General features: G+C 41.2%; 2 protein-coding genes across 8 annotated transcripts; both read left to right on the forward strand.

Moving 5' to 3' along the window:
- Positions 1-29081: 29081 nt before the first annotated feature.
- On the forward strand, positions 29082-42719 carry LOC118247729 (elongation of very long chain fatty acids protein 7-like). 7 transcript variants are annotated; one of them, XM_035545958.2, is made up of 8 exons: positions 29087-29254; positions 29406-29509; positions 31172-31237; positions 32913-33100; positions 34103-34183; positions 35066-35122; positions 36566-36680; positions 38887-41669. In XM_035545958.2, the coding sequence occupies exons 3-8, from the start codon at positions 31180-31182 to the stop codon at positions 38949-38951; spliced, it is 564 nt and encodes a 187-aa protein (XP_035401851.1). In that variant the 5' UTR covers positions 29087-29254; positions 29406-29509; positions 31172-31179; the 3' UTR covers positions 38952-41669. The 7 variants fall into 7 exon arrangements, with proteins under 7 accessions (XP_035401847.1, XP_035401851.1, XP_035401853.1 ...); XM_035545960.2 differs by lacking the exon at positions 29087-29254 and adding an exon at positions 42235-42719 and having other exon boundaries at positions 29265-29509; positions 34103-34166; positions 35034-35122; positions 41634-41669; XM_035545954.2 differs by lacking the exon at positions 38887-41669 and adding an exon at positions 42193-42716 and having other exon boundaries at positions 29082-29509.
- A 4646-nt stretch (positions 42720-47365) lies between these two features.
- KCNA5 (potassium voltage-gated channel subfamily A member 5) lies at positions 47366-49276 on the forward strand. The gene has a single exon (XM_035545961.1). It carries the CDS (start codon positions 47366-47368, stop codon positions 49274-49276), a length of 1911 nt encoding a protein of 636 aa, XP_035401854.1.
- Positions 49277-72089: the final 22813 nt, after the last annotated feature.

Here is a 72089-nt window from a genome sequence, read left to right on the forward strand (position 1 = left end):
GTGCAACTCACTGATGTGGAGTCATTTACCTCCTTAGACAATATCAGCTCTGACTTTTGACTGGAACCTGTAAAAGAAGCATCTGTCAGTAAAAATGTTGCTCCCTGGTTAAGCAGATAGGGTTCTTGTGTCAATATGAGAAGAGGAAAAAGTAATCTGCTACATTGCACCTGCCATTTCAGAGATTTTCATGTCTCTTTTCCTTATGTAAGCATAAGAGCAGACACAAGGTGTGGGGGTTATGTCTATATGAAGTGGCTTCGCACACCCATCTACACATCTCTTTCAGGCTAGTTTGGGTTAGAAAAGGTAGGGGATAAAGAACAAAACAACTTTTTATTACTATTTTATAAATTGTAGAGACTTGGCTTAATTACCAGTGCAATACTGACATCCTGAGTGAATCCAGATATGATTACTTTTTTCTTATTTTGCTTGTTCCATTTTGTTTATGTATAATGCCACTGTAGTTCACTTTTCTGAATTGTGTGATTATTATTTTATAGTCCTCTGCTTAGAAATTCCTACCTGGAGGGCCATTTGAGATGAAATTTTCCCTTAAGACCAAGGGACAGTAGCATCTAAAGGAGTAGGCTAGAAATCCAAGTCATCTAGAGATGTTTCCCTGAGTTGCAGAATCACACGATATGAGTCTGGGGGTAGAGGAATGACTTGGTGTCAATCTTGACTCCCTGGCTTCTGGAGCTGGGCCAAATCCACTTCCTAGAATTAAATCAGGGTGCTCAGGGTCATGATGACAGCTGAAAATGACCAGGTGATCCAGTAATCTCTCCTGTCCTCCATCAGAGATGGGGAGGAGAAGGGAGCAGAGCAACTGGGGAATTAAAAATGGAGCCTGTGACAGATGCCACTCTCTGTGCCCAGCTATTGGAGGCTTACTTACAGAAGACAGAAAGGGGAGAGGTTGGCTCCCTTCCACCACAGGCTTGCTGACTTTGTAAGGTCACAGTGAGGCTGCCTTGATTCCCTGTCTGCTGCGCTCCCTGCTGCCCTGCCAGGACTAATGCACACTGACTGTGGAGCTGGGGAGCTGTGCTTCAGTTCAGCACTGCAGAATGCAGCCAAATCTAAATGACTTTGCAGATGCTGGTGTTGCGGATGATGTGACCTGAGATGAGCCATGATGCAGCTCTCAGTGCAGGACTGGAGCAGTTTACCAAGTGGAACAAGGCAATGGATTCCTCTTCTCTTCTAAATGTAGTCCCTCAGAAAAGATTTCCCTTGGAAAAGCCTTGGGATTGATGTAGCTGGCAGCAGTGTGCATGTATTTGTGTTTTAAAGTCAATGACAGTTTTCTTCTACCCTCTGTCAAAAAAGGGGACTGAGAAGATTGGGAGTCATGAGGCAAATGTTACCTAGGGCTCTGTGGGTAGGAGACATTTTGTAACAGCAACTTACTTTTTGTACCCCTAAACAGACTAATTCAGAGGAACCTTAGTACAGCAAAGTCCTTTTCTTGGCAGTATCCTATACCATCTCCTCTCTGCAGAATTACATGGTTCCAGGTACGTGCAGCCAAAATGACAGGGCTTCATCTGCCTCCCTCCCTTCCACCAGCTGAGAAGCCAGTGAGTGCCTTTATAACGAAGGATTAGCTTAGATATGAGATTCTTGTGCCTCCCCCACATGTAAGTACAGTCATGCCCAAAGCATATTAAGCCATGATCACTGAATAAAGCTAGGTCAGGTGTTGAGATGTCACTCTTCTGGCTTATACATAGCCCTGAATCCTTGAAGCCAGTCCTTTGAGTTGATTAGCAACACTAAGGCTGTGCCACAAAAAGTAGGATTGCAAAGATTTTGAGTCCCCCTCCCATCTAAGGGACGTGGCTCCTTGGGCTGGCTGGCATCCTTTGTTTCTTAGGTAAGATAAAAATGAGGCCTCCGGCAATAGTCCTTCAGTACGTAAAGGTACTACAAGAAAGTAGGAGGGGGACTCTTTATCAGGGAGTATAGTGAAAGGACAAGGGATAACATCTTTAAACTAAAAGAGGGTATATTTGGACTAGGTATTCAGAAGAAATTCTTTACTATGAGGGTGGTAAGGCACTGGGACAGGTTGCCTAGAGAAGTTGTAGATGCCCCATCTCTGGAAGTGTTCAAGACCAGGTTGGGTGAGGCTTTGAGCAACCTGGTCTTGGTGGAAGGTGTCCCTGACCATGGCAGGGGGGTTGGCACTAAATTAACTTCAAGGTCCCTTCCAACCCAAACCATTCTGTGATTCTGTGATTTAACACCCTTAGCAATGCTGAGGGTGTGTTAGTTGCTGTTGGGTGAAAAAAAAGAGCTGGGGAGGCAGAACAGTAGTAGCTCAGCAACATGGCTCTTTTGCATTTATGATCTTGAATGGAAGGGGAACAAGAATAAGAATGAATTCTGGCTCTTTGTGTTAAAATATGTCTGTGTCTCCCCAGCACTGACTGCACTGATGCTGTAGGACTTGAAATGCCCTTGTCCTGACAAGCAGATCTTTCAAAGCAGGTCGGGCTGGCCAAATGCCTTGCTTTGCATGCAGCAGCCATGGAGAAAAGAGCCTGAGAAAAACAGTTGCTTCTGCTGCCAACCCCATAAAGCAGCTGGCTTCTCAGATGTCAGGCAGATCTGAAACATCAAAGGGTCTTTTCCTGAACTAGCTGACCTTTTATTACACGTCTCCTTTTACTAATACCCTGTAGATTAGCTTTGCCTTGTTTCTGCTACTGTGTTCTTGACCTGTGACAACCACCCCCACTTTGAACCTGTTCCATGTTGGCAGAGAGGAGGCATTCACAATGACTGTGCTGCAGCAAGCAGCTCCCAGTGGGTGGCAGATGTTCCTCTCTGAGTTTTCTTTTGTGTGTGTTTGTCACTGGAAGTGCCTCCAAGCACGTAACCACCCCCATGCTTCTGTCTGATCCTGAGCTATAGGTGAGCATCACATCAGCAGACACTGAAGGTGTGTTTAGCCCCAGGTGAGCCAGTTGTCACTGTGAATGCAAGAGTTTGCCATGCTTTCACATGTGGTAAGCTGCATCCCAGGACTACCAAGGACAAACAGTTCCAGTGGTTATCTGTCTCCCTTGAGCAAGTCTTGCTGAAACCCAGAGGAGTGCTGGTGGAAACAGATGTGAAAGAGGTGTTTCTGGGGGAGTGTGTTGCCAGTAACTTCTGGAAGGTGGGTATGATTATGTGAAGAGCTGATGCAACAAAGGAATGACAGCACAAAAGACAGAACTCCCTTCCTTTTGAGCACCTCTTCTGTGCCCCAGGCATTTGCTCTTGCTGACCCCTTCTTGCGGTTATTGTCAAGAGGTAGCTGCACAGCTCTGCTTTGCACACAGATTGCCTCTGACTCTGTTCTCAGGCCTCTCTGCAGCTTTCTGTTTCCTGGGCCTGCTCTTCTGGTCCTAGTCTTTTTCCATCCAACACCTCCCACGTGCATTTCACTCTGTCATCAGTGATTCCCTGCCTCATGCTATAATCTGCTGGAATAACTTGCACTACCTAAACAATTCTTGAAACATGCATAGACTTATTCTCAGGGCAGAGGATGGACACTCACAAAGAATATGAATATCACCAGACTAAAAGGAATTCCCCTAAGAAACAAAAGGTAGACAGCTTGTGTAATGTGCTGCTGAGACCATTAACAAACCTTGGTTTCTAGGCAAAAGGAAGACTGGAAACAGCAATGAAGAAAAAGAAATGAAAGTGGTCACTGTGTGAGCCTTCTTGCCTTGGGATACTGCACCAAACAGTGAGGGTCAGCTTCATTATTTAACAGTCAAGAACCTGGAGGTCTGTTGCACTCACTAACTGTCATGTCATGTCATCCAGTCATGGAAGTTAGTAGCTTGAGGCTGTGCCGGTAAAAGAAGTGGTGGGTTCTCCGCTGTCCTTTTGCAGACTTGAACATCCATTCAACTTGCAAGCCAAGTTTTTCCTTTGTGATCTGAAGTTGTTCTGCCTTCATAATCAGCCTCAGTACTTGTTTAGTACTGAGTCCAGCTACTTTCAAAAGACACTTCTGTCTAGATTACTTGGAACAGCCCAACTTCAAATTGCTTGCACAGGTTATCAACTTTACCAGCAAACTAGCTTTTTTATTTGAAACTAGTACTTACCAAGTGGCACTTGATTAGTATTTTCACTCCTGTTTCATCATGTTGATGCTTCCCACATGATCTGTCCCTTTTTCAGCAGGGAGATGAGAAGAACCCAGAAAGGTTGAAGTGCCAGTGGGGATACACTTGTGCTACTTGAAGGAGCACTGGGGCTGACAAAATGAATATTTCTGTTGGGCATAGCCAATATTTAAAATAGATTTTGCTTCTTTAGTCTCCTTAGTGCTTATTGATTATCATCCATGCATTAGTCTTGAAAGAGTTTGGGGCCTCTGCCATACCATTACCAGTGGATCAAGCCTCCTGGTTCATCTTCTGTATTTTTTTCCGTTTTCTCAAACCACATTGAGTTTTCCTGAAAATTAGGTTTTAACGCTGGAATTAATCTTAAAATAATGAGGATGAGCAATTCTATAGGGTTCCAGGAAGGACGGTCAGGCATTCTATAAGCAAAAGAACCATGAACATCTTTGTTGTTAGAAAGAATACAAAATTTTCTCTCACATTTATCGTCTCGGAAACAATCTGGGAGCTATCAGATGAGACACAGAAATATTAGGCAAAGCTGGACTTAAAGGAGATAGTATGAAATTAAATGTACAAAAGGTAGCTTGTTCTGTAGAGGGACAGCTTTGTGTAGGCTATGAAATATTATTGAAACACAATTGGAACAATCCACTTAGGTAAAGTAATGAGAAATATGATTTACGAGGGTGAAGCCAGCTCAACATCATCTTAATGACCTATCATTAAATATATATTACTAAATTTGGTATCTCCAAGAGCATACTGCCAGTGTTCCTATCTTAGTTCAATGATTTCCACTTACTTTCAAATGTTGGATAGCCATAGAAAAGGAGTATAAGTGCTGTTTTGGGCAGAGATTACTCTTCTGGCCACAGACAAAGGTATACAATTTACAGAAACCTCACCTTTGCACACCATCATTGTTTTGGCTGCCTTGAGCAAAGTGACTGGTGTTTTGAACTAATACACCATATATAGACACAGACACAGATTTCTAGGTTGGAAGAGACCTCAAGATCATCGAGTCCAACCTCTGACCTAACACTAAGTACTCCACTAAACCATATCACTAAGCTCTACATCTAAACGTCTTTTAAAGACCTCCAGGGATGGCGACTCCACCACCTCCCTGGGCAGCCCGTTCCAATGCTTAATAACCCTTTCGGTAAAGAAGTACTTCCTAACATCCAACCTAAAACTCCCCTGTCGCAACTTTCGCCCATTCCCCCTCGTCCTGTCACCAGGCACGTGGGAGAACAGACCAACCCCCACCTCACTACAGCTTCCTTTAAGGTAACTGTAGAGAGCGATAAGGTCGCCCCTGAGCCTCCTCTTCTCCAGGCTGAACAAGCCCAGCTCCCTCAGCCGCTCCTCGTAAGACTTGTTCTCCAGACCCCTCACCAGCTTGGTCGCCCTTCTCTGGACTCGCTCAAGCACCTCCATGTCCTTTCTGTAGCGAGGGGCCCAAAACTGAACACAGTACTCAAGGTGCGGCCTCACCAGAGCCGAGTACAGGGGGACAATCACCTCCCTAGACCTGCTGGCCACACTGCTTCTTATACAGGCCAGGATGCTGTTGGCCTTCTTGGCCACCTGAGCACACTGCTGGCTCATATTCAGCCGACTATCAACCAATACTCCCAGGTCCTTCTCGGCCAGGCAGCTTTCCAACCACTCATCTCCCAGCCTGTAGCTCTGCTTGGGGTTGTTGCGCCCCAGGTGCAGGACCCGGCACTTGGCCTTGTTGAACTTCATACAGTTGACCTCAGCCCATCGCTCCAGCCTATCCAGATCCTCCTGCAGAGCCTTCCTGCCCTCAAGCAGATCGACACACGCACTTAGCTTGGTGTCATCTGCAAACTTACTGAGGGTGCACTGGACGCCCTCATCCAGATCATCGATAAAGATATTAAAGAGGACCGGCCCCAGTACCGAGCCCTGGGGGACACCACTTGTGACCAGCCTCCAACCAGATTTGACTCCATTCACCACAACTCTCTGGGCCCGGCTATCCAGCCAGTTTCTAACCCAGCGAAGCGTACGCCAGTCCAAGCCCCGAGCAGCCAGTTTCTTGAGGAGAATGTTGTGGGGAACGGTGTCAAAAGCCTTACTGAGGTCAAGGTAAACCACATCCACAGCCCTTCCCTCATCCACCAAGCGCGTCACTTTGTCATAGAAGGAGATCAGGTTCGTCAAGCAGGACCTGCCTTTCATAAACCCATGCTGACTGGGCCTGATCGCCTGCTCGCCCTGGAAGTGCCGCGTGATGACCCTCAAGATAATCTGCTCCATGAGCTTTCCTGGCACTGAGGTCAAACTGACAGGCCTATAGTTCCCCGGGTCTGCCCTCCGGCCCTTCTTATAGATGGGCGTCACATTGGCTAGCCGCCAGTCAACTGGGACCTCCCCCGATAGCCAGGACTGCCGATAAATGATGGAAAGCGGCTCGGCCAGCTCCTCCGCCAGTTCTTTCAGTACCCTCGGGTGCATCCCATCCGGCCCCATCGACTTGCGCACATCCAAGCTCCTTAGCAGGTCGCCAACCATTTCCTCATGAATAGCAAAGGCCACATCCTGCTCCCCATCCCCTTCCGCCAGCTCAGGGCACTGGGTATCCAGAGAACAACCGGTATTGCCGCTAAAGACTGAGGCAAAGGCGGCATTAAGCACCTCAGCCTTTTCCTCATCCTGAGTAACTAGGTTTCCCCTCGCATCCAGTAAAGGATGGAGATTCTCCTTAGTCCTCCGTTTCGCATTGATATATTTGTAAAAGGATTTTTTGTTGTCTTTAACGGCAGTAGCCAGGTTGAGCTCCAGATGAGCTTTGGCCTTTCTAATTTTCTCCCTGCACAGCCTCGCTACATCCTTGTAGTCCTCCTCAGCGGCCCGCCCTTTTTTCCAAAGATTATAAACCCTCTTTTTTCTGCTAAGCACAAGCTGCAACTCTCTGTTGAGCCAGGCCGGTCTTCTTCCACGCCGGCTCGTCTTTGGGCACGTGGGGACGGACCGCTCCTGTGCCGTTAAGATTTCCTTCTTGAGGAGCGCCCAGCCTTCCTGGACTCCTCTGCCCTTCAGAACCGCCTCCCAAGGGACTCGGCCAACCAGCGTCCTGAGCAGCTCAAAGTCAGCCCTCCGGAAGTCCAAGACAGCAGTTTTACTGGTCCCCTTCCTGGCCTCGCCAAGAATAGAGAACTCTACCATTTCGTGGTCACTCTGTCCAAGACAGTTTCCGACCACCACATCTCCCACCAGTCCTTCTCTGTTTGTGAAGAGAAGGTCTAGCGGGGCACCACCCCTGGTGGGTTCACTGACCAGCTGCGTCAGGAAGCTATCTCCCACGCTCTCCAGAAACCTCCTAGACTGCTTTCTCCGTGCCGTGTTGTGTTTCCAGGATATGTCCGGGAAGTTGAAGTCCCCCACGAGGACAAGCGCCGACGATTTTGCAACTTCTGTCAGTTGCCTATAAAACTCCTCATCCGTAATGGATGGGGATGACCCGTATGGGCATCCTCATTGCCCATATAGGCAATGGCAGACAAAGAGCCAGCGTACGTTTGCTCCTGTTTTCCCCTGCTGCACGGAGAGTAACCTCTGATAGGAGCACGTGTGATTGCAGTATCTTAAACAATCACATAGAACAGTATCTCCGGGGATGAAAACACAGCCAAGTATAAGCACAGATGTATTTAGATTTTCCTCCATGCAGGCCTCCTGTAACAAGGAAGGGAAATAGCATTGTATATCTTGTGCTTCATCTACCTAAGTTACTCTGAGATAAGCCTTCCAATGTCAATAAAGATAAATCAGAGTATAAGGTGTGAAACGAATAATTCTTGAACATACACCCTCACACATACAAAGTGGTAAACATACATAGAGAGCTCTGAAAGCTTAAACTGTTTTCCCTGATGCTGAGATTATCTGTTCCTGAAGACAATTCCCAAGCGGCAGCTGATGGCCATTCTGGGTTTATGACCACTGTTGGTTCAGCATCTGACATCTTGCCCTGTTTTGTTCCTGCAGGACTGAGGCAGAAGTTCAAGTTGGCTATTCTCAGCAGAGCTCATTCTAGGGACTGGAGGCTGGGGTGGGCGGGGAGGCGAACCTCTTGCATATGACGTAACTTTGGTATATCACGCTTCTATCTGCTCTTGAAAACTGCAATGTGTCCTGTGCCTCAACTTCTACATAAAGATAGCCCTTTGTTGTGCTTCTAAAGTTTTACTCAGGAAATTGCCCCCAAACCCACAAAGTTCTTCCATGCTGTTTTGATGGGAATCATGAGAACATAGAATGGATGTTTTGCTTGTAACTCTGGCTTATAATTTCTATCCTTCTCATGAACAACAGCCAGCAAGAGGAACGAGCAAGTGGTTTATTGGCAATGAAACTTGTTTCTCTGTATTTTGACCACTCAAAATCCTCTGGGTGTTGCAGCACTCTGCATACAAGAATCACATTGAGTGCAGGGGATTTTAGTTGCAGGGTAAGGAATAATACAGCATCCTAGAAAGCACCCTTGAACCAGCAAAAAGGACCTGTTTCATTGCAATGTCAACTGATGTTTCTAAGAATGGTATAGTCACATGAAGAGAGACCAGAATAAGACTACCAAGTCAGTATACGTCATTTGGAGGATTGAAGCTCATTTGAAAACAGATAGCAGAACAAGGGTGAACCAGAGTTCATCTGAAGTACAGGACACCATGCCTGGAATTAACTGTGCTTTATACAGAGTAGTTGAATGTATGGGCAGTCAGAAAGACCTTATAGAAACATAGTAGGCAGAAGGTAATGCACTGATCTCTAAAACAGGGTAATATGGTATTAGTCTCTAGGGGCAAATTGTCATACAGACTGAGTTACTAGGTTGGGTCCTAGTGAGATCTACGGGAAAGAGAACCACTGCTTTCTACCACAGAACTGGCTTTTGACTTCTGCACCACAAATATCACATCAGCATCCTAATGTGCTCCATTAGAAGGCAGAGTTTCCTTGATAAAAAGATGCAATAGTGATGGGATTAGCATGACACTACAGAGAGATGTGTAGGTGGAGTAAGTCTGTTGGTATCTCTGGAGCCTCAACCACTTGCTGTTTGTCATTGGCAGAGAGTATGGGGAATAGACTCACTCCATTTACATTCTCTCTTCATACACAGCTCCTCATCGTGGTCTCCTCTATGCAGAGAATTGAACAACTTGGTCTGTGCCATCATATTCTGTGACCGCTGAGTGGGGCACAGTTTGTCTCTCAGTGTTCTGCAGTTTGCAAACATGAAGCAAACTGAACTAAAATGCATAGTTTTGGGGTCATATTTTCTGATGGTGCAAATCAGCACAGCCTCAATGAATTTGGTTAGCAGCGCTGACCCTGGAGTTATAAATGTTGACAAATCTTTTGCTGTGCATACTATGGCAGTGTGTAGAAGACACAAAAAGAGCAAGTGTTTTTTTTTTTTTTCCCCTTTTTTTTTTTTTTTTCATAGACAGAATTTGAAGAAATGCTACAATAGTGGTCAGTCTTTGGTTCAAACTTCCAGAACATGATTCTAAACATCAGCCACAATGAACACTCCACTACTCCACTTGCCTGAAGTCTCAGAGCAATCATCACTGTATGCACTAGACTGTCATGTTCAAAGTACTATTTTTGCACTAAAATCTCCTTGAATTAGATTAACAAATAACAAATAAGCTTCTCCAAGTTCTCATGAGAATCCTGCAAGATATACTAGCGTAGGAACATGTGAGGACTCTCATTTTTTCACAGCGGAAATCCTGTCACCTTCTATGCATAGTGAGTTGCAACAGAATGGTCCATATGGAATCACAAAAGGAATGTTTCCTGTGCATTTAATGTGGCAACAGCACACAGGATTCCTTCTTAATACAAGCATATGAATATCCTTTGCAAGTGAATGGAAGTGCTAGAAAACCTCAATGTCCAGTGTTCTGATTTTTTATTTATTTATTTAATTAATTAATTTATTTTCAGTGTGACCTAATTGTAGGATGCAAGTGCAGCAAGTCTCTTTCCAGTCACTGACATTCTGAAACCCCAGAAGTCTGGATGTATTTTACAGTCATTTCCCCTAAGAAACTGAGCAGCACAATCAGGATCAAAGGACAAAATAACAGCAGCTTTCACAGTAGCAACCAGTCTTTACTTTCTGGATCCTCTTGTCTAGCTCACTAGTAGATTTAGGCAAATTCAGTTTCAAACAGAGAAATCTTCTAGGCCAACTGAGTACCTGAGTATCCCAGAATGGCAAAAGGTCTGCAAGGAAGAAAGTAGTTATTTCTACCCCACATTCCCACCCAAATATTCCAATAAAATCTGAAATGGGATACAAAATACCGGCCTTCTTTCTACCTTTACTTTTACAGCATCTTTACCTGAATTTAATAGTTGATGACAATAGTAAATCTCAACATGAAGGATGGCACAACAGCAGCTGTGGATTAGATACTCAGGTCTGTATTTTAGGAGAAAAGTTCCAAAAGGGTTAAACAAGCCTCTATTATTCCTTTCCCCAGTTCCTTGTCACAGCAATACACATAAATGCAGCATGCTTTCCTTCCTTGTGTGATTTTTGCTGTCATTGTTTCCCATCTTAGTCTGGATAGCAGGGGGAAAATGGAACAAAAGTCCCAAAGGACACAGCTGTCCATTGAGGCTGTGAGTAGCAGATGTCAAGTGAAGGGTATGCCAGAGCAGACAAGCACCAAGAAATTAAGGAAGTGCAGTTCGAGAGTGAGGTGTGTTATCGGCACTACAGAGGCTACTTACCCAGCACTTGCCTGTTTTGAATCTGGCTGAAGTTAAATATGCGAGCCTGTGGATGCTCACGAGTTCTACATCTAACTGTTGGTTTTGAAAGCCCTGTAGGAACTTGCTTTTCCTGCATTTGTGCCCTCCTCAATAGCTATGCCACTTCCAAGTGTGTGTGCTGAAGGGAAAGCTGGTTGAAGCAGAAACTCTGTCAACAACTCTCAAGAGAATTGTTCCTTATATCCATAAGTCAAGAAACTGAAGTGAGGGGAAAAAAGTGAAACCTATCAATTTTTTTCATGTTTACATATATTTTACTGTATGGACTCCTGTCACTAAATAAAACTACCTGTGTCTGTGTATGTGCATAGTAAGAATGAGTGTATTTGCATATGTCTGTCTTTTTCCCACCAGTCTTAGGAAGTCATATTTCTCTTGTCAGGCAGGTGAGTGATCATACTTTGCACTATAATTATCAGTGTCATAGCAAAACATGCATTGGACAGATATTTTATCAACACCGATAATGGTACTTGACTGCTGAAAGACTTGATGATTTGCATAACTTTTGATGAGATGGATTCTTTTAATATAGAAGGCAGGGTCTACTTCTGAATTTAAAGCGCTATTTTCTTTCACCAACATTTTGCTAAACTAGGGCTATAAGCATTTTGTGATTTCTTAGCTTGCAGCATAGTCACTAGCAGGGTTCTACATGGCTCCATTTTAGGGCCTGTTCTCTTCAATGTTTTCAAAAATGACTTGGATGCCGGACTTGAAGGTATACTAAGTAACTTTGCAGATGACACTGAATTAGGAGGAACTATTGACTCCATTGAGGGTAGAGAGGCCTAGCAGAGAGACCTTCACAAATTAGAGAGCTGGGCAATCAACAACAGCATGAAGTTTAACAAGAGCAAGTGCCAGATTCTGCATCTGGAATGGTGCAACCCTGGCTACACTTACAGACGGGGGTGGGAAGCTGCAGAGCAGACTTGCAGAAAGGGATCTAAGGCCTCTGGTCAACAGCAAGTTGAATATGAGTCAACAGCATGCCTTGACATCAAAAGGGCTAACTGTACCCTGGGGTCCATCAGGCACAGCATTGCTAGCCGGTCAAGGGAGGTGATTGTCTTGCTCTGCTCTGCACTGCTGTGGCCTCACCTCAAGTACTGTGCAAAATCTGGGCTGCCACAATACAAGAAGGGCATAAAACTATTAGAGAGTTTCCAAAGGAAGGCTACAAAGATGGTGTAGTCCCTAGATGGCAAGACATGTGAGAAGCAGCTTGAGGTCACTTTGTTTGTTCACCCTGGAGAAGAGGAGACTGAGGGGAGACCTCATGGTGGCCTGCAGCTTCCTCATAAGGGGAGTGGAGGGGCAGGCACTGAGCTCTGCTCTCTGGGGACCAGTGATAGAACCCAAGGGAATGGCATGCAGCTGCATTAGGGCACGTTCAAATTGGATGTTAAGAAAAGGTTTTTGAGTGAGGGGGTGGTTGGGCACTGGAACAGGCTCCTGAGGGTCTTGGTCATGGCACCAAGCCTGCTGGAGTTCAAGAAGTGTTGGGACAACATACTCAGACATATGGTCTGATTGTTGTGTGGTCCTGTGTGGAGCCAGGAGTTTGACAAGATGATCCTTGTGGGTCCCTTCCAACTCAGGATATTCTATTATTCCATGATATAAGCACTGGCTAAGATTATGCTCCAGAACATGGGTAGTTCCTGCCTAACCCAGTCTGCATCTTCATCTACAGACTTTCTGTGTTGCTTGGTGACATGTGGTTTTCACTGCAGTCAAGGTCTGAAAATCTTCAAGGATGGTGATTCCACCATAAGTATGGCTGAGCTGTTCCAGTGTGGCACCACTCTCATGGTGATTTTCTTATCCTTATATCTAGTTGGCATAACCTCTGCTGCAACTTCTGACCAATCAACATGGATTAAGCAGAATATTTTGGCCAGGGTTTGGTGAGTCTGAAATGTCCTCATGGCTTTACTGGAATCATTTCATTTTGCAAAGCCTGAAATACTTTATTTGTATTTGGAACTTTTTTAGGTCACTCAGAGAACTGACATTAAAGACTCATTTTGCTATACAGTCAATCGGGAATGAAGGGATGTCTCCACACTAGAAATTTTTAAGCTAGTAGTCTTCAGCTAGACAGCATGAACACCTTTGCTTCTAAAGAGGGAGGACAGAAACAGAGAAGTAGGCACTCGTAAATCTTTCAGTGGAGTGTTGAGCTTGCTTTTCTAAAGGGTATTGGTGCAAATGTCCTTATTCCGTGGGAAGACAAGGGATTTCCAGAAGTGCCAAGGAAAGCTCATTGCAGAGTTGGTGAAAACGAGATATGGTTTTGTAGGTTTCATCCCCAGACCTGGTCACTTGACTGTTATCACCCACTTTTGCTTTGATGACTCCTCATGTTTTCACTGTGCAGTGCAGGGAGGGGAACAATTTTCAATAGAGTTGCACTGAGGTGTTCTGTCTCCATTTCCGGGAGACTTAGTTTTGGTTTTTATTAATTCTAGGACTTGAGTGATTGTTTAAAATACAACAGTTTGGCACCACTGTCCTGTGAAGCATATGGGCACAAGATAAAGGTCTGACATGAGCCTCAGCTGGTATCCACTGACATCAGAGTAACTACACCTGATAACAGCAGCTGAGTGAACTAGTCTCTTGTGTGCAAAGCTAAAAGGTTTATTTAAAGGGTGGCCTCTGCCAGGCTGAAGGACTTGTTTTAGTGTGAGAGAATGAGTGGTTCTGTACTTCCCACATATTTTTTGCAACATTTACATCAGCTTACTGATGAGGTCTTGAGACAGGGAGAAAGCAAGCCTGATTATTCTAGGGGTGCATATATTCTTTAGGAACCCTAAAAAGGGAATACTGGCTTCCTATGGCAAGAATTTCCTGGAGTTGGAAGCTGATCAACTTCCCAGGGACATCCAGTCCTCTGGCTCTTCTGCATTGTCAGAAGAAATAAATACTCAGTGGTGCCAGGAACATGGAGATTTAGATGGTCTCTGTTCTCCAGAGTTACTGCACCAAATCTATAGCTGGGAAAAGGCAGCATAATTCTGCTTTGCTGTCTTGTCCTATTTGAAGCTTCAGCTCTGAGGATTTGTTTATCAGCTCTTCAATATGCTGTATTTCAATATGAAAATTCAGCATGTTACTATGCTAACTAAAGCTGACACTTTATTTTATAACATATCTCCTTTCTGTGTGTGGGAAGATGGGTTTTGCTCATGCACTGAAGCGCACAATAAGGCTGTTATTGAACATTCCCGTGCTGTTGTGAATTAGAAGCAGCACGGTTTAAAATCAGTAAAGCTACACCAGCTTAAAACCAGACAGCTTTCAAAGACTTTACAGGGGCATTTTGTACAGATTGTCTCAAGTGAGTATTGAGGGTCATCTTTTCTCTAGAGATACATCAGTTTATATCTGCTGAGAGCCTGACTTTGAATGTGTATTCTACCAAGTGTGTCAGATTTGCTATGCTGTTTTGCAGTAAATGCCTAAAGGCTTGTTTGGTGCCTGGAGCAATGCATAATAACAGGACTTGGATACGCCAGTGACCAAGCAGAACAGCTCACTTTCTGGGGAAGGAATTTTAGGAAAGTCATTCATGGGGAGGAGGAGGAATTTTTGGATCACTTCAGAGGCGAGGAGGGAAAGGGAAAAGAAAGGAAGAACAGCTCATGAAGCTCCCCAGTATAGGAGCTGTGCAAGAACTAGTACAGAGGAGGATGTGAGTCACCTTCAGACTTTGGGTTGGGTAGCAAGGGAGGTACTTCCATCTCCAAAGCTCTCCCTCCTTTTGCTCCCTCACTTGATTTTCTCCTCTCAGACTCTGTGGTGACCTTTGATTCTCAGTTCAAAGAGGGTAGCAGCGCTATACAAGTAGGAAGAGCAGAGCAGGGAAGTGCAGCACCTGCTACACAGATCTCAAAGGCTATCTAAAACATAGCCTTTTCACTGTGAATTTGGTCAGCTCTTAGAGGAATGGCCTAGGGGCTGTGGGTAAGTCTGACTCTCCTATCTTTTACATGGTTCACAGTACACATGTGTAAGTGGGGGAGGAAGCACTAACAAATCAAAGCTTCTCCATTTCTTTACACTAGACTTTGCTTGCTTTGCGTTATGCTCCACACAGAGATATTACTGCAGAGCCCTAAGCAGAGAGCCTCAAAAACACATGCTCTCAGTACTGCTGTCAATAAAGAGACTAGAGGACATCTAAGGGACACGTTGCCTGAACTGAACTATCTAATACCTAGACATAAACTTTGTGTTCGTTCTCTAAGCTTTCTTAGTAAAAAAAGCTAGGTACTGCTACCAGGTGATTCATGCCACCCTGTGATAGATCTAACAGTTAGCGGTACAGTGACACATCTTCTAATGATGCTGGTATGTCTCCGCTGGCTGTGGATTTGCAGAAGACATCTAACTTCCAGGTAGGTAAATTTAAGTGAGATAAATGTTATCTCAGGAAGCAATTTCTGCTGCCATTTCTCACCTCCCTCTGCAAATGCTTCCAATGAAACATGTGCAGTGACTTGTAAGAAACGTGCTCTTCGGTATGAAGCAGGACCTCTGAAATTAATGTCATGAAATGTTACTGGCTCTACCCATGTATCTATAGCCAGCTTGTAAGGGACTCAGAGCACAGGGGTAGCTGTTAGACCTGCAGTGGCAGCCTGGAGGATGTCAGCACTAAAAAAACACTGGTTTGAGGACTCAGTTTGTTTATTTATACCCAAGGAAAAAAAAGTCCCTAGAACAAAACAGAGTTATCAAACAGTAAAATCAACATAGGCAAGCAAACAAATGAAAAACATAACTAATCTCCAACAAAAAACAATAGAAACTGAAATGTTGTTTTGAAAATACCCCTCTCATGATTATTTCACAAGAAAAAGACTTTGCTCCAACAGTATTAGTATAGCCTTCATGTATAGGAAAGGTACATATTTCACAGTACCAATAACAGGTAAGATGTCATGCTGTATCTTCAAATCAAATGCACAAGGATACAGTGTGTGAAGATTTATTCCTAAACTTGTGCTTATTCCTAACTGGAAACTAGCTGGCTGGGTGTCTGCCCAGTAGATCTCAATCTGAGTAACATTACAGAAGGGATCAGTCCATGAGTTCTAGAGAGAGCTGAGGAAAGTTGTTCATGTGCATAGATTTGACCTGATTTAGTTATTGAGTGTTCTCTCTTATGGTCTTATTAAGCTACCAAATAGTTGCTTATTATGTTATGAGAAACTTGTTATGTCATTGGCAGAGTTGTTTTAGGAAGTTGAAATTAAATGTGCAGAATCTTCTTTAAAAATATTATGCAGATTTTTACTTAAGGTACTCTTGTGCCACTGACAGATAATATGCTTTTTGCCAAATATGCAGAACGTTACAGGCCTCTAGTGGTAGAAATTATATATATATATATATATGTATATATATATATCTGTAACTGTTCCTGATTGTTCTTATTCCAGTCTCAATAAAATGCATAATGCTTTGTGTTTATAGATTTGGCTTGCTAGTTTGCTCACTTGAAGGAAATGAAAATTCTGCAGAGACCAGAAATATTAGTGACAATTTCTGTTAGCCTGAAAACCACAATGAAAAAGTAAACTAGGTCAAAAAAGAGGCAAGTACATGGTGTATAACCCTGCTCCTGCTCAAAGTCAAAGGCTATTTTCAGTAGCCAGAAGAGGTACAATTCAAGCCCTCTCAGTGGTCCTGGCAGGTTACAACCATGCCACAACATATATACCGAGGCTCAAGACCACTGCTTTTTCTGCTTGGTGTGCGCATGCACAGGGCCCTACCAGTACATCTCAAAGACTGGACATTTTCTGACTGGTATCATCCCCCTGACAACATCTTAGTTGTTAATTGTCCAGCGCCATCCTCTCTTCAGTTTCTGTAAAGGAGCATGTCCTCCAGCCAGGCTTATTAGGTAGCATTTAACATTTTATTTGCCCAGCACAAATTTATTTTGATATTTTGTTGACTACACAATGACTAATCTACTTCCAGAGAGGGATTTTCTTGTTTGAGAATGACAAATTTTCAATAATACTAAGAATAAAATTCTTAAAAATAGCTTCATTTCTGAGATGAACAGTATGTGAACTTACACTACCTGAGGCTGGACTTTGTACCATTTCTATTACCTTATTTCTTCTGTAGCATGTTTAAGAAGAGTTGAGAATTACAGGTGGAGAACAGGAGTGAAGATCTGGAGGATGCGCAGGTGATGATTCCTGAACTTTGGATAGTACTTACTGGAAAGTGATAATGAAACCCAAAGACTGGGGATGTGGGGAAAATTATGTCTGCTTGGGATAACAGGGGCAGGAATACCTGCATATATTAAACATTGCCACTGGCAAGACCAGTGCATGTTAATCAGTGTCTTTAAGTAGAGGGATCTCAAAATGTTAGTGAGCTAGCAGGGCTCACAGGCACTCTGTAATGAAGTTACCCCTGTATTATAGGAATGAGACCAGTGAAAGAGTAAAGATAAATACAGCCCAGCTCACAGAGAAATAACTGACAGCTGTGAGCTTCAGTGGACTGGACTGAAGTGGTACAACCAGGATTTAGGCTCTCTAAATGGTAGTGCGTGCATTATTCCCATCATGTTACTGCATTTTTAAAGGAGCTAGTGGTTTATTAAAAATTGTTGATAGGAGTGCTGTAAACAAAATAAATGGGGAGTGTCAGAAGGGATTTAAATTAGTTAAATTAGTCCACTCTTTTTTCCACTTTTGTCCCTTATTGGACAATAGGATTCATCATTGATCATAATGAAAAATAGACAAATTGGCTTCAGAAGAGAACAATTGAAATGCTATACATTTGTCGAACAAAGATCGGGGGATAAAAAAATTAAGCAGACTGTAAGAGGTTGTTCTGGGAGATAGGTGACTGAGGCAATGTGTAAGCAGTCAACATCAAAATCTCTGGAAAAAGTGATGGCAGAAGAGGGTAAAATTCTGTAGACATTTAAGTAAAAGTATAATATTTGGAAATCACTATATTACAATAAGATACATCCTCTTGTGCTTAAATTTCTTTAGATCCTCTTACCTCTGTTTACCAGGTAGTGGAGGAAACACCTACATTACTGAAGGTTGTCACATAAAGTAAAAAAGAACCTGCTCATCCTTTCATACACTTGTTTATTGCTTTCTTTCAGCTTTTCTTGTTACAGTCCTCTGTCCTGTTCAGATGATGTGAATTTTACCATTTTAGTACAGCTAGCACCAACATTTCTCAAACATTTCCAGTCATGCATAAACCACCAGTGAACTTCTAGTGATCTGCAGCCATGAGTTTGGAAACAATTGCTCTTTGTGTCAACTGTATTCACACACCTGTTTGTAGCAATGTTTGAAGACAAGCTCAATGATGTCAGTTGCTGATCAATGAGGCAAAATCCAGTGACCTGCTGGAAATCACATCCATTTCAGGAAATTCTGTGGAAAAGAATATACTACTAAGTAGTGCCCAGTTATGATACAAAACTTCTTTCATTTAGCACAGTATTAGTCCTGTTGTAGGGCATCTTGCCATTACTGCTAAGCTAACTCATGACAACTTCTTAAACAGATTGGTTTAGCAGATGATGCAGTTGCTTTATGTTCCCAAGTACGGAAGAAAAGACTATGATGTCTGAGGCATGAATAAAGGCTTATGTCTACATAGCAAAAAAAAAAATCTTCAGCTAATAAAATAACTGGCATCAGTCTCTAGTCCACCGGTATCCATGGCTGACTTCCAATAGCTCACAGAAAATGATTGTTACCCTGAGATCTACATAATATCTCTGGTAGTCCATTTAACTGATGTGCTAGGAACACAACGGAAGTGATTCGCTGATACTTTCCAGGAGCAGGTTATTCTATTGATTTAGGAACAGAACTGATCTGTCCTCTTCATGAAAAAACACCATGTCTCATGGAGGTGGAAACCTTCTTTCTTCCATTCCAGGGCTGAATGTATTCTCTTGCTGTATTGCTAGCTTCCCAGAATATGACTGCAAGTGCTCAGACGTCAAATTAAGCCCTTAACTCATCACCTTTGACTGTATTGGCTGTTGTTTTTCTAAGTCGTTACTCCTGAGGAACAGGACTGGGGAGAAGAGGCTGCAAAATGCCCAAGAGAATCTATTTGCTAATGGGGTGGGAGGAACCTAACGATAAATTATGTGGATGGCTATTACAGTACTGGTCAGAAGTTCACTGCACAAACCAGACTACTTAGGCGGGCAACATGTTTTCACTTACGGAAGTCCTAAATGCATACTTTTTGCAGGGAGCAGCAGGAAACCGTTAGATCTGTGTTTCTGTGTTACCCATTTGGTACAAAGATGGAACCAGCAACCTGAGGTTCAGCATATTATTCTCATTTGAGTGCACAGACAAACCATAGTGAAGGAACTAGAAATAAAGAGCCCTAGGGCACTCCTACTTCTAGACTACTTCAAGCAACTCATAAAACTTCTCTGCCTCTGTTTCTGTTCTATTTTGTCAAGATATCCTCATCTCTTTAGAGGTATCCCCACCTCACGTAAGCCTGCGAACCATATGAACATTTCTTGAAAAACAACTAAATAAATAAGATTTTCCCTTGACTCTGTCCTCTTTCCTTACATCGTTAGTTTTGACATTCCTAGCCATACAGTCTTTTATCATATTTTAATTGTCTAATATTATATCCCATTTAATTATCTAAATCTCTTCATAACAAAAAATCATTTGAAAGGCTTCCTTGGTATGTTGGACATAAGGGGAACAAGTTGTACACTATCCATTATGTTAGCAACCAAATGAAATTGAGGTATGTGATCTGCGTACTCATAAATAGTCCTTCTTTCCAATGTCAGTGTCTGCTTTGCATTACATTGTATCTCCTGTGGCAGAGAATAGTGTTTTCTTCTCTAGATGGTAGTGTGTTGACTTCCAATTAGGAGTATATGCTATTACTAAGAATGTTTTTTTCTATGCTGATATATAGAAAATTGTGTTCCAAAGCACTGGAGGGCAACAAAGACAAAACTGCAAGCCCAGGAGCAAGTGCAATCCTGAATGGATCAGTTCCATCTTCTTACAATTGTTGAAGTGGGAAGGAATGCTGAAATATGCTGCAGTCTGAAGTATACTGAGCTACTAAAGCAGGATTGCTAATCCACATGATCACTTAATATTTGGCCTATAGACTGTAAAGACATTAGGACCTCTGATTATAGTCTAGGATAACTTTCTCTAGTACATCATGCTGTTGCAGGGGAATGGAAAACCACAGATTTCCCATTGCTGCAGGTGAACTGCAGTAGGAAGAGAGAAAATTCCTGCATGTTATTCTGGCTAATTTATTTATTTATCCACCTTTATGAGGACTCTACTAGCCAGCAGCAACAGTGATATTAATGATGCTTCATATGAACACATTACCTTTTATCTGAAGATCTCCAAGCCTATGTAAACAGTAATTAAACTGCATAACACCCCAAGGAGTTAAAAAGGGTTCACGTCACTCACTTCTACGATGCAGTTCTGCAGCTGTTTGACTGCGTATGGCCTTGCTAGTTATGGACTGATTCACAGCTAACTGAAGGAGTCTGCCATAACTGAAGTCAGTTCTTTTTTTTTTTTTTTTTTCTTTTTTCCTTCTGTAAATGGAGGCTTATACAGGAAATAGAAAAGCATTTTCCCTATTGCTCATCTACGCAACCTTCATTACTGTGATAGCAGTATACAAATCCCAAACAAAGTCCCCCTGCAGTAAGCAAGTATCCACTGTTAGTCTGAAGAAAGGTGTTTTGCCCCAGTAAGAATTTCATGTCACCGTACTTTTTGTTATGAGCTACAGTAATTCAAGGCAAAGCCTTCTATTTCCACAGGCCATGCATAGATTCAGATTAAGGAAGGGTCATAACAAAACCAAATCTTTTTTGTTATTGTAAATGCAAAGCAATTTCAGGAAGGTGTTTGCTGTTTTCCAAACTGTAATTGCATCTGAAGGACAGAGATTGGAACATAATGTATTACCTATTGGCTACATGATCCACTATTAGAAGATGGAAAGTTGAATTGTTCAATTTCTGGTTCCTATAAATATGTGCTCTATTTGGTTTCCAGATCATTGGGTGCTGACGTACCACATCACTGGAAGAGGAAAGAGGATTTTGCATCCTCAATTTGTATTGCTATTATAAGTACTTTTGTAGTCACTCTAGAGGGAATTGGAACCTGAAGAGTTTGCAATCTGCATGTTATATAGGATTAAGTGCTCTGCAGACATGGGCAGAATAAAGGTAGGAGTAGGCAAAATGGGAATAAAGTGGAGAAAAGTTGTTAGAGTTAGGGAGACATCCTGGTTTGTCAGTTACCTTTTGAGTACCACATCAGTGATTTGCAGGCATTATTAGAATGAAAGATTTTAAGGTAAAAAGGAGTGAAACAGTAGCCATACATACTTTGATAGGGAGGTTTCTCCAGGTGTAGGGTTGAGGCAGAAGGTTATGAAAGCATAGTAGCATCACAGAGATATTTAAGTAAGACTAATCTGAAGTAGACATCTTTGCAGAGGGAAGGTAAGATTAGCGTCTTCCAGGTGAACAAGAAGCGAGAATTGTGTCTTTAAACTGTTAGAGTCCCCATAAGGTTGACAGATTTTGGTGTGTTATTTCAGAGCATTTGATTTTGAACTCAGAATACACGTTTTGCTTCTTCATTCCAGCATTCTGATTACAAGAGCATCCTCTTTCCTGTAGTGTGGACCTCAGTCATTGGCCTGCACAAAATCTATGAACCAGTTATATCCCACTTTAGCCTCTGGAGCAGCCTGTAGTATGACTGGTGTGTTTGATCAGCTTGGTGTGGATAGTGGAAGAATAGGTAGGTAGGGTACAGATAGAGAAAATTACACTTCTTCTCCAGTCACAATGGGTGCTCACTGGCAAATATTTTCCCTTCGATAAGAACAGCAGGTCAGAATTCATTCTCAGTTCAGTGCTGTTGATGGTTATGGTTGGGAGTGAAATGCAAGAGGAAAACTTAAAAAACCTGAAGCACTCAAGTCTTACAAGGAGAGGTTTGTAACATTTTTGTATTCCCTTGACTTTGGGTGGACAAAAAAGAGACAGTGGCAATCATTGCAGACCAGACAAGTATTGCACTGTAGTCTTATTATGAGGATACTGCACTAGTTGCAGCAGCAATTCAATGTATGTTCTGCCTGTGTGGCTCATGCATATTGTAAACATTGAGGTCTGATTTTGGATACAAGTACCAAGTGCTGTCTGTATCAGAGGCTTTGAACAAGCTAGTTCATTCTGTGTGCTTTGTAGAGCTCTAGGACTAGAGCAATATTCCTGGCATCCCTTGGGCTGGGATTCCTCCTTCTACCTTTCTTGCACTGATTCTGAGCTCATCATCAGTCCCTTTCTGTAGTAAATGGAGAGAGAGAAGCAAGTCTAGATGGCAAGTCCTTTCTGCAACTGGCTTCTGAGTTATTGTAGGCAAGCTGGTTCCAAGAGGATCCTATTTTTCTGTGCAACTATTCATGGATTCTGGAGTCACCAGTTCAGAACTGAGCATATAAAGCTAGGTGAGGTAACCCCCATCCTAATGTCTAGATGAAAGCTCATCAGTTCCAACCTTTCTTTCTTTTGGCTTCTCACTTCAGGCCAAGATTTGAGCATGAAAAACTTGTTTTCTCTCACCATCCCTAAAGGCTGCAGTTTTGTGTGTAAGATACCCTTATTCCCAATTGATTAAGATATTCTTCGGCTTGTTTCTTGGAGGGTTTTGAATGATTAGAATCAGCATTAAGTCACTTCTTACCAGCTATGGCCCAGGTTTCACAAAATACAAATTCAAGTCATGATGACCATTCAGTAAATTTTGACATGAAACTCAAAGGTTTCTGAGTTCTCTAGGCCTCTATATCATTCAGGAATGCACTCTTGAAGACAGGGATATTTCAGGCTCCTACCACCAAAGTTGATGCTTTGTAATAAAAACACGTAATGAGAAGCTCTTTCTTTAAAGAATTGGTCAAGTAAGTAGGCAATAACATACTGACGAAAGGTGGGAATAGAAATAAAGAGGACTCAATCAGAAACCTATGCATAGGTATCTAATGCCACTGGAGATGCCTTAGGGAACCTCTGATATCCATGTGGAACTTAATAGATATGGCACAAAACCTGAAGGAATCCTTTGCCTACTGCTGAGCAGGAGGTCAGGTGAGATACCTTGGGGTATTCTGAATGCTAATAGGTGCCTGTGTGTGGGCAGCCAAATTGGTTCTTAGAGCTTCTTTAGGTATAATAGGAGCTAATACTGAAGTAGATACATATATGTTGACACCTAAATTTAGTTATCTTTATCTGTAATTTTATTGCCCGATGTCAAATATAAACGATGGGTGAGCAATTGGCTGACGGGCAGGGCTCAAAGGGTTGTGGTAAATGGGGCCACATCTGGCTGACAGATGGTCACTAGTGGGGCCCCTCAAGGCTCCATTTTAGGGCCAGTCCTCTTCAATGTTTTTATAAATGATTTGGATGTAGGACTAGAAGGTGTTCTGAGCAAATTTGCTGATGACACCAAACTTGGAGGAGTTGTGGACTCTGATGAGGGTGGAAAGGCCTTGCACAGAGATCTGGACAGACTGGAGAGCTGGGTGATCACCAACCACATGAAGTTTAACAAAAGCAAGTGCCGGGTCCTGCACCTGGGACGGGGCAACCCTGGCTATACGTACAGACTGGGCGATGAGACGCTGGAGAGCAGCCCCGCAGAGAGGGATCTGGGGGTTGTGCTTGACAGCAAGTTGAATACAAGCCAGCAGTGTGCCCTGGCAGCCAGGAGGGTCAACCGTATCCTGGGATGCATCAAGCACGGCATTGCTAGTCGGTCGAGGGAAGTGATTGTCCCGCTCTACTCTGCGCTGGTGCGGCCTCACCTCGAGTACTGTGTGCAGTTCTGGGCACCACAGTACAGAAAGGACATTAAACTGTTGGAGAGTGTCCAGAGGAGGGCGACGAAGATGGTGAAGGGCCTAGAGAGGAAGACATATGAGGAGCGGCTGAGGTCACTGGGCCTGTTCAGCCTGGAGAAGAGGAGGCTCAGGGGGGACCTCATCGCAGTCTACAACTTCCTCGCAAGGGGGAGTGGAGAGGCAGGTGACCTATTCTCCGTAAACACCAGTGATAGGACCCGTGGGAACGGTGTTAAGCTGAGGCACGGGAAGTTTAGGCTGGACATCAGGAAGAGGTTCTTCACCGAGAGGGTGGTCGCACACTGGAACAGGCTCCCCAGTGAAGTAGTCACTGCACCAAGCCTGTCTGAATTTAAGAAGAGATTGGACTGTGCACTTAGTCACATGGTCTAAACTTTTGGGCAGACCTGTGCGGTGCCAGGAGTTGAACTTGATGATCCTTATGGGTCCCTTCCAACTCGGGATATTCTATGATTCTATGATAACAGCCTTAGAGTCAGAAACAGAACACAGTTCTTGCACCCAAACTGGCAGAACATGGCTGGTATAGACTTATTGCCTCTAGTTGTAGGTCACCTTCACCACACTCCTGTGAGATAGGGAAGTTTTCCCTCTGGTTTATGGTTTAGGAACTGAGGCAAAGATAGGCTGATGAGCTTTTCTGAGTCCACAGAGTATACTTCATATATCATATGCAGAAGAAAGACACTGAAAAATCTGTGCTCCAAAAAATAAAATTATGTTTTTTTAAGACTATGCTGTAATCTTCCAGTCCTAAGCACAGAGACAGGCTTCTCAGCACTTATGTCAAAACCTTTTTTTCCTGTTATCTTCCTGTAAATCTTCCAAGGTCTGTGCAATTAGCTGCATGGCATAGAAGTGAGGCAATACAGGAACAGAATTCCTGTGCCAGAAGGAGCTTCTTCCTTCAAGAGTTTCAATGTACTTATGGGCTTCTGTTTGTTCTAAATAGGCAAGAGTTTTGATTTTTTCATGCACAATAGCTTTGTGGACTTTACCCAAATACACTGAAAAGTTTGGTACATTTAGAACCACTCAAGGAACCCCCAGTGAAAAGTATAGCAGGCAACAATTGTCATGAAAATAAACTCTTTTAAAATGAAGTATTTTCCATCTTCCCCGTCCCTGGAAGTGTTCAAGGCCAGGCTGGATGTGGCTTTGAGCAACCTGGTCTAATGGCACATGTCCCTGCCCGTGGCAAGGGGGTTGGAACTGATTGTTAAGGTCCTTTCCAACCCAAACAATTCTATGATTGTATGATTCAGTGTTTTTCAGAGTCTTGCAATGATGGTTGATATCACCTTAAATCACCTCTAAAATGTTCTTCAAAATAAACTTCATAATACAGAAATATATTTAGCTGTATTTCTCCAGAAACATACATGAGCTGGTAATTGCATATAAACATAACAAACTGAGTCATTCAATTAGTATTCCGTAGGAAATTCTATTACTGTAAAAAACATCTATTATTATGTTACACATTCTTGCAAGAGTACTCATAAAAACAGCTGTTACTTATTTCTGTCATTAGCAATTGAATGCTGATGTGATATTAAAAAGTGTAAGGTAGAGTGGGATTACATGAACATCTCTTGACAAATCTGCTCATGAAGATGCTGTTTCAGAAGTTCAGAGCTTTGTCTGGAGGACATTCTTGCCAAGTAACAAGGTAATACTTCATCTGCTGGTAGCATTAACAATATGATCTTGTCCTTCTTGAACTTCTCATACTTTTGATTTTTGATTATTTACACACACCATAGGAGGCATGTTATCCCGTAAGTAGCTCTAGATCTTGTTTAGCAAGAATGCAGATGTAGACATGAGCTGAATTAGAGACTTGATTTTTGGGGGACTTTCTTTCTGTGCTGGTGCATATGCACCTTTTGCATTTATACCTTATCGAAGCCTCTCTTCTTCTCCTGTACCCTTCATGTCAGATGCAGCTGGTCAGGAAAGTACCACCTTATATGTATGTTGCAAACTAGTGCTGTAAGTCCTCCTTTAGACTTCACCTCTGGTCAGGTGTCCTGAAGCATAAGTTTCATACATAAGCTACAGGTGATTTTAGATATAAGTATATCAATAACACATTCATGAAACAGTCAAGAGGTTGGGTTCAGTTAAATTGCATATGAAGAGAATTTGTTGGGATTCAAGTCTTCCAAGGGATATGCAAGTTTCAGGAGGTATCTGACCTCCTCAGATCTTTAAATGTGTACTGGTAGTTAAGGTTTTGGTGCCTTAGCTGGTCAGATATTCTTTGAACCAGCTTGAAACTCCTTCTGCTATTATTTGGTGTTTTGTTGGCTTCAGCAGGCTGGTGATATCACTTGAAGGTGTGTTCCACTGCAGAAAAGATCTTGTCTTTCACTGTTTTCACTATCACCCCATGCCTCCCTGCAATTTAGAGCTGATAAAGAAAGTCAGTTTGCTTGTTTGGTAAACTTACCTCAGCTTTTTTTTTTTTTTTTAGATTTGTTGTTGCTTATTAAAATTCCTTGAACACGGCTTATACCTTTGTAACACGAGGAAAATGAAAATAAACTGGATATCAGGTCTGAGACTGTGAGACTTTCCCACCTTATACAACTTGGTTAATAGCAAGAAACAGTTCTCATTTTTTTCAAGCAATTTTATCTATATTAAAAGAAACTTTTTAGGTAGGTAAGTAATTTTGGTCTTATTTTACAAGAGAGTTAGCTAAATGCTCAGAACTAGAAGGAGCATGGCTAAAAGAGGTGAAGTTAGAACCCATTATGTTTTGAAATCTAGATGAGCACAAAAGCACATCTGTTTCTTATGAGGTGTGGGTGGGTAAAGCAAAGCACACAGGCCTGTCAGATCTGATAAGCCTCCACTATGGTGTAAAGAGCATCAGTACGATGTAGCCTGGATATCCAGATCAAACTGATCCACTTCTCCCTATCTTTCTCAGGTGTTGAAACAGGTCTGTTTTGTTAATGTGTTCTTTTAACAGTTTTGTTCAGAACAATCAGAAGACCAAACAACAAACACTGTATTGGCTAGAAGCACTCAGAACTATTTTACTGATGGTATTAATATTGATAACTAATTTGTGGCAAACACACATGTAATGTGCAAGAAATTTGTAGGTTTTAAAATAGGTAGAATATGCAATCTTTTAAATCTCAGATTGACTTACCTGAACTGACTGTCATATATTGTACTTAACTGAATTGCTTTTACTATGCCAGCAATACATATTCCTACAATACCCTTTCTTCTTGACCAGTCACTGAATGAAAAACCCAATTCACTTTGGCATTCAGAGCTCCCTTAATATTTCTGCAGTGAAAGAGCTATGTTTTCTTCTGTTTCATGAAACTGAAAGCCACAAGGCTATGTTCCCCATGGACTTGCTCTCACAGTTGTACTGAAATCCATCAAAGGACACCCATCATAGGAGTGTACAAAGTACCATGTTATTGATGCAATCTGTCCATCTGCCAGTCATGCTAATGAACATCTGCAATAGTACCATTGGGAATACTTCAGGAACAGGGCAAGTTTGAAAAAATGAAATACACTTCATGGCAGTTTTTGGAAGAACTCATTTCAGCTTACATCAATAGTAACATACTTTGCCTCAAATGAAATACACTTGTGAAAATTCACTTAGATGATGTTTTTCTCCAGTGTAGAAAGTTTTGATGGAAAATTTTGTGTCTGTATTTCTGAGTCTTATACTACCATATAAATATCTCCTCAGCAAACATTACTTAAAATTACTAGAAAACAGTAATAAAATATTCTCATCTATACATAATAACAGATGGAAAAGGCTTGTCCAATTTACTGATTCACACAGATAAATCACCCAAGCCTTTTAAGAATTTGGGCACCAAAACTTTAGAAATGAATTTTATTGGCTAGTGTGAAATTAAAAACTCTGAGAAAGGACCTTTATAGGAAATTCTGAAAAACAAAAAAGCAAACAATCAAACAAAAACAAACAAACAAACAAACAAACAACAGTATGTAAAGTAGACTGTTGTGTCCTTGAACCTGAATCAATGACAACTTGGATCAAAAATAAATAAATAAACAAACCATGATACCAAAGGTTAGTCCAACTTTCTCCTAAGCTGGGTTGCCCTTCTGATACCCCCAACCTCAAAGCCCACATCCTAAATCACCTTTTCTAAAGGTGATTAATTTCCCTTATAATTTCCATAAGTCATGGAAGCATATTAGTTGTCCAACAGCATTAACAGAGTGATGTGTTTGGACCAAAACCTCCTATCACATGATATTTCTAATTATCCCATTGTCAAAAGCTAATCTTCGGTGTTTTGCCTTTCAGAAGTGCTTATGACATATCTGGTTACTGACACAATGCAGTGGAACAATACACGATGCTACTCTCTTTTTTTCAGAGTTCTGCTAATAAACCATGTCCACTGAAAAAATAACAGGGAATGTATGCACCCCAGATGCAGTTACACCTCAGATGACCAAGCAGAACCACAGAGCATGGCATTGCACTGCTTATTGGTGGGATAGAGTCTGAGTGCTGTCTCAGCATTGGTATTTCCCCAGAGGACTGAATCACACACATCACAATTACTGATTTAAGCCAGAGCCATCTTAAGGCTCTCTGTATTGTTCCTTGGTATGGCTGCTGAAGATCACAGCGAGGAAAACTTGGTATCACTGACAAACTCAAGAATTTTTCATGTTTGTTTAAAATCAGCAAATGTGACTACCCAGAGCTAGAAGTTGGATATGAGGGGATGATTCCCCCTGAATTTGCTCTCCTTTCCTTGAGTGAATGAATGAGTGAGTGGGTGTGTTCCTATCATTCCCTGCTTTCTCATTTTGTGGTTTTGACTTAACTTGAGCACACAAAAGTCAAACTAATGGCTACCTGTGATGGGCTGAAGCAATGCTCCAAACAGACTGTTTTCCAGGGTATTGTCTAGGCATGATTCCTCATTTTCTACTGTTTGAAAAGCTGTCACGTCATGTCCTGAAGAATCTGCAGAAGAAATGCTGGTCTGGCTCCCACATGAAGATTTGGCCAGGCTCCCAAGTGTGAGACTAAAGGTCAGTGGTTCACTCCTGTGGAGTCCCAGTCCTGTTCAGCATTCATTTTCCTTCTCTTTCCAGTTCCCTAATCTGATAAATCACGTGGGGAGAGGGAGGGGGAGGAGTATGTGATGTAACCTCATCTCCTGCAAAGTTACGAAACTGCCTTCAGCAACAACACGGTGTCTGCATCTCGTGGTGATTTTACGGTGGGTACTCATGGGGGATGCTGTGTTGTACTTAAAAGGCATGAAGATCAGCCACATCTGTGTGAAACCCAGCAGACAGACCACTTACTCACTTCATTTCTTCAGAGGAAAGCTGGGCATGATGTCTGCTTAATGGTACACACTCTTGCAGCTTGTTTTGCTGTCTGCTGCGTGTACCCAGAGTGACAGGAAAACTGGTGGTATGCTGGGGACATCCTGAAGAAAGGGAGACTTGAAGCCAGCTGCACTGGTGGGGTAAGTCTGTTCTTCCTTCACAGTTTTTTTCTTTCACTCATTTCTTTCATGAGGCATAAACTCTACGGTTTGAGGGAAGCAAAAGATGTGGAGTGGAGTGATCTGGAATGTGTAAGAAATGTCCAAGGGCATGTAGCCATATGAAATCCCTGCTGGATTGACTCTGAGCCAGCTGATAATCACTAACTAATCTCTCTGCTGGCAGGTTCTGCCCAGATTACAAGGGTGTGTGCCTCTGTGCCAGGATGCATACAAGATTCACTTGTACGGCAGGTCTCAGAGCCTATGTCAGAGAAGCAAACCAAAGAGGGTTTTGACTGCAGTGGTTGACTGCAGAAGAGAAATATGTGCACGTATGCTTATATCACCATAATGGTGCTGTGTTTGCTGATGCATGTCAGGCCGTGAGGTCTGCAGATGGGGAGGTGTAGTTAAAGACTCATTTTGCTGTGTTTCACCAGAGTAAATCCGTGTACAACTGAGATATAGTCAGGCATGTTAGTTCAAATTTTTTTTTTGTACATAAGTACAGCTGGTAAATAGTGCACTCTATGCATTTGTAGTTCTAACAGAACTGTGTGGTCTGGGTATTAGGAAAACGTTTCTACTCATAAGGCCCCTTAGAAACGTATTTATACTAGTATAAGAGGTCTTATATTAGGCCACAGTTTTTCCTGCCATGTAATGTACAAGCTACTGTTCTTGCAGCAGGGACTCAGTGGGCACAGGAGAGGAGACAGTTCCAAAGGCAGTGTGGGTATTCTTAGACTCAGCAATCTATGAGAAGTCAAAGCAGAAAATGTGTTTTTCTCAGTACCAGGAGGAGATGAATCTGGGAAGAAGATGTCCTTGTATATTTTCTAATGAAACAAAACTACAGCAGATAACACAGGCTGTTGAAAATCACTGCAATAAAGTGTCTTCTAGGTGAACTTTGGCACTTCTGAATACAATTGAAAAGGTCTCCCTACTAAAGGAAAATAGGGAACAGAAGAAACAACATTTTATATATGAGTATTATACTTCATAATAATATACTATACTATAGTATATATACCAGATAAAGCAAAAACAAACAAACAAAAAACCATAAACAAAACAAAAAAAACACACACAAAAAAAAATAACCAACATAGCTCAGTCAACATCTCTAGAGTTGCAAGAGTGATGAATTAGTCCTAAATTGCATGTTAACATGCAATCTCCATGAAAGCCTCTGAAAGAATTCAGTTTTGACACCTGGTCTGTGTCCTAGTGTGAATGTTGTGCCTACACTGCTTTTTCTGTTGTGCCTACCATGATCACATGGTAGACAGAGCTCCTTATATTTTGAATACAGATAGTCAAGGTATTTTTTGCTGGTGAAACATCAACAAACCAGTGAAATCTGGACATACAGAAGGTAAACAAATAGCTAAATCTGGACATACAGAAGGTAAACAAATAGTTAAACATTACAAGAGGATTCTTCTCCTTCCTTCTTAAAATATGGTTCTAATCCTGATCCAAAGTTACAGTTCCTAGAGAGAGCAAATGATTTTGTTTTTAATGGCTGGAGTCCTGAGCCTTTGTCTAAGGTGTCTCCTTTTTCAGGACTTGGTCAAGGCTAGGATAAATGGGGCTGATATGATCCTGAGGATGCTCATTTTGATTTCTTTCCAGAACTTGTGATGGCTTCAACTTGGCAGAAAACTCAAGAATTCTACAACTGGATCCTTGAAAGTGGAGGTAGGTAGACATGCTCTCTTAAACAGAAATTTCCACATGAACAGCATGATCACAAAGAACAAACCTAGCAGTGTGATCCTCCTATGAGCCCACATTTTTTTCACTAGCAGATTTTCACTTTTCCTTCCTCATCATCCTGAACTTCCTTTAAGTCTTCAAATATATCTCAGGGACACTCCAGTTGTATCACAGTAAGGATGATGGGGGATTTTCCCACAGTGGGGAATTCCCAACAACTTTCTGTTCAACTTACAATGGGCTCTGACAGGATGGCAAGAAAGATGTGCTCAGGATTATATTCTAAGTCTGGAATATTATAGATTTATTTATTTATTTTTAATGCATGTGTTGTGGGAAAACTTAGTAAATCAAAGAGTTGATACTCTGAGATTTAAACTCCTTGTGATGCCAGTTCAAATCAAACCAGTAATCAAGACACTGACAGAAAACACTGCTCAGTGTTTGAGATTTTTCACTTTGCAGTTAGGAGACCTCAGGTCTTCAATAGCTGTAAATTCAGTTTGGTGAAGCTCTATGAGATCTCCAAGGTTAAATGTCACAAGTTGGAATGCAGCTGCTGTGGCAAGCTTATGTGGTGGTTCTGATAAGGGAAGGACATGGGACATAGAATGTTGGTTGTAAATGTTTCAGAACTTGAATTTCAGAAGAGTTTGAATGGGAATTCAGGACTTCTAACAGACTGTTAAATCCAGAAGTGGAATATCAAAGAGCTCTTGACAAAGCCTGTAAATTTCATAAAGCAGGAATAGTAAAAAAGTTGGAGGTCTAAAAGGAATGGAGATTAGCAGAGTGCTGTGGACAGGAATGTCATTTTAAAAAAATACCATGGAGCTCATGGCATCATGAGTGAGCCAATGACTAAAATTCAGAAGAGGACTTCAGCAAGTATCCCTTATGAGAGGCCTTTGGGACTGGCAGGTCAAGAAGCAAAGGGAGATGATGAGGGAGTTTAGCAGAGCGGTGACCACCTTGGGAATAGGAGAGGAATGCATGGATGAGAACAACAGTGTTTTTGCCTCCTGCTTTTCTGTGGGTCAGGGATGAGGCAGGGTTAGGAGGAGGAAGAGTGACAGAAAATCTGTTGAGCTTTCTTTTCATGAAGAACTGAAGAGCAACTTTAGCACAGGGAAGAATTTTGTCTCTTTGCAGAAAAATGTGCTTTTAAGAGAGTCTACCCTATGGGTAGATATAAAAATAAGGGGGTGGAGAATTTCAGATGTCCTGAACATTTTTTGTCATGAAGGAAATAGCATTACTGATGGAAACAATCTATTATTTAGCTGTAAAGTTTTATGCTCTTGAAGATCCAGGAACTCTATGGTTTGTTTTTTGCATCTCTGATGCAGACGTCTCAAGCTACTTCTTCCAGCATGTGGGACAGTGTTGCAGCCAGTGGTGGGGAGTCCAGCTCATGACAGGAAAGATCTGTTCCCTACTGTGCCACAGGAGGTTGGTGCTCAGCAAAGCAGTCCTATGGGCACTACAGCCCTAATCCTAATGTAGTACTAAAGCTGTTTAGCAGTCTGTCACGTGGAGCCCTGGGGTTTTCTGCCTTTGAGTGTGTCACAGAGAGCAGGATGAAGGGAAGTAATTAAATATATCTGCCACACAGTGTGCAAGATGAGCAAATTTGACTGTGTGTTTTGCTTTTCAGATCCAAGGACAGACCCATGGCCTCTGGTCCACTCTCCACTGCCAGTTATGTTCCTTTTTGCCTTCTACCTCCATGTTGTGGCACTGGGGTCCTTCTACATGCGTAACCAGAAACTGCTGAAGCTGCGAGGTCTGCTGGTTGCCTACAATCTATCCATGATGATGTTATCAAGTTACATGTTTTATGAGGTGAGGGGACAGGATTGCCCCCTTCTGGATAAGAATCTGGGAACTGTTTGAAAGCCAGAAACATTTTAACAGCTTTTGATGGTGGACTCTAACGAAGGGAGTGGGTGCTGATTTGGACGTCTACGTTTTGCCACAAGATGGACAATACTGCCCTGTTGAAAGGGATGAAATATTTCCAAAGTATACCTTATTTCCTACCATTTTTGAATCTTCCTCTCATTCATAAAATTAATGTTGAAATATTCCTGAATGAACAAGTTAAAAATTGATATTTCCTACAATGTATGGAGGATGTGTGACACTTTTTCTCATACCTGGCTGGTGAGGGACCCACCTCTAGGAGAACTGCTTTTTCAGACTTGTACCATTTTCTCCAGGACTGCCAAGCACACTATAGCTTCCTGCTGTCAAGAGTATTGATGACACTGTTTTCTTCTTCTCAATGTCCAAACCTTTCTACAAGTTAACATATGCCACTGAAAACTCTTCAAGATAGTACTGCTGAATTGTTTTGAAAAACTTTTTGATATCAACAAATTTGCCCTTTCAATTTATGATGTAATTCTTACTGGTGGTCTGTGCTTGGTTGTTCGGTTGCACTGGTATAATTAGTATAGTTCTTGGTTTTCCAATTAATAGGCAAATGCAAACAGCCAAAACAAAATAATACAAAGTCTTTGCAAATGAGAACACAGAGAGATTCTTGCAGAGAGATTCTGAAGCCTAGAATTCACTATTCCTGCTAAAGCATTTTTGAGCACTCCCATTGTTACATAGAGTTACAAATATGCACAGACCAAATTTTCTTTTTCAAATTCCAACAAGGATGTGAAGTACTTTGTTTTAGGTTTTTACTATTTGTTCAGCTATATAAATTACATTGATCTTCTACCAGTGAACACTAAATAGAGATCCTATGACTTTTAGCATTAATACTTGCATCTTTTTGGAACAGATGGTGTTGAACATAAAATGGATCTCATTACTTTTCTTTTGTTTCAGTTTCTGGTAACTTCAGTCTTGGATGACTACAGCTACCTGTGCCAGCCAGAGGATAATAGCCGAAGTGAGCTAGGAATGAGGGTATACTTTTATAAAAAGCTTGCCTTAGTCCCTGTTCCTCATGTGGGTATGCAGATTATTTGCCTGGTCAACAGCAGTTGACATCCCTAAGAACTTCTTCAACAGTAACACTTTGCTTTAGTTCTCAACAAATTAATCATCTCAGTTAATATAGCCATCTAAGTTCTGTCTTTGATCACTGCAGTGAGTGTGTTCCTACCATCTGAAGGGTAGACATCTAGTATAGCTATTGTAAATTACATCTGAAAAATATGACTCTTTCCATTGATTATGTAAGGATTCTGGGTGATCACTGCCAACTAGAAAAACGGTTTTTATATACCAAAATTTCCATGGCACAAATCTTACTCTAAATTTCTTTTAGCTGGAGGATTTGACTAAAAAAATTCCTTGTCTGCCTATCACAGGGGGATTTCGGTCCCACCAACTTCAGCTTTCCAAAATGCTGATTGAGTTTCTTCTGTCTGAATGTAGAGGTATTGTTTTTCTTCTGGATACTAACAGGTTTTGAACACATCTAAGCATGGATATCAGCTTTCCAGTTTTTCAAATACTTGCCATCATGCTGGAAACGTTTTCAGGGCAGCACACCCTTGCCTTGTCAAAGAGCAAGGAACTTAGTAAACACTCATCTATACTGCTAAAGCAATCTGGAATGCTTTTCCTGCAGATCAACAATCCTTCCCGAGCTCCCAACCTGAAAAAAAACAACTGCCATTAAAAAGAAAAAACAAACAAACAAACAAACAAACAACAGCTTTTCTCCTTTGCTGTCCATCCTAGGTTGGCAGTGTTCACACACTTCATAGTTAAAAGTCTCAGGCAGTAAGACTGGGCATTTTGCTTTGAGGTCTAACAGCGTTTCCTTGTGATGCCCGGCAGATGGCAAGAGTGTGTTGGTGGTTCTTCTTCTCCAAAGTCATCGAGCTGCTTGATACGGTAAGGAAAGCTCGACTCGGCCCCGTAGCAGAACTGGCGCTGTAAACAAATTGCTCCCTTGTCAGAAAGGGGCAGAGTGCCATAAGCTAATGTCCTTGGTTGATCCTCTATTGATTCAGTTGGTGCTTTTTAGTAAATGCTGTTTTCATGTGTCTCGTTCTGCATGCTAGAGGGAATAAGGCTGATACTGTTAAAGCAGAGGGTGCAACTTCAGTGTGCTGGTTTATGACAGCATTTTGTATGCAAGAGCCCAGCAATGCCACAGGATATAATGCTGCTAGTTTTCCTCAAAAACCTCTTTCCAGAAGAAAAGAATCCTTCCTGTGCAGTTTGCCCATCTCTGTCTCACTGGCTGCACACTTTCCACTCCCCAGCACTCTTTCTGTGGGTGGATGTTCCCTTCTGACCACAGCGCTGGTGAGAAGCTTTAAAAATGGCTATTAACAGATGGTCCCCCAAAATCTTAGCTACCAGTTCATTAAGGCTGCTGGAGTATCTGCTGCCAGACAGAACATGCCATTGGCCATTTGGCTGAATAACGGTGGTTAGCTGGGCAGGAAAGAAACTACACACATACAAGTGCGTGTTCTGGTTATCTGACACAGATTGTTCTACAGCTGTGGGTTAAAGGTTTGTGTCCCATGTAAAATTGAAAGTTCACCTGAAGACAGTACTATTTTGTAGCTTGTCTGTCAGGTGTTCTCCTATATAATAAATAGTTGACTGAACTAATAAGGGAATCATATCTCTCTGATAGGTCAGCAGGAGTAAACTGTATCCTGACCTAAGACTTCGCAGTCTAGTGCTCTTTGTGAGACAAATTGACAACACACTCTCTGAAAAGTGAATCAGCATGTGGAGCCCTCCTAGGCTTCTTGCCAGTGAGTTCACCAATCCTCTCTCTGCTTTCATCAGCAAGAAAAGCAGCTTTTTGTCAGTCCTGGGTCCCTGAGAAGCAGATTCACTTTTTGATAGTGTGTGTTTGTGCAGAAGTACAGTGACATGACACATATTCATATGTGAAAATCATTCTCTTTACTAATGCAAATTCCAGAGGGTTTGGACATTCATCACAGCACTGTAGATCATTCTCTGGTACCAGTAAGCATCTAACCTTTGTCCTGAAAAGGATCAGACCAAAGCAGCTGCAAATTATATGGAAGCTCAGTCAGAGACTCAGATGAGTCCTCTTTGAACCTTGGGACCTGAATCCAAAGGTAAAAATAGTTGGGGCTCAGTGGAAGAAATTGTACCCTTCAGTTTCTCTTCATTACAGATAGTATAGGATGTATTGCATGTTTTGAATTTCACCAGTTTCTATCAAGAGCAGGGGAAATGGGTTTTGGAAGATTTAGAATCATTATTCACTACTATTATCACTTTTTAGCATAAAATCTTCCATCTAAACACATCAACTCAAGATTTTCCTTTGGCTTCTTTCAGGTTTTCATTATTCTGCGCAAGAAACAAGAACAGTTGACTTTTCTGCATGTGTATCATCACGGCACTATGCTGTTCAACTGGTGGTCAGGGGTGAAATACGTGCCTGGAGGACAAGGTAAGCGTATCTGGATACCTTGTGTTTTAATTTTCTTGTGGAGATAGCATAAACAGTGCAGATGGGCTGACTGGTAGGTAGGAAGCTCACTTATTTCCAAAGGTGTGAAAAACGTGCATATCAGTTGGTACCATCTGCTCAGCTCTTTGGACTATTTAGACTGCTATATTAACTGCCTCTTCCAGTAAAGAATGTGCCAGTCATTCCCTGTCCACACAGAAACGATATCATCCTATACAAGGCCTATTTATATCTCCATCTAAACCAGTGCTCTCCATTCAGCTGGGCCTGATGTAGTGGTACAGGTTCTATCTCTGTTTCCTGCTCTGACTGTACCCAGTTCTCCCCCACTTCCTTTCTGGTCTGTATTCAGACTGGTTTCTTTTACCAATATAGGTGGGCTCTACACTAGAAGCTAGGGTAAACTCTTTGGGGGGAGCCATTTTGACTACATGTCCTTGACACGTGAATGGTATGAAATGCCTGGGTCAGAAGATCAACTACCTCTGCCTTTGAGGCACTTCTCTGTCCCAGAACACTAGATATGAGATGGAAACATTGAAAGGAGCAGGGAGAATATGAAATACTTCCTAGGCAGAATCTTGATTGAAAGTTCACACATACAGGTAGTATTTTGAAAGCATCATCACAGTGGCTGTGAGCTTACCAAAGGGTTAATTTTGAATGGTTCATATGCCTTGTTCATACTGACTTCTTTACTCCTCAGCTTTCTTTATTGGGATGCTAAACTCCTTTGTACACATCTTCATGTATGGCTATTATGCCCTGGCCAGCCTGGGACCACAGATGCACTGTTACCTGTGGTGGAAGCGTTACCTAACCATCATGCAGCTGGCAATTAATTCATGTGTTTATCTCTACATTTCCATGTCTTGGGTGTGAAGGCACCTTCTGTCTGTCTCTGTTCTTTCACTGGGACAGGTCTTTGTGTTTGCTGTTTATGGAAATCACCATGTCTTTAGGTTTCCTAATGTATCACTAATAGAGGTGAACTGGATGATTACCTGCTCTGAATGGTACTCTCAGGAAACTACCAAGAGGCCTTCAGTGACTGCATTAGCTTCCGACACTTATCCCTCTTCTGCTTTTTGTGGCAACCTTTTCACCCTCTGGAATCCTGAAAACAGCTTGATCTTGAGAGGTGTGGGGCAGTTACTTGTGAAAGCTTTGGATTGTCAGGAGGGCACGAGATTGGGCAGCCTTCATTGAATTTCTTCAGAAGGGAAGAGTATATATAACTGCACACCAACAGAGGGGAGTTAAAGAAAAATGTGTGAGTTTCACTTGCTCTGTAGATAGGCCCTTTGGATTTTCTCTTTCTCATCTCTGAAGAGGTGACATATTCGTACAACCCTTTGTTTTTTTCAAAGATACAGAATAAAAGCCATGTTCCAGACAAGGACAATGGTTGTAGTTAAGCATGTGGGAGAGCTAATTCCACATAAAGAGAGGTTATGGAAACAAAAGGTATTCAGTTGCCAAAAAGAGAAGGAAGAGCTAAGGTAAATGTAAAATAGTGTTGGGTAGATGGCTGGTCCAGAATTCATATTTATCCTGAATGGCAAAAGCAGAACAAGAAAATGTTGTATGAAATTAAAAGATATTTGTGATGCAAAAGACAGGAAATCAGCTTTCATTTAATATATGTTCAGTAGGTAGAACTCATTGCATCAGGGTATTAAGTGACTTGGTAGAATATAAAGAAAAAAAGGATTCATGTCAAAATGGATAAAAGTAACATCTGTACCACCTCTCTCTAAGATAAAATAGCAATCAAAACCATTATGGGTATAATAATCTGATTACCAATAGGGAAGAGATGGATTCTCCCACCGCTAGTTTCCATATTCCAAGATAACTGTTACCAGTTTGCGGCAGAAAAGTGGCACAAAGGCAGTGGTGCTCTCCTAGGTGGGAGAGGCTGGATTTCAAATCTGCTCCTTGCAGCAGTGCATAAGACTCAATGTTTGGTGGACATGTTGTGCTCCTTTTTAAGTTGTGGAAAACACTGCTGTACTTGAAAAGCAAGTTTTCAGGGATGTCAGGAGAAACAAGCAGGTATTACTCAGGGTTGAGAGTGCTATGAGTATGTAGTATGTTGTGATATTCTTTATGATGAATTAAACATTCAGTTGGGGTATGTAGGATCCCTAATCTGTCTGCTTCTTTTTTCCCCCTCTTCCAGTGCCAGTTTGTGGCCATTGCTGTTCATTCTTTCTACAACCTCTTCACAGAATGCCCGTTCCCTGATGGTTTCAACATTGCAGTCTTCCTTTACATTCTCAGCCTCATTGCTCTCTTCCTACGCTACTACTATTGGACGTACACTAGGGGAAAGAAGAAGAAGCTAACTTAAAGAAAACCAAAGAGGAGAGTGAGCATATTTGCAAATTCTCTGCTGCTTCTGTCATGATTGCATGAAGAAAAAATGTATTTGGGGAGTGTATGTGAGGCTCTTGTGTGCAAACCCTTGGTTGCCTTCAAATATTTTGAGTTAGGAAGAGAAAAGGAACAACATAAACTCAAGAGTTAAGATATTAATGAGCTCACTTACTTGAAGCTGGTACAAAGCCAAGCCACATAGTCATCAATACAGAAGTCTTTGTGAAATTAGCACCAGAAGAGCTCCACTTTCCGTTCCATCTGTCAGCATGGTTTGCAAAGTCTATCATTCAACCATGACTCCTTGACTCATTTCTGTAGAGTTTCTTTCCATTCCTAAGACTGTCTCAGCTTACCATTGTAGATCAGGCAGGCTCAGGTGCCTCCAGCCTCAAAGCAGTGTCCGTGTGACAGCAGCAGCCAGGAATTACTGTAATTGTGGGATGCACTCACCTGTACACTTCACCCCAGCCTTTCCTATTGAGGAAATTTCCAGTAGGACTGGGATGAATTACAGCTATATGGCCCTTATGGTTTCACTTTATGTTAGTGTAACCATGAAGGAAACTGGATATTACTTTGTCCAACCAAACAGCTGCCTCTGTTCTTCTTTCACTGTTCTGAAGCTAAAGATGGCATTATTGTCTCTAATCTGTCACACAAGCCTTTCCATCCTGACTAGGAAACTAATGTAGTAAGAATCATAATGTAACACTTTCTGGAATGCTTATTTGCCTTTTGTTGCTTTCATATCATTAGAGAAGTTTTCATGCATGAGGACTATTTGGTATTGCTTGCTATAGATGCCATATTTTTGAATAAGAAGAATAAACTGAGGCTCTGCATTCATAACTTTTTTTTCCTATTTGTTATTACTATTATTATTTCAAACTTTTGTCTCTTATCAAAGATGAAAAGTTTTCCACCACCTTAAGCAATAACTTTCACTACCAAATTGTATGAGTATTAATACAAAATTTATGAAGTCAACTCACTGGCTAGTGCAAAGCTGCATAGCTCCAGTGACTTTATTGATTCACTTGTTGGCTCCTTTTTTGCTCCTAAATCAATTAGAACTAGAGTTTGGCACTTCCATTCATCTGTAGACAGTTAAGTAATTTTAAAAATTTGGTCCTGGAAATCTAAAATTCAGTTTTTAAACTATGAATTTGTATTTATTTATTCCATTCTACTTTTTTGATTAAAAATAGTGATTTAAAAATAGTGATTTTTTTTTCACAGTTGAAATGCAAAGTTCTTAAAGCCAAATTCACATCAAATATAAAAAAGTCTGTTTTTTATGGAAAAGTCCATGGGGGTAATCTACTGCCTACATGGGTGCATACAAAAAAAACCTGCACATTTTACATCAATTTGGAACTTACTGGCTATCCAAAATAAATGCTACTTGTTCATCACTGATATGTGTGTGCATATGCCAAACTTTGCCCTTAGCTGCTACATTCACATTTATAAGATAAATTAGTATTCTTCCATTCCTTGTCCTCCTTCTTCACACACAATGATTCTATGGTATTACCACAATGATATATTATAAATGTAATTCCATTGATTTGAGTATTCTGATTTTCATTGGTGAATATGAAAAGCAAATCAGGCCTTATTTCAGTCTGTGTGTTAGCTGTTCTTCCTGCCAAATATTTCTCTCTGCTACTTGTTATATGAATTATGCTGCTTTTTCATACTATAATGCAACTGTTGTTAAAGCTTTAAATGATAAACCTCTGGGTGAGTCCTTGGTTCTTCTCTTTGTTTGGTGAAGCAGGAAAAATAAACCTGCTGTGTATCTAACATACTGTATTCATGGTCAAGGTTTCCCAAGAGGCCTCTCTAGCACTGAAGATTGGTGCAAGTAAAGCTCTTTTATTGTTTTTATCCACTTAGCGATTCACTTATGTCTGTGTCTGGCAGTACACTTGGCCCCCTAGTTTCATGGTAGAGCATAACTCTTCCTGCAGCTGGATATATTATCCATGCTTACAAACAAATCTAATGAATTTAGCTCTTTTTCCTATATGTGAAGGATCATGAACAGATCTTGAGCTGATTTTCCTCTCCCATAAGCTTTCTCAGATTTCAAGGGCTAATGGTTCTGATTTCAAAGGTTACTAATTTCAAGGGCATCACTAATAATTTTATTCCAGAGTTGGCATAAAACATTTTGTTATTCTTTGACTCATTAATAATTCATGACTGCTTAGAAAGTAGAAATTAGATGGAAATTTGGATAAGATTACTCAACACTTTTGCAAATCTACTCCTTAAAAACAAACAAACAACAAAAAAAAAAACATAACTTTTTATTGTTGTTGTTTTAAGCAGTGCATGCAGATTAATTTCTGTATGTCAGAGCTTACTGCAATGGATTCTAGACTGTGTCTGGCTGCATAGTTAATGATAAAATGCAAAGGAATGAATCTGCCACTTGGTAGCTTGTAGTAAGTGACCGAGCACCCAACACACATGGCTGTAACTGTTTGTCCTAGACAAGTAACCTCTGATCTATCCATACCTGTCCTTCTTCCTTAGCCTGGGTGAGTGGCCTGATCTTGCACTTCTGAACAGGTAGGAACATTTTGTCAGTGTGATTTCAGTGGGCATAGGATGAAAATGAAGTTATTTTCATTTGGGTGATAAGGAAGGATTAAGTTTGCCCAGAAACATCCTGCTTTGCATACTTAAATGGATGTTTATGTAGAGCACAACTATTGCAAAAGCATCAACACAAACAAAATTCACTTGTGAGACTACTTGCTTTAACAGGGAAGATAAAGTTGCATAGGTATAACCTTCTGGCTCTTCAGGTCATAATTCTTTCCTCTTTTAGATAGCATTCCTTTGTCTTCATTCTTCTATTTGAAATTGGGATATCTGAGTTGGTACTGTCCACTTGGTGTTGTGACAAAAGCAAAAAGCTGAGAGTACAGGTACACGCCTCTGGAATTTAAAAGAGAATAAAGGCACAGAATGAGATTTCCCCTCTAAGCTAAGTCCCTAGAGTTAAAGATTACATCACAGTAATGCACTGTAAATCACAAGGGCTGGAAATTACAAATTGCAAGTCTGGATGATTCATACTGTCTGGCAGAGTCCAACACTTTGAGGCTGAATTGGAAATATCCTGTTGCAGCTGGATTTATACAAACCTTTGGGCTAAATGCTGATCCCACCAATATCAATGACAAAGCCTACAGACTTCGCTGGAAACAAGATGGCACAGCTGTGTGAAAAACAATGCACTCAGCTACATAGTGTTGTTTTGGTGTGAGCAGACTCGAGTGATATTCAAGCTCGATGGATGACTTTCAAGGGCACAGTTGTGTGCAGGCATCTCCCTTGTAAAATGTGGGTCATTATACCTCCTTGGAGCAGTTTGCACTCACAAGATGTAAAGCATAATGTAAGTAGTCTGTTTAAATGAATAAGCCTGATATATGGTAGTGCTCAACATCTTTCCTACTGTTCAAGTCAATGTAAATTATGGATGTTTTGATAAAATTACTTTCAAATTAACCAGATCACTTACTCAGTGCTTACTTTCTCTTGGAAGATAAATGAGAGGGATTCTAATTTTAATCGAAACAAATTAAAAAAAAAAAGAAAGAAAGAAAGAAAGAAAATCAATTGCTATTTAATGTTTTTTCCATCAGTGTGTGATGGAAAGTTTCCAGAAGAATTTATGTTTAAAATTGCATAACCGTATAAAAGTCGGGAACGTGATTGGGTTTTAACTATTGGAGTGTTTTTGGATGCTATCAGAAAATATGTCAGTGTATATTAAAAAAAAAAAAAAAAAGCAGAATTACTCTAAACAATCAATTAAGCAAAAGCAGGATGCCTTAGATTGCTTTGTACAATAAATAAAAATCTGTTGATACAGATATAAGACACCTCCAAGCTAAACATTAAAAAAAAAATCAGCTGATACTATATATAGAAGAGTGTGAATTTGTTGAATTCATTAATGAATAACTTCATGGATTAGGCCTTGATAGATGAAGTGCTCGCATCCAGATGTTTAGTGTGATTTGTCAATGGTCTTGTACTTAATCCTCCTGAAAAGGAAATAAGAGTCTTTTCTCTGGGGTCTCCCTTGGGGACTGTGGCAGTCTCTCTGTCATACGCTCTCTCTCTGGCCTGAATCATCACAACAGAGGATCAGGCTGCTGGGGAATTAATCAAGTGGAGGAGGCTCAGATTTGCCTTTAACCCTTTCATTTTCTTCTCTGCTTTGGGTAGCCTCCTCACCATATGACATGATGGGAATGTTATTTAGTCAATACATGGAGATAAAAATGTGGAGTTGCCCATGTTGTCCCACAAGGTGCATTTGTGGGATCCCTGTCCCCACAAAATGTGTCGAAGCTCACATGCCTAGTTCTACCACCACTGAAGGGTGGGGCTGTGGGCAGATCAAGCCTGTGGAAGCTGCTGGATGTGTATCCACATCTCAGGATTGTATTTTAATTTTTGGGATGCTGCTGCTCCACAGTTGCTCTACAGTTGCTCCACAGTTGCTCCACAGTGATAGAGTTGGCCCAGGAGGGAGTGCTTGTGAAAGGGCAGGATGTCTCCAAGGTGTCCCCAGCCAAGTATGCCAGAACATGCATAGCACATGTGTGTCTGCATATGGGTAGATGAATGCAGCATCTTCAGACTGCCTCCATTTCTGATCTCTCTACATGTAAAACCCCCAACATAGGACAGGTCATTCATTTCTCAGGAAGGCACCATCCTGCAGTGTATGAGCATCCTACTGAACGACAGCTCCCAGAAGCTACTCCTGCTGCATAATAGTGGTGCTCATCAGCCCATGACAACTTGGGTCAGCCAGCTGCATCTATCTCAGTACCTCAGAGGAGGGAAAGGCCAGAGCTAGCATGAATATACATCATATGCAGGCCAAGCTGATGAGGTAAAGAAATTACAGACATCTCATGTGTGGTGCACATGATTAAACAGGTCGGAGCATAGTTATGTGTAATTCAGGTCCCTTGCAGGGTGCTGTGCAGGGCAAAATGATTAGGTTCTTCTTTTATCCACATGGAGACGTTGCTAAGGGGGCGCTGGGAATGTCACCTTTAGGGAGAAGACAGAAAATCTCTATTTTTGACAGAATTTCTTCTGCAAAGCTTGTGTGTGCCTCTCATAGGAACTAGCTGGTAAAGCAGGGAATCTTGGAAGAATCTCAGACTAGATGGGCGGGGGGGGGAAGCAACACTAGCATCACCTCATTTAGAGGGGATGACAACAGGCATCATGACTGGATTAGGAGAACTGAGTGGCAGTGGGAACTTCATGGAATGGTAAGTTTGGGTGTGGATTTGGTGGAATGTATGGGGCTGACCGCACATGTGCATGTGTTTAGGGTAAAAAAATATTTTTTTTGTTAACTCACCAGTATAGAGAGAAGTAAATTCTTTGTCAGAGAGTACCTGATTATAACATCAGTAGCACAGCACTTGGTATGTCCCACTAGTCTTGTGTCATATTTTCTCTCAATATTTTTGCTTTCTGCTGTTTGGGCTGCTCTTCAAGAAAGTGTTAGTAGTCATTTCATCACACTCAGAAAATTAGGAATGCTTATTTAGCATTGCCCTTTGAAATTTGTTGCTTGGAGTAGATGTTTCTTCCCCTTTAACATTATCCTCCCACTTTCTCCTCACCCTTTCCTCCCCTCTTCCCTTGCACCCACATATACAGATAGCATCCTAAATTGTCAGAATTGTTAGAGCTGCAAAGAATGTAGATATATTCTACTTAAACTAAACAGAGCAGCTGTGTTTTCCTGCTATATCAATTAATAATGTACATTTTCTTCATCAGGTTTTCAGTAAGGCTTTCAGTAAGATGAAAGTGAGCAAGTCTGTCTTTTTCTTAGCACTTCAGCATAATCCCATCTGCTTGCAAATTCAGGATGTGAACACTGCAACACAACATTGAAAAGGGCTAGAAACTTGGTCTTTAATCAGGGTAGCATAATTCAGAGTAATCTCTCCCAGGCATCATTGAAGTGCAGCTCCCTCTTGTTGATGAAGGAATGGGAGAATGGATACATCAGTCTGAGAAGCAGCAAGAAGCAGCCCTTTTTTTCTGCCCACAGAGTCATCTCTCCTAGGATGAATTCCTCAAAAGGCTGTCTGCCACAGCACTGAAGATAGGGGAATTTTTGAAAGTATCTCTAGGAGTGGGAGGTGAAATGTGGGAACAGGACTGAGAATGGATGTGGGTTTCTATGAGGGATGCTTGAAAGTGTGGGAGAGGGTTAGCATACATATGTTCCTCTAGGTGGTTGGTTTGGTTGTGGGAGCCTGCAGACACTGGTCTCATGCAATGACAGGTCATGTAAATTGAAGGTGGTTGCACGCCAAGACTAAATATCACCCTTGTGGGGTGAGTTCCCTGAGAGGGGGTTTTGCAGATGGAGAGAGGGCAGGTGTGTATGTTTGAACACATGCAGGAACAGCACACTGGATGAAAAACCTATAGAGTTGAGGGAACAAGCACAGGTGCTGTCAAGTCACCTGGTTTTTGTTGTGTTACTGATAATATTATTGTGCAGATGAAAGCACAGCCGAGTGTCTGTGGATGCCTGTGATTTGGCTCTGTGATAGAGACGTATTCACTGAGAAGAATCCAAAGGTGTTTGCTGTGATGGCCAGGCACTGCAGCTCCTGGGGTGCAACTTATTAATTCCAATTAGCATTGCCTCTGGGAGATCCATGTGAACTTGTCTAGGGATGTTTCCTCTTTAAATAAAAGACTAGTCCCGAGGCAAGGTTTAGAGGGGAAATATCTTGCATTAGAGGAGCTGACATAGCTAGAAAAGCAGACTAGTTTCCAGCGTGCAAGACCTTCCTTCAGTTATCATCCCTGATATGCAATGGTAACAGGTCAGCTGTTATTTGTCAGGGTGCACAGGTGTGCCTGTATTTATTGCAGAGTTTGCCAGTTCCAAAGGGTATTATAATGCACTTTAGCAGTCTGATACATTCCTATAAATCAGAGGCCCATTATTTACAAAGGGCTGCTCTAGAAAACACATCTGTAATTTTGCTTCTAGGAATTACTCATGTGAGTAAAGTGGTCCTTTACTTCACCTACACAATGGCATAATAGGACAGTGATTCTGTGCTCAGATCTCAGAGGTACATTACAGAACACGACCATGTCATAGACAAATTATCACTTACAATAATCATTCAAATTAATCCTGGTTTTCTATTTTGGTGTGGTTTCTAGTATCTTTGGGCATATTTCATATACAGAGGTAATGGATTAAATTAAGTGAAAACCCATTAATCCCAGTGAATCTAGGTAAAGTGTTTGATGGATCTACGAGTACTACCACAAGGATTCAATAAAAATGTCTCTGCAATGATACCACCTGAAAGGCAAAGTGTTTTTTCACTTAATATTTCCTACACTTGGTGTTGTCAGAAACCCAGAAACTCTAGAAGACTATATGTATACGTTTTAATCCTACACTATTTGTGTACATATTTAGAACATTTTCTGGTAGACCTTGCATAGAATAGATAAACTCGCGGTTTGAATAGAGAAAATAAGATCTTAGCATTGATTGTATTACTGAACTGTAATTGAAGTCGTCTTATCATATAAAGCTGCTTCAATTCATTTTCTCTAATAAAATGTGCGTCTGTTGAAACGTATCAGCCTTGGATGTGCGTTTAAGGATGCATCACGGGGAAAGCATGGTCCCAGACTGCAATTACTAACATTGTTTTCCGCTGGCTTTAGAAACACCCTTTGGAGCTGCATGGTGAGGGAGAGGGGGAGGCTGGGGAGCAAAGCAAAACAAAGCAAAGCATCCCCATTCCCTTTCTTTGTTCTCAATGCGCTGGAGGAGCGGGAGGGGGGGCACACATTGGGAATCCCCGGGGCTTTCGGTTATGATTTTCCTGATGGGTGGAGCGGGGTCGGACAGCCGGAGCCCCCCCTGCTCGCAGCCCCTTTGGCAAGTCATCTACGCGTGGGGGCCGCACGGTAAACCCAGCTGCAGGGTCGGGGGGCTGCGGGGGCTGCGGGGCGGGGCGGACCGGGGACGCGGCAGCCCGGAGGATGGAGGGGGATGCGCGGAGGAGAAGGGATCCTCGTTGACGTCAGGCGATCGCGGTGATCTCCCCTTCATATCCGGGTCCCCGGGCGGCTCCCCCGGGCCGCTCGGCGCTGCGAGGAGGGGGCCGCCCGGAGGTGGCCGGCGGCGACCGCAGCATGCCCGCCTCCCGCCGCCGCTGCCCATGGAGATCGCGCTGGTGACTCTGGAGAACGGCGGCGCCACGGCTATCGCGGGCGGCGAGGATGTCGCGACCGGCGGCGGCGGCAGCGGCAGCGGCGGCGGCAGCGGGCGGGCTCGGCGACGGAGCGACCTGCTCCACATCGCGGGCTCCGCCGCCGCCGCGCCGCGGCTGAGCGACGGCAAGGAGGGGGCACCGCCGGGCCCCCGCAGCGGCAGGGCGGGCAGCCTCAACAGGAGGGCGCCGCCGCCCCAACCGCCCCAACCGGCACCCCAACCGGCACCTCAACCGACGTCCCAACGGGCACCCCAACTGATACCACAACCGGTACCCCAACCAGCACCGCAACACGAGATGGGACCCCCCGAGGAAGGGGGCCACCGGCGGGGCATGGCCATGGCGGCGGCGGGTGAGGAGGAGGAGGAGGTGGCGGCAGCGGCGAGCCGGGGTGCCCTGCACCACCAGCGGGTGCTGATCAACATCTCCGGGCTACGCTTTGAGACCCAGCTGGGCACCCTCAACCAGTTCCCCGACACGCTGCTGGGAGACCCAGATAAGCGCATGCGGTACTTCGACCCACTCCGCAATGAGTACTTCTTCGACCGCAACCGGCCCAGCTTCGACGGGATCCTCTACTTCTACCAGTCTGGGGGCAAGCTCCGCCGGCCCGTCAATGTTTCCATTGATGTCTTTGCCGATGAGATCCGTTTCTACCAGCTGGGCGATGAGGCCATGGAGCGCTTCCGGGAGGACGAGGGCTTCATCAAGGAGGAGGAGAAGCCTCTGCCTCGCAACGAGTTCCAGCGCCAGGTCTGGCTCATCTTTGAGTACCCCGAGAGCTCCAGCTCGGCCCGGGCCATCGCCATTGTCTCCGTGCTGGTGATCCTCATCTCCATCATCACATTCTGCCTGGAGACCCTGCCCGAATTCAGGGATGAGAGGGAGATGCCTGTGCCCTTGCCCCCACAAAGCGGAGGTTTGAATGGCACGACCGGGGACCCCCTACCCATGCAGCCACCCAGCAGCCTCTCAGACCCCTTCTTCATCATTGAGACCACCTGTGTGATCTGGTTCACCTTTGAGCTCCTCGTACGCTTCTTTGCCTGCCCCAGCAAACCCGAGTTCTCCCGCAACATCATGAACATCATTGACATCGTGGCCATCATCCCCTACTTCATCACCCTGGGCACGGAGCTGGCCCATGAGCAGCAGCAGCCTGGGGCTAGCAGTAGCAATGGGGGTGGGGGCCAGCAGCAAGCCATGTCCTTGGCCATCCTCAGAGTCATCCGCCTGGTCAGGGTCTTCAGGATCTTCAAGCTCTCCAGGCACTCCAAGGGGCTGCAGATCTTGGGACAGACTTTGAAAGCCAGTATGAGAGAGCTTGGACTCCTCATCTTCTTCCTCTTCATCGGGGTGATCCTCTTCTCCAGTGCTGTCTATTTTGCTGAGGCTGATGACCCTGAGTCTCATTTCTCCAGCATACCCGATGCTTTCTGGTGGGCTGTGGTGACCATGACCACTGTTGGTTATGGGGATATGCGACCTGTCACCGTGGGGGGCAAGATTGTTGGCTCCTTGTGTGCCATTGCAGGTGTGCTCACCATTGCCCTGCCTGTCCCTGTCATTGTGTCCAACTTCAACTACTTCTACCACCGAGAGACTGATCATGAAGAGCAAGCTATTCTCAAAGAAGAGCACAGTAGTGCTCAGGGCAGCACAACGGCGGGAGATGCAAAGAGAAGATCCAGTAAAAACTCTCTGAACAAATCTGTTGTGCACTTGGAAAACAGTGAGGGGTTCAACAATGGCACCAGCTCTTTAGAGAAAACCAATATCAAAGCTAAAAGTAATGTAGATCTCAGAAAATCCCTCTATGCTCTCTGTCTGGACACCAATAGGGAAACAGATCTGTAAGGAAAGGAGAAAATTAGAGCTTAGAGATGCACAAGGATTTGCTGCTGTCGGAAACTTACTACTATTCCTATTATTTTCATACCAGTTAGTTTTTTTAATCAGGCTATATTTTATAAATTGATCACTGTCCTGAGCAGTCCTTCAGGAATACATGTTTTTGTGTTCTTTTTCCATGACACAAAGGGTCACCTATTTTTAAAATAGACTAAGAATAAGCTATGCTCCATGATGCAGGAGCTGGTAAATTATGAAAGTGCAAAATCTAATTTGTAGAAACTTATTTTAGCAAATAGTGTTTGGTTTTAAATGGGTCATTTGTAAGCAATTCAGTTGCTCCAAGTTTAGTATTAAAGATTTGGGGGATGTGTGTGTGGAGAATGAATGGATTTTGGGGTGGGGGAAGGATGAGGGTTTTTTTGTACTGTAGTTTCAAACTGAAATTATTCCAATATATTTTATATCTGTATATCTGTATTTATGGGTGAAAAGGGTTTTCTTATTCCTGTGAAATACAACTTCATTAAAGCACTAGGGACATTAGCAGATCAGCACTTTCAGAGTTTTCCACTTGTGATCAGTACAGATCTGTTTGTCTAGTATGTGAAGTGAATTTGGTGCTCTTAACCCAATAGCAGAAAAATTTTATTGTCAATGATATATTAGTTTCTTGTGAGCCTTAAATTATTAAATATTGTAGATATACTTCTTTATAAATAATTTTATTAATTACTGTTTTAGAATTTCTAATATTAGAACCCGTGCTTTCTGTCCCCTCAGAAAAAAAAAAAAAGAAAAAAAAAAAGTATGTGCAGCATTATTATTATTATTATTATTATTTAGTTTTACAGTTTTATACTTTCATTATCTTTTTGAGACCAAAAGAAAAGTAATACTGTCTGCTGTTAATAGATTTGATCCAAGTGCACAACAGATCAAAAACAGTAGGGAGTGGATAGATGTAACATGAAGGTAGAATATGAGTGCAGTATCTGCAAAACTACTCTTTTATTCTACACTCCAGATTGCTTTGGCACATGTATCAGTAACCTTGATGTATCCATACCATTTGTGTACATAGTTCACTGTTTTTAATTATCATAGACTGGAAATGGATGGCACTTAAAGAATCTAATACGTCTTGCCACACTACTGAAATAACCATTGTGTGGCATATACCTCGGATTCAGATGGAAAGCATCATCTTTCACCAAAACACATCCTTGTTTTCCTTTATTTCCAAACAAAACCTTTTCAATGCTGTGGATATTGCAGTTAAGATGTTGTTGAAAGATGAATGAGAAATTATCTTCATCCTGATAACACAGCACTGTACCACTTACTAGTGAAGACTGACACAAAGTTGCTTCTTTAAATCAAGGTGCTGTGTTACTATTTTCCTTGCAAAGGACATCTCTTCCCCTCAATCTCCAGTGGTATTGCTGAAGGATATTTCATGCCTTTACCAAGTACAGTGATACTGGAAGACTAGCAGAAAGGAGTCTTGATTGTCAACACTCAAGGTTTGTTTTTATCATTTTTTTTCTATCACTTAAATAAATATTAAGTTGGGATTGTGGTTTATGTAAGTACCTCAGATATATGCACTGCAGTAAATTTAAATCAGCCTTGCTAAACAGTGCTTTAACATTTTCAGCCCAGACACAAATTGTGCTTACTTGTCCCTTACCTTGCCCATTTAACGATAATGGCCAAATGAATGACATTTTCCTTCCTATTCAGTAAAACAGTCATGATGAGTGCCAAGCAAGTAGAATTTTTCATGTTTAGTGTGCAGAACTGTTACATAAATCTCAGCCCAAAACCAAAATATGGGGAGGGGGAAGGGAAATAGGGAGGAGGTTGAATCTGAAAACAGAGAACTGGCTCTTTCACATTAATTGTAGGTGTTGGTTTCTTAGGTGTTTTGCTTGTTTATTTAGATGGACAATTATGTTGTAATATGCTGAGAAGCTATCTGCACTAGACTAACAAAGTGCCCAGTCCAGGTGCGTTCCAGATTTGGACAGCTCTGTGCTTTAGTGAGGGTTTTTTGCATCAATGTGAGGTGCAGAATTAGCCCTTTGATGAGGTTGAATCTAAAATGGAACAAAGAAATGGTATAATTGCCTGTTGCAATTGCTACGATCTAGATCATTGATGGACTTAGAGTGAAGCTTTTTCATTCAGGGAAGTATTTTGATTGACTTTCAGTGATTAAATCCATCTAACTCACCTGAATAAGTGCCAAACAATTCATTGAGTTTTGCAGGATCACATTTTGGTGGTGTCTTCCCCTGACGACTACCCTCACTTTCCTGACCACTTTCTTCTTCTATAGTTAGCTCTTCCAGTCACACACTGTGGTGAATTAGTCTGTCGGCTTGCCAGTGCAGCGACTTTGTGTACATACAGTCCCTTGTTTAACAGTGGAACCCTGCTTGTGGCTAAAGCTTTTGGAGATTAATAATCTGAGAGTGGTATGTAACAGAAATTATTGCAATTAGTGGAGAAGCACTGGTGTAAAAGTGATGTAGGTGAAAGCAGATCAGGCCTATGGGCACTGAGTCTTAAAAGCTCATTGCTAATAGAAAGGGAAGGCCTGGCCTCCCTCCTTCCTTAGCACTTTTTTCCTCCTGTTTGGTGCCCTTTTTTTGCTTACCATGAACTGGTTCTGTCCTTGTGCAAGTACACGTGCAAGTGATGCTTCCTATTCCAGAAGCACTTGAGCTCACTGTTCTGGCAGAAAATCCAGCGCAGTAACAACAGCACCAAAGTAGATAGTTTTCTGTTAAATTCGTGAGCTGGAAAGCAAGTGAATGCCAAAGCCAGTGCAAGGAAGGAGGGGGAAGCTCAGTGGTTCAGAGAAGTGAGCAAGCAGGGAGGAGTGAAATCCTCACCCTTCAGTGGCATTGAACTCTTACATTGTCATGACTGCTTCTTGAACCTCAATTAGTGTTTGTAGAGATATCACAGGACTTGGTCTTGCAAGATGCTGGGAACCTTTAACTTCCCTCTGGAGCCAGTATGTTCTGGATTGTTGCTATAACAGCGTAGAATTTGTCCTAATCAAGATCAAGCTCTGTGAGAGCAAAAAACCCTGATTTTTCCACAAGGTTGGATGCTGGCTTGTCAAATCATTCTTCAACCTTCAGTTTGGACATACTTTGTTTTTCCATAATAAAACAACAGACCTTTCCAACAACAACAACAACAACAAAAATACATTCTCAAAATATAGTTGAAAATATTAGTGTGGCTTAGCTTTCTAAATAGTTGTTAAGTGCAGTCTGAACTCAGCTTTGACACCTTTACAAGGATGTATAATTTCTGTTGGCTTATATGACAGTAAAGGATATGCTTTCTAAAGAGAAAGGTTGCTGCCAGGCACTGAGTAATACAACCAGAAATATGGTTAGAGTACAGCTCAGAAAAGCATTTACTATGGGCTCAGCTTTGAGTACATATTTAAGTGAAACGTTAATAAGCAAACATTACGGTTGCACTGATCTTAGAGATTGTTACTCAAAGATGACCTACATACCTTGCTGAAACCTTATGGCCATTAGTTTCTGTTGGACTTCAGTGCAAATATTAAGGTTACTGGTACAGTTTGTGAGCCTGAAAACAAGTGGTACTGCAGGACATTGAATCAGAACACCAGATTCTTACTGCAAAAAGAATGCCTGTCCCTGCAGCCGCTATTCATCAGAGCAGTACTCTTGACATGATCAGTTGCAAACTGAGTACCAGGACTGCTTTCATGAAGAATTACCACTTTGGCTTGGATAAGATTGTGATTGCATTTTCCTGCAGCAAGAACCTGCACTCACTCTAGTTAATTTTGTTGTCAAGATCCTTCACTGAGTTCGGTAGGCACCATGTATCTGTCTGTGCCTGGGATACAAACAGTGCAGAAGCCTTGTAACGTGTTGATGCAAATTGATGATGCAAAAGAAGATGAGAGGAAAAAGAGAACCAAATCTGAGAAAGTTCATGTAAATGTGAAAGAAGGAAGAAAATGTAGGCTGTGCATGCCAATTCTAAGCACATTTCAAGAAGGAAATCTGTCAAACCATTACTGGTTTTATGTTAGCTGAGCTGGAATGGACAGAAATCTGAATAAAACCTGTCTAGAATATCACAAGCCACAAGATATCAGACCTTAATAAATAAAAAATCATTGTAAACATTAAAAATAAATAAATAAAAGGAAAACAGCACATTTTTGTAAACCTTTGTCTAGGAGCTATGTCACAAAAGATACCTAACGCCACACATGCCTGTATGCCATAGCTATTAATGGCTTTTCATCTTGAGCAGGACAATATGCACTGAAATGCATTACCCTTCCATTTTCGGAATGCTGAACTGAATATTATTCTGGGTCACCGTTAACATGAGTTTAGGTTGCTCAGCATGGCTCCAAGGGGATTCTATATTCCCATTTTACTTTTCCATCATTCTAAAAATGATAAAACAGCAACTGTTATATAACATCATTCATCTCCCAGTGCTTTATGAACAAAAGCACAATGATCTTATACATGCAAACAGTGTAAGAGAAAAGGCTGTGGAAGGGAAGACCAGGCTTTTCATAGGGGGAGAGGGCTAGGAGAGGCACAAATGTAAGTGGGCTTGGCTGGACTGGGACATCTGAAACATGAGACCACCAAAAGCAGTGAGGGAGGGAAGGAAGGAAGGAGAGAGATTCACTCTGTGGTCCCCTTTCTGCTTTCCTGCATGGCTCTTGCTGACTCTACAGTCAAGAACTGGATGCCAGCATCTGTGCACTGGGACCCATCTGGAGGGGGCCACGATGCAGCATGAACAAAACCCTCTTTCGTTTTTATTTGGGCTATATAAATAGAAAATGGCACTTCCACTGACTGTTCCTCAGCTTCTCCTGTTGCAAACATCGCTCCCTGAGGCTGTTCTTGCAGTGGCGGTAGTGGGGATGAGGGCTATTGAGTCACAGCACATTGAGCACTCTCAGAAGTAGCTTTGCTTCTCCTTGTGTTGCTATCCACTTCAAATCAGGTATCAAAGGAAATACTAGTGCACTTTCTCTCACAGAAAATACATAAGTAAAAAGCCTTTGTCTTCTGAAACATGTCAGTGAAGCTAGTTCTGAGGTAAAACAGGGAGACTAGTGGTGTGCAACAGTAGACCTAATTGAAGACTTTGTCCTTGCAACTTGCCCAGTATAGGGTCAGTATGTTGTATGGTGGTCAACATGTTGGAAAGATCTCACTAGTATTGAGATTGAACCTGTTCAGGATAGAGGAGCAACAAGAAAACTGTGAGATAACACTTTAACAGAATATTCCTGCTTTTGGTGCAGCTGTCATTATGTGATCATCAACTTCACTAACCTCTTTTGGTAAGCTAAATTAGTTAAATTTTTAAAATGAAATAGAAAAGATCCTTATAATATACCCATCAAAATCATTCTTCCAAAGTCATTCTCCCAAGGCCATTTTGTGTATTTGTAGCTTTTCTAAGTAGCTTTTCTAAGTTTTTCTTTCACTGTCTTGTTGTAAGCATTAACTACTCTTCAATTCTTTCTGTCACCTTACTGGATTTCTGTTGCTCTTGCCTTATTTTGAGACCTAAGATACTCTTCACTGACCTTGGATCATGCTGTCTGATGTTACTGTGTAAACTCATACTGGGAATAAACATGGAAATTCTCCAGTAACTACTTCTGGGTCCACTTGCTAGAATATTCCCCATATTGTATGATGAAACATTGTGAAAAATATGGGTATTATATCATTAAAATCATGGCTAATTATATGAAATAAGAATATTTATGGCAATTGGAATACAAAAAAAAGTAAAGCTTGTAATGATATGACTAAAAATTTAATTGGAATTAGAAGTTGGAAAGAAAAATACCTTATTTAAAGAAAAATAACAGCATGCATACACTATTAACATTAAATATTGTGGTGCTTCCTTGCTTGTATAATCTAATAATATAGTGTCCTTATTTGGTATTTCTTGATTCCCAGGTATCCGTATTGTATTTTTACCAGGGCTTAAAAAGGCAAAACCATAGGCAGACCCAGAGTTGTTGTTAACTAATGCATTGAAGATGGCTTGTTTACCTGGAAGCATTTTTTTTTTCTTCTTTTCTCAGTATTACCAGCTGATGTAAGAAAAGCACTCTTCTCTCTCCATAAATACTGAAAGTGAGCATGTTTATAAGCTTTGTTGAAAACACCTAAGGATTGAACCCAGTGATTGTAGCTCTAGATTCTCACCACATCATCATCACTACTTAACTTTTGTAAATGCATGACTGTTGTAATGCATGACACTTGACTCTGTGCTTGTAGTAGCCTATGGGCCACTCTCCTTTGAACTTATAACTCAAGTGGCCTCTGTAAAGTAATCACGTCTTTTTGCCAATGTGGTGAATCCAAAACAGTAATGAGTTGCCCATTCTGCATTGTAAAATCCCATTCCTAGGGCGCAATCGGTAACTGGTCTAACTTTGGACTAGCTTTGAACACCCATCTTCAGGGCTTTCTTTAGAAATTTTGTGCTAAGGACATATACCTGAATTTTGTTTTCATTTATGCCTGGGTGAATCTCCCCCCCCCCCAAAAAAAAAAAAAAAGGTGGATCTGATTGTTCAGGAAGAGATAGGTGCGACATCCTTTGTTTTCAGTAATTTTCTCCTTATTTGACATGAAAATAAGGTTACCTTTTTCAGTGGAACAATGTTACTTTGAATTTTCATTGAGGTGACATGATTTCTGGAAATGGCTTTGTCTAACAGTAAAATTAATAACCTTCCTAGCTGCCAACAGGGTATTACAGCATGGGCTTCCCAGCACAGGTAGTCTGTAGGGTTACTGCAGAATTAATTATCCAGATAGAATTTAGAAATTACCGAAAGTAATCTGTAAAGTGTTGTCTCTATTAGTAATTCAGTCAAGTTGGTTGTCATCAGGAGGATGTTTCCGAAGAAATCACTGCAGATTGTAACACTTCTCTGACATGCTGGAGAGAGAAGTGAATGATCTCATTTCTGTGTTTCAACTACAATATGCCACAAATACTGTCATTTCCTATTTTGTGGGAAGCAGCCTTTAAGCAGCCAAAGATAACTGCCTTTCTTTCATGTTTGGTGTTGTTTTATCCTCTATAATTTATGTCACCCACTGCAATCATTCTCACATGAGTAATGACTGAGGCAGAGGGTTCCCCAATTTTCACAGATATTAACTGAGAAAACCAAGATCCAAGATGAAGAGTTGCTTCTACAAATAGGAGTGATTGTGTTTTTGCCTTCTATTGATCCTTCACTCTTCCAACGTTGATTATTCCATTCTCAGATTACCCTGGCCTTTACCCTTTGGATTAATACTTCACTGTGCATTCTTACCTTCACTTTTGTTACAGTTCATTTGACGGTGATAGCAGTCATTACTGCAAAGCAGTAACTGGCAGAGCTGTCCTGCTTCTGTGCATAGTAGATGTGATTACTGCTGGTAATTCCACAGCTGCCTCCCTTCAGTTTGAGATGGACACGTTGCTAGAGTCAGTTGTGTTTGAAGTTGACATAGGAAAACATGTTGCTAGAGAAGCCACCTGTGATGGAAATTAATAACAGTACTCCTCTCAGGAGTATTCCATCCTCCTCAAATTTAACAAGGAAGCCAATTTGGAGATAAAAGTTGACATATGCAGTCTCTTCTTTCAGATCATGGCCTCAACCAAGTCCAGGTAGCAGAGGCTGTGTGGTCTGTGTCATGCAGGAGGAGAGTACAATGAAGCCTTGCAGCTCTGCTAATGAGAATACGATTGCATAATAAAAACTCAGATCCAGGATTGCAGTTTGTGTGAAGATACTGGAGGAAGAAGTACAATTTAAAAATACTAGATTGATAGCACCTCTGTCTAAAGGTCTGAGGTGTATGCAGGGAGCAGAGGTCAGTAAGGCTGAAATTCCTTCATTGTGTGGTAGCACTTCACTGGTGGTGTCCTAGTACTTGGTAGCTCCCTGGAAATACATGCCAGGGTTTTCTTTGCTCCCTCCAGAGCTGCTAGGGATTAGTTTAGATTCTAACACAGATTAGATACTCCATACTGAATTCTCTCAAGAAAGTTCAACATAGTTAAATCTCTTCTAGCTCTTCTCCTTCTCTCTTCTCTCTGTTTAGTTGTAAGTAGAAATACATGCAACTGCGGGGAGTGGGGGAGTGGGAAGCTGAACATGATTTGAATTATTTAAGCAGTGTAGCCTTAGAATTTCTTTTCTGTTGTTTAAAATTATTTGAAAATCTGAGGGGGTGTAATTGAGGGAATGCTTTAGTGTTAATTTTCAGAGCAAATTTTATGAGTTCCTTAGTTCAGAAAGCACTATAATTTTCAGGGCAATGCTGCCTTATTTAAAGACAAGAAAGGTTATTGTGGTAGTACTACAGTAATATAAAATAATAAAATAATAAAAATAATGCCACGTTGATATTATTTTATTATTACGCAATTAATTCTCAGAATGTTCTAATTAGGAAATATAATCTTTAACATGCTTAGAAATTCTGGCCATGAAAGAGAATTGATGCTAAGAAATGATTGGTCTGAAGGGTGAAAACAGTTCTGAGAAGTAATATCTTCCAGTTAAAGTTTACCCACTGCGTTTTGAACAAAATAAGATTCCTTGAGCCAAAGAAGAAACATAGGGAAGAGAAGGAATCTATAGCTGGGATACCAGTACGTTTGCCTAAGAAAAGGATGGCGGTTCCCACAGGTGCTTCTGGATTACAGCTATTGGACAAAATACCTGCACAGTATCTCCTTGGATCATGTTTTAAAAGTCTACTTGGTGTGTTGAAAGAAAGGATGCAGGTACCTCTATTTATAGCGATGTCAGACTGTGGATCCAAAGCAGATACTGGCATCTTGTTGGGGGCCTTGGGGAGTAAATCCCAGTAAACATCAAAATTTCAGTCAGATTCCCAGGGCCCACTTTTCCCACACAGTATCTCTAAATGACCTTATGTGAAGATACTAAGTATAGTGGCTCTCATGTCAGTGTGTAGAATGTTTAGAGAAGCCTTGAACCTCTCAGTGTAGTAGTCGAGGCATTTCAGCCTAGGTTCCTCTGGAGCAGAGAAGAGCACTGTTTGATTCTTTAGTGGTCCTGTCCCCATGACTGATGAAGCACAGAAGAGCACTATCAGGTACACACAGGTTACTCAGGTACAGTGCTTGGAACAGGTAAACTACTGCCAAGGTGCTAATTAATATTACAGAATGGGGAAAAGTTACTTATAAGAAGCTAGGATATTTTATTTTTATTTTTTACCTTTCTCTGATAGTTAATACTGCTGTCTGATGCAGAATTTGCTTGACTGCATAAAAGAATGCTCACAAGCTTGTCTTGGTTGGGTTTGGTGTGTTGTTTTTGTTGTTGTTGTTGTTGTTTTGTTTTTCATCTCAAAAATTTCAGACTGATATTCTAAAATGAAACCATTTTAAACAGACGCTAGAAGAATACTAAGAGATGTAAGAGTGATCTCAGTGATGCATACTGATAAAAGAACAGAGGTTGAGGAGTGTAGGATTTTTGAGCATGAGAGGGAAAACACTCTGGATGGTTTTGAAACACTGTGCCTTTCAAAATGTAATTTGCACTGCTTCCTGCTAGTGGAAAATGGGGTAGGTTCTTTTTAGTAAGGAAGCTGGATATTCCACTGAGGAGGAGATATGAATTCTCATAGACATCCTGACTGCATCTATATTAGAAAATGAAATGCGCCCAGGACCATTCTCTGTCACTGAGGCCAAGTGGCACGTAGCACCCTGTGCTCTTTCCCTCCATAACAAGGTGACCAGAGGCAGATTGCCTAATGGATTCAGTTCCTGGCCCATGCTAATTCCCAGATTGTGCCTAGATAGTATTTGGAAGAGAGCTTTTTTGTACAGACTTGCCAGTGTGATCAGAAGCTTTTAACAGTATAGGTGATTAATTGCCCAGGAACATTGCCTCAAACTGTTTAATTGACAAGTGCAGTTTGTCAATTAAATAGCTTCTGTTTCACACTTAGGGCTGAGAAGTACACCACGCTTTGATACTGCATGGTATCGTGCCTTCAGACAATTTCTTGGAGTATCTTAAAAGCTTTACATATTCCGCCTGTTGGTAATTTCTAACCTTAAACAATAGTCAGTCTCTATTCACTGATCAGAATTATTTCTGCAGAGTTCTGTTCACATCTAATTCTGCTTCCACCTGAACTTGCGTATAGCAAATATACTAAAAATCGCTACAAAAATCCCCCACTTTCTTAAGTGCAAATGGAGAGCACATGAATCTGACAATGAGGACAGGATACTGTTGCTTTCTTTTTTGTGTGACTGACTTTTCTGTTTGCACCATCCTGTTGTAAGCTATCCATTGTGTGTCAGTCACTGCATCTTGTAATTCTGCTTAGGAACTGTAGTACAATCAAGACCCTGGTGGCCAAGAACATTACCTGTTCTTGTTATCTGGCAGACTGCACTTGAAAATAATAGGAAATTTTAAAAATGAGGAAGGGGGTGGGGAGACACTTTTAGCTACATGCAAAGAAATTCAAGCAGCACAAGACCTACAGAGATCTCATTGAAGCCAATCTCCTTCCCAACAAAATGGTCAGCCTCACCTAACTGATCTGCAGATATTTGCCTAGCCTGTTCCTGAAGATCCTTCTGTCCTGGTCCACTCTGTTTGCACTGTGGGTTAGGTTTATATTCCTTTTCATATATGCTAAAAAGTTAAATTTGGTCCTAAACTTATTGCAAACTGAGCAGGGATTAGTGATAGGTCAAAATATGTAAGTACTTTCTGACCATTGTTAGCTTTCAAAGGTCTCTGACTTCTCTAAATCCATGTGAGATAGCCTCAGAAAAATGTGCATGCAGGAAAGGACTGGTCTGAAAGCATTGCTAAGCTTTTCTTATAAAGCATTAGGATTTTGCATGTAATACTGAAAGCAAAACTATTACAAATGCATGTAACTGTTACTGCTTCCAGCGCTGTAAAACAATGGAGCATCCAGCACAGGGGTAGAGTGAACCACCACTAGAATTCTTCTGTAGCTTCAAGGAGAATCTGTGTGTCAGCATTTGCTCTGTTGTGGTCCCCAGGGACTGAAACATTAGTTACATTCAGTCAGATTGAGAAGTTAGTGTGATGTCTAGAAGTAAACTTCAACTTCAGATCTTTTCTGATGTGGTAATTTGTAGATCATGACAGCAAGAACTGCAATAATTTAAGATGTTAATGACTTCAGCCATCCCAACAAATAGGTAAGAAGCAAGTCACTCTGAATGAAGTGCTAAGGGCAGGTAAATGTATCAATGGGAATTCATTTTTTTAGTGTTTGTAGGCAGAACAACTTATGATCTTCCACTGAACAGTCTTTCTTCTAATGACTCAGTTTTGTCCTCTGTCTCTGTTTTTGACAGAATTTGTCATCTTTCTAGGAGGATTGGCAGGACAAGATTTCTGAGTACTGGAGACCTGTCCGATGATGGCAATTTAAGCAAATATTCTGAAGAATTTCTGCTGTGGAGGGGGGTTTACTCCAGCAAATGAGTGGGCAGGCTTAGTGTGGGGTTTATGTCTTATGCAACCATAAGAACTTGAGGTCTGGAATGCTTAGATCCACCACATGGAAAGTTTCATTAAACTTCCCAGGGCATCAGTCCTCGAGGTCTGTTTCAGTAATGAATAATCATATTTAGGAATTATTCAATACCTAGAGACAGAACACATACATGGACATTAAAAAACAACAACAACAAAACAAGAAGTCAAAAGTATAATTCAAACCAAACATACCTTAGAGGTAAGTGATCAAAATCATTATGGGAGCTGGTAAGGGGAAGGAGCTTTTCTAATAATTAACCTTGGAGAGAGAAGTTGTGATATCATTATTGCAGTGTTCATGGGCAGAGTGATATATATTTAAAATATTTCGGGATTCCATCCGGCCCTCTGTTCACTCTGTAATGGTGAATCAGCCCTACTGAAATCAACTTTTGTTCTGTTCCAGGAGTCCTACTCAGATAGACTTGAGGTCTGCAGTCATATCCTTTTTCCCTTGAGTTTTGACAGACCAAACAAAGTAGAGACCTCTCTTACAGTGATAGCATGCTGAGAACCTGTGCTGTGGGGAGAAGAAAGTGTGAGATAGAATACTGGTTATTGTCCAAACTTAGCTTGCAAATAGCAGCCTAGCACATCTTGCTCATCTATATGTATTTCCCAGCAGGTAATGGCTGGGAAGGTGTGTGAAGGGTCCACATTTGGAAGAGACAGTAATGGGAGACTGATGTCTGGAGCAAAATGCTCATGCAAAAATGCTTCTTCCCTGGGGAAGCTCTCCCACAGCTAGATGTAGTGTTATCTAGCTGTCTGGTTTTAATTCCAGGACTGCAAAGAGAGCATGGCTCTTAAAAGTCTGCCTGGGATTTTTATTTATTTATTTATTTATTTTCTGCTGTTGGGTAATTAACCCAAATATTCAAGAATCAGTCTTTAGTTTCATATACCATCCACTCTTTATCCCTGAAATCCATACTGCTTCTTTATCTGATTTTCTAATTGAATTATAATGGGAGTAAATGCACATTGTAAAATTTCCTCCTGTTATTTGCATAGAACTCAGAGACAGGAGCCAGTGTAACATACTTCGAATTTGTTTTCCTTTTAAGAAGGGGTTTTCATTTTAGATTTTTTTTTTCCTGGGCTAATGCACATCTGATGTCAGGCTTCCCAGATGAGAATGGTTAGACTGGCGTTGACATTTTTAGAAATATGTGCAAATGGAAAAATATCCTGGGAGTTCTGCCAATGGCTGATTCTGTAAAGTTTTAGAGTCTCTGTTGAACAGGAAACATGAGCCAGGTACCTTTACAGAAAAGAAGTCTTACTCATGAAGTACCTACTTGGGTGTGTGCAATGAGTGCCTTCTCAAGTTAAGAAAAGAGTAGAAGGGAATTCCAGAAGATTCTGATTCTGTTAGGAGATACTTATTCGCCTTTCAGACCAAATGATAAGCAGCCAATTTAGCATCTTTCTCAAAGGAAGGCACAACTACAGCAAAAGATCCTGGGGGAAAAAAAAAAAATATTTTCCAAGGTTTAACATGCAAGGATAACAAACAAAGTGGTTCAGACAAATCTCCTTCCTGAGCCATGGCTGTTCCTTCTAGTTTGGTGCTGATGTGACTGGGACAAAATAGTGTAGAGCTGAGCTGATTTGCAGTGAATCCAGCCTTTTCATTTCACAGTAAGATGGCAGAATTTGCAGGATGAGTGCAGTTGATTAGTAGTGCTATGAATGTGAATTTTCGTAGGCTTTGCAGCATGCTCATTTTAACTGTTCTCAACAGAGCAAAAGTCTCATTAACAAATAGTAGTCTTTCACAGAGTGCAGGTCAAATGCTGCTCCTTACTCGAGGAGAAGCAGACCACCCTAAGTGAACAGGGGATTGTACATGGGTTAAACCAGCATGGGACATACCCTAAGGGTACAATATCAGTGCATGCTAAGAGCGGATTGGCTATGTCTGTATCCAGGGCTGCAGGCGACTCCCGCTGTGTTGCTGGCTCTGTTGAGTGTGGATCTCAGTAGGAGCCTGGGGCCAGGAGCTGGTGCTTTTCACGGAGGCAAAATAGTGCTCAGTGAGTGGCAGGACCTCAGCTCCAGCTGAGCTCAGTGCTTAGCCCAGTCTGCTGACTGGCTGTGTCTTGCCTCTGTGAGAAGCAGAATCTGCTGAATTGCCCCATGGGTCAGTGCTCAACAGGATCAGTGGCTCTTCTTGCGCTCTGCTTGGCATATTCCGTGCAGCTGGCTCTCCCCTCTCCCCTGATGAGTGGTAGCATACTTGTTTGTTTGCAGCATGCACCATTGTTTTCCCAGCACGAGAATATTTTGCAGAGTCAGCAGTCTCCAGAGCCTGGAATGCTCAGTCTTGTCATCTCTCTCCTGTTTACCTTATGTTATGTTCACATGTTGACAAGGCTGAGCGGATGTGGCTGTGCCTGGTGCTGCACGTACCAGCCCATGTGTTGTGGAGTGCATATTCTGTCCTTGGCAGGACTCCCTGGGCTGGCTTTATGTTGTGGATGGCTTCCCACACAGGGACACTGTGGCTTATTGGTGGTCTGAGCAGAAAGTTTAGGTACAGCTATTTTGACATATGATAGGACTTCTCTGTAACTGCTGTGTGGAGTACCACAGAAATCAGCATAACAGAAGGCAGCATATTGAACTGAGCTGGATCCATTCTGATTCATTCTGTAAAAGGATTTGATTGTTTCCAAGGGAAGCAGAGTTTTTTTAGTCACTCTGTGTTTTTGTTTTTGTTTTTTTATTAGTAGTTTTTGAATGTCTTGGCTGTTTTAAAGCAAATTTGGCAGGACACTAGCCTTAAAGAAAAAAATATTTTAAAACTTTTGTAAAGGTAGCTGAGTGCACAAAGAAAATATAGCCAAATGAATACTGCTATTCTTAGGGTAAAGTTATTGCATTAGTTTCCTAAAATCTTACTCTATCAATACAGGAAGGACATAGTGAATGAAATACACTATTTAAAAAAAAAAATGTATTCACAGATTTCTCTGAAGTGTAGCAAATACTGATTAGATGTCATTTATAGAATTACAGCAAGAAGCAGAGTTGTTCTTAGTAATATGGTAAATACGAGCATATTTAGACAGACTCCTTCCATTCCTCTAGCAGTACATTCAGAACAATTTTCAGACTTCTAACTTCTCCTGAAGTCTGTTGTAGCTGAGAGACAGAGAGACAGGCAGACAGAGACCAAGAGACCCCTCTTGATTTCAGTGAGTTTGGGGCCAGGTTTGTCATGGTCTGTCTCATGCCATCCTGGTGTTTTACAAGTTGAGGAAACAAAATCTTGAAACCGAAACTCTTATTCTTTTCTGCTGCATTGAAGTGGAGTGCTTGGAGGGTTAGGAGGAATGGAGGAAAGAGTTTACAAGAAAGCTGTCTCTTTATTATTAGACTTTAAATAGGCTGAGTTTAAGTAGATTAGTTTGCATGTCCCATAGCATCCATGCACAGCAGTAGTGCTAGCTGCAGCTTCTTTACTTCCCGGAACTGAATAACTGCTCATCCTATTTCCTTTTGTAAGAATAAAGTACTATGCAGAGAGTTTATTGATTCCTCCCTACTTACCAACCAACTATCCATACGTATTACTTCCACTGATGGCATTTTCTTTATGGGATAGGACTTTATGGCCTGCTTTGAGAATAGATGGTAAGAAAAGCAAGAAATGTTACTGTGCTGTGTTTAGAATGGGACCTGAAAAGCATAACTGGGCCCTGAACTATTTTCCCAAGATCACATAGTGCCAGGGTGCAGGACAGAGAATGTATTTCCTGAATGGGAAACTAATACCTTAATTTTAAGGATCATGTGGTCACACTTTCTGCCAACATGTATTATGGTCATAAACTCAAATGAAAGTGTTAAGTATACCTGGCCAGAATTACTGTCAATTTAGTGACATCTAGTAGGATAGTTGTTATATGCACTCTGCTGTTGAATCTACAAATTTGTTTATCACTCTTATCACTAGGCTTCACCCTTTTGCTCCTGGCCATTTTGATCTGTTTTATTTACATTCTTATGCTGTGTTCATCGCTGATTCTGCATTCACCACCTCCAACAATGCTGTAAGAAATGTAGCTAACAGCCTTGGTGTATTGTTTCTCTCATTCTCTCCTTGTGAGAGCTGTAAGTGAAGCAACTGGGGATTTTAAAAAGGAAATATAGATACACATGTATTAACAGTATGTGACTTCTAAGAAGGCAGGGCAGAAAGTACATCTTGAAGTTTGTTCCTCATCATTCAGTCTTTGTTTCAGTCCAGAAAGTGTTATTTCCTGTTCCCTTTTGGTAGGAGGTTTTGCTATGCTTGAGGAAAAGGTTCACTCATTGTAACTACCAACTCAGAGCTCTTAGCTTTTTTTTTTTTTTTTTTTTTTAATATCTTGGGTTGAAATTATGGATCATCCCGAAGTCAGGGCACTTAAACTTCATCAGTTCATATGTGGAAAATTTGTGGGGGAATTAGAAGGTGTTTGATCTGTTGCCATTGCTAAGAAAGACTACAGGATTTTGTTGTCATTGTAGTGATGGATTTCTTGTGATATTTGTTAAAAAACACTGATAAAATGCTCACCTGATCAGACACTAGCAACATTTTTAACTTTTTACTATGCAAAAGTGCAGTATCTGTAACAATGCAAAGGTAGACAGGAAGAGCCCTACATTTGAAATCTGTTTTTTTTAATTAAGCTTATGATGCTGTGAAGTCTGACTCATGGTTGTCAAATCCTCAGCCTATTCCATTTTGTGAAAAAACAGCCTTTTTTGAATGATAATAAATGCTGCAGAAAGGTTGCAGAAGAGGGGCATAGGCACACAGAACCTGACTTTGTATCCAGTAAGGAATACCAAATTCTAGAAAAATCTTCAGCAAAAGCCTTGTGAATTATTTTGTTTCCCTTTATATTCTTGCACCATTGGAAAATAAATATAACAATCTGCTGCAATACAAATAGAACATAATCTGTCATTTTCTCTTGACCATTTTGAAAGTCTGCTAGAATAGTCAAAGAATGGCATGCAGGCGGTTTGCAAAATCATTTTGCATGAAAGGATTTCAAAAAGCTTCCCCAAAAGCTAACTACAAGTTATTAACTCACATTTGGGGACCATCTGCCTAGTAGCTTTTCAAAATAATTCTATAAGCACACAGGCTAAAAGCAAGGAATATCTTACAAAAGCATCTTTTACAGAAAAAGAAAAAGAAAAAGAAAAAGAAAAAGAAAAAGAAAAAGAAAAAGAAAAAGAAAAAGAAAAAGAAAAAGAAAAAGAAAAAGAAAAAGAAAAAGAAAAAGAAAAAGAAAAAGAAAAAGAAAAAGAAAAAGAAAAAAGAAAAAGAAAAAAGAGAGAGAGAAAGGAAGAAAGAAAGGAAGGAAGGAAGGAAGGAAGGAAGGAAGGAAGGAAGAAGGAAAGAAAGAAAGACAAAGAGAAAGAAAGAAAAAGAAAGAAAGAAAGAAAATGAAAGAAAATGAAAGGAAGAGAAAGAAAGAAAGGAAGAAAGGAAGGAAGGAAGAAAGGAAGGAAGAAAAAGAAAGAAAGAGAGGAAGAAAGGAAGGAAGAGAGAGAGAGAGAGAAAGAAAGAAAGAAAGAAAGAAAGAAAGAAAGAAAGAAAGAAAATGAAAGGAAGAGAAAGAAAGGAAGGAAGAAAGGAAGGAAGAAGAAAGAAAGAAAGAAAGAAAGAAAGAAAGAAAGAAAGAAAGAAAGAAAGAAAGAAAGAAAGAAAAGAAAGAAAGAAAGAAAAGAAAGAAAGAAAGAAAAAGAAAGAAAAAGAAAGAAAGGAAGAAAAGAAAGAAAGAAAGAAAAGAAAGAAAGAAAGAAAAAGAAAGAAAAAGAAAGAAAGGAAGAAAGGAAGAAAGAAAGGAAGGAAGAAAGGAAGAAAGGAAGAAAGAAAGGCAAACCCGCAAATAGTTGTGCTTTACCTTTTGTTACTTCTATAGGTTATAAATCATAAGAAGGGACAGAAGCGTAGCTGGGGCATTGCCAAAATATATATATGTTCTGAGAATCATCATGCAATTTCCATTGTAGAATTTTGGTCTATTTTGGTGACAGCTACATTTGTTTGGGCAAAATGCAGTGTCTATGATATGGACATTACTATTGGTCTTCAGACCTTAGGATGTTACAGCAATTTTCCTGCTGTAGAGAAAGACCACGTGTCGGAGATAGGTTTTTTCTAAAGCTGTAAAGCTTCATTTATGTGGGAACACTTTGAAAACTTAATCTGAATGAAATAATAGCTAGATCTGATGTGTGATGACTTGAAGTGGTACATATTCCTCTGTGAATAATCACATTTGGAAAAGCGGTAAATCTGACTCAATATAACTTAGGCCACTTCAACATACTGAAACAAATTTAAACTTTATTATTTTAAAGGAGAGTGACTGTACAGGGACTAACCAGACTAAAAATGACTTTTTCCTAGGCAGAAAATCCCCATTTTTAAGTCATTTGATAAGTCTGGAAAGACTGAAAATCATTGACAAACAGCCATGCCATGTTTATAATTTGCTGTAAACAAATGGCATAATTTTACATTGTGCTGAGCCTTGAGTGTTTTTGTTTGTTTGTTTGTTTGTTTGTTTGTTTTTCCCCCAGGTCCTAAATTCCTTTTGTCATCTATAGGTGTTGAATGCAATTAATATGACCCAGAATGAAGTACAGGTAGCATTGAGAATGACCTGTGCTGCTCAATATGCAGGTATGTCATAGCTCTCATCAAATGTCCTGGCTATTGAATGAAGAGTAACTTAATCCTGTAAGCTATGAAAAATACTTTACCTTTCCTAGCTGTAAAACAGACTGGTGACCTAGAATTAGGGTCAGAGAAATGTCTGCTCTACCTTTATTTGATTTGAATTGTATCTGGACTCGGAAGGCGTGATCCTCTACTACAGAACTGAATGGAAATTTTGCTACTGGCTTCAACAAATATGGGTTTAAGCAGCACTGCTGATGCTTTCAGTAAACTTTCCTACTATCAGTCAGACGGAATAGCAATGGGTCTGCACCTTGCTCAGGAATAGTGAAAAAAAATCAGAGACAGCAGTTTGCAAAAGGTTAGGGATGAGGTAATTAGTATTCACTGTCATCTCTGAACTTAAATTATGATTCAGTCTGGTTCTGTGCTCTCCAGAAAGGCAATACATGGAACTATATAAGGCTGGGTGTCACTGTCAGTGCATAATGTTTAACCTGGATAAAATGGAGCTATAGAAGGCAGAAGGAATTTGAGGCAAATGGGACTTGGGGGTTTCCTTAAGAAAACTTATCTGAGGAGTTATAAGTAACAAAGTGATGTTTAAAGACATTGTACAGCATCACAGCCACACTAATATTAAGAATTTGAGAAGATAGCTGGAATAGCCATCTATTCCATGTTTTTATTGTCTATAACTTATAACTGTGGATAATCTGGATATTCCCTTAAATGTCCTGCTCCTTTGGAATACAGTTAAGTATTTTCCCTGTACAATTTCCTGTGTCACTAATTCCATGGCTTAATTGCATGCCTTGTAAAAACATATTTCCTTTTCCTGTTTTTAAACTTCCTGACATATATTTTATTGATTGTCCCTGACATTTTTTTCTCAGTGAACAAAAAGTCCTAGTCTGTCTGATTTACTTTGTTCTCTATAACATACAGTTTGCTGAAAGTCTTATTTATATCCTTTATGAAGTAAATAACCCAGTCTTTTCTACAACTTTATATATGACAGTTGATTGAGGCCCTGGATCATTAGCATATTTTCTGGGAGCCTTTTCATATGTTTTGAACTCCAGCATTTAAATCTGTTCACAGAATCCCAAATGGGGCTGATCCACTAATTAATGTAAAGGCGGCATGACATTTTCAGCTTCATTTTATTTTCCACATGCACCCTGGCATCTTCATAGCTTTGATTGCAGCTTGCATAGTGATCAGAAACCTTCACTTAGCAGGTACTAAAGGCTGTGTCTGCACTGGTAGTCTTTCTCAGGAACTGAAGAGGAGTACTGACCCAAAGTGGTTGCTGCCAGGTCTTTTGGATGTTCACTGTGGTGAGAGTTGGGCATATTCAGATTTGAATGCTTCTGTTGAACATTCTAGCTATCTTGTCTTTAAACTGCTTGCATAGACATGCCCGGAAGTGTTCTATCCTTTTCTTTTTTTTTTTTTTTTCTTTTTTTTCAGAATGTATACAGATATTTATATCCCTGTAATGCGTATGAATATTTTTTTCTTTATATATTATATTGTTACAAATTTCAGTGGCCATTTAGGTGTATATTCATCTAGCTTTTTCCTCCTTCTGAAGGCCCTCAAAGTTCCTTTTTGTCCCAAATAGTTTAAAAAAAGCGGGGGGGAGTGCTACTTTATTTCACTTCTACCTCTTCAGAGGAAATGCAAATATTCAGTGAGAAAAGATCATAATGGACCAATGATGACAAGAGATGTGTCTGTGACAGTGGACATTCAACAGGAACAAATGACTGCTGCATTCACGGCAAGATTGTCCCCTGAATACAGAATAGGATGTTATGATCTGCTGGGATCTAGAAGTTTTGATTTACTTGTTTCTGTAGATTTCAGGAGGTCAAGCTAGGTTGATGAGTGCTTTAAGTTATGAGGAGCAACAGTGAATGATAAAGGACTCCACTGAGCACTGACTGGGTCCATTAGCCATTTGGAGCTCAATAATCTTATTTCTAAGGAGATGTTCAAGTGTTGCAGTGAAAGTAAATCTGTGTGTCTTGGCTGTGGGTGTGTGAGACTCTGCTGAAAGATGGTTTCATCCTTTGCTCTTTTTCAATTTGTGAATGGCCTGGTTCTTTGAACAAGTAGCAAAGACGTTAGACTGTCTTATCAAGCTGTCCTGTTAATTTCGACAGCCTCTGTGAGGCTCAGAGAGACAACACCTCCTACAGGCTCTAGCAACACCTGTTGAAGTTATATTCTGTCAGACACAACATTGCCTTGCCAGCCTGAATTTGCCTTTGCAGATAGGCAGCTGGTAGCTTTAGGACCAGAAACCTGCCCAATACTTCTTCATGTTAAGGTAGATGGTATTGTTTCAGCAGACTCAGCAGATTTTTTCTGATGTTATTATGTTCCTGGTCTTCATTCCCAGTTCACAGAGAAGTATGCCCTCACATAGACTGGGCAAAAGCAGGGAGAGAGGAAAAGAGATGCCTCAGGATGATCGCTCTCATATTGATGAACATATCAGGGCTGATTTAATTAAATAGCATGTATGAAAATGAAAAGCTAATCTGACCCTTATTGTGGCAGTTAAAGTGTGCAGTCTACATAATTACCAGTGTGTCTCAAAAACAACAGGCCCAGTCCTGATTCTATTCAAGATCCTTGGAGCTGTGCCACTGACTTCCCAGGGATCCGAATTGAGCTCAGCATTCTGTTTCAGACAGAGGAAAGGATACTGACGATCCTTTCAAAGAAAGAATACTGATGATCTCTGTCAATAACTTGAATCCAGTTACTGTAGCATCAGGTAGTTTCTTAGGAAAGATTGTTAGACTCTTGCACATCAGTATTGTGTTTCAGAGGTATATTTGCTGAATTACACTTTTTATAAAATCCCTGAATAAGCAAGTCTATTTGCTCTCCATCTGGTGCTGATCTTAAAATACAGTGAGATTGGCAACTAAATCATTCGTGGACAGAGTAAGTATAAAAGTTGTATGAATCAGTTAATACTGGTAAATCCAAAACTTACTTGTAGATACTTGAAAAAGCAAACTATAAACATTTCCTCTTAGGACAGAAGCTCTTTGTAAGATGGAGAAATATCTCACATGCTTCTAGTGCCAAAATATCAAGTAGCAATGTTTTTTTGTTGTTGTTTTGTTTTGTTTTTTCCAGATTTCTTTCCTGTTAATTCTTGTTCAAAATATAGTACTATAATACTTGTCTTGAAACTGGTTACACCTCATATTCAAGGCAAAATTCTTACACTTTAAAGATTCAGTTTCATCCTGGCAGCTTTAGTCTTGCATCAATTACTTTAAGTGCTTTCCAGAGATGCACCAAACAAGGAACTAATCTTCTGTGTTATTTTCAGTGCCTGCTAATGTTTATATCCAATGGTGGTCTGCATGTGCAGTCAAGATGCATTTAGAGGGGGTGCATGTACTAAAAATCTTATTTAAAATAAGTATGGGAAATCTGCTAGCAGATAAGGTTGAAAATTCCTACATGTAGGATTGAAATGGGATGAGTCCAAAAGAGAAAAGTATTTGCATAGCTTTGTAGATTAACAGTGCCAGAAGACATTTTGTTAGGTGAGGATGTAAACATCTAAACTTGAAGCCCATAATGACACCCACCATCTGTCATAGAATCAGAGCCTCACTCACCTTTTCATTTAGTGAGCAGGAAGAGGGTTGGTCTTGACATCCCAAGCCATCAAAGATGAATGAAATCTCCTGAAGGTTTACAGTAGTGAGGAAAAATTGTGGTTTGCTCTATTTGACAGCTGGTTGACTAAAATCCTTTATGACCCATAGTAGAGTTGACTGCGTATTGTATTCCCTACCCAGTTTCCTTCCTCCATTAACTAAAACATTTGTTTTTTCATGTGAGATGAAATGAGAATAGTATACCAAATCAGTGTGAGTGACTTGGGACTATAACCAACATTAGAGACTCAGGTTCAAGTTCCTCATTAGAATACTGACAACTTGGGGTTTGAAATGGCTGTTTAAAATCCCAAGAGGGTATCTTCTAAATCTGCTTTTTCATTCTCATCTCTTCCATCTCCTTCTCCCCTCAAACCACAAATCACAGGGAAAGCTTTTGTTTTATTTGCATTTAAACACAGTTTTACGAAAATACAAAAACACCTGAAAAAGTTCCTTGCTTGTTAACTACCAGTGAGCACACTGGACTGTGCCTCTGCAACTTCCCTCCCCTGTGTTTGGATCACCTGGATGAGACGTGCAAGGAAGTGCAGCAACACAATAGCAGCTTGATGTGAATGAAGAGCTCCTGTTTACAAGTGATTTCACAGCTGTTTTGAGCAATTGTTTTTCTGGATATTTTTGCCTCTCAGATGATAAGACAAACCTGAAAACTAAGATATTTTAAAAGCCCCATTTATTTCATATAGTCATCTTAGGGCAGCTCCAAACAAATACAGATTCAGGACAAGAGGCTGCAGCTCA

Source organism: Cygnus atratus, chromosome 1 (assembly GCF_013377495.2).
Source record: "Cygnus atratus isolate AKBS03 ecotype Queensland, Australia chromosome 1, CAtr_DNAZoo_HiC_assembly, whole genome shotgun sequence".
Lineage (NCBI taxonomy): Eukaryota > Metazoa > Chordata > Aves > Anseriformes > Anatidae > Cygnus > Cygnus atratus.

Coding starts and splice junctions, on each gene's coding strand:
- LOC118247729 (XM_035545954.2), top strand. CDS start 31,180: ATGGCTTCAACTTGGCAGAAAACTCAAGAATTCTACAACTGGATCCTT. Junction 31,238..32,912: donor CTGGATCCTTGAAAGTGGAG/GTAGGTAGACAT, acceptor TTTGCTTTTCAG/ATCCAAGGACAGACCCATGG. Junction 33,101..34,102: donor CAAGTTACATGTTTTATGAG/GTGAGGGGACAG, acceptor CTTTTGTTTCAG/TTTCTGGTAACTTCAGTCTT.
- KCNA5 (XM_035545961.1), top strand. CDS start 47,366: ATGGAGATCGCGCTGGTGACTCTGGAGAACGGCGGCGCCACGGCTATC.